Source organism: Budorcas taxicolor, unplaced genomic scaffold (genome assembly GCF_023091745.1).
Source record: "Budorcas taxicolor isolate Tak-1 unplaced genomic scaffold, Takin1.1 scaffold440, whole genome shotgun sequence".
Taxonomy (NCBI): domain Eukaryota; kingdom Metazoa; phylum Chordata; class Mammalia; order Artiodactyla; family Bovidae; genus Budorcas; species Budorcas taxicolor.
Window position 1 is genome coordinate 1 of NW_026292460.1, and position 72,089 is coordinate 72,089.

Consider the following 72,089-nt stretch of genomic DNA (forward strand, 5'->3'; position numbering starts at 1 on the left):
TTGTAAAATATCTATAAATACAAACCAGTTTCATTGTATTCTCACTTGAGGGAGATCCAGGGGGTGGGAGGGGTTGTGGGGAGGGGGAAAGCGGAGCACTAGAACACACAATCTCTCTCCCACGACAATCTTTTTTTATCAAAAGTCTGCTGTTGTATACTTTAAAAACAGGACTCCTGCCTCATGCCCCTTCCACAAAAGAAGACTTTGTTCTGTGCTGAAGTTTTTTTGAACTTTGTTTTCTTTTAAAGTCAAGTGTAAGACTTGGGTATAGTGCACAGCTTGAAATTGGTTGGGAGCTTAGCAGGTGTAACTCATTGGGGACTTAAATGTCACTTGTAAAATTAATCCATATCCTCGGGTACTTGAAGACTTGCCTTTGGCATGTCAATGGCAGGTGTGGCAGACAAAGGAAATGTGTGTCGTTTGTAACCCAGGAGGTCAATAAAGTTTGAATCTATATGGGGAAAATTCTTAATTGATGTCAAGGTTTTATTTTACTCTTAATCAGTGCTAGTAGTGAAGAAACTTCTGTAGGTAAAGAAACTTAAGCTGTCAGGGGAGAAGCGTGTGTGCTCTTTGTGTGGGTCTTTGTTTGCCTGACCAAAGGTTCTCTATAAAACTTAGTACAGTTTTAATCTAGTGACCTAGGAGAAGACTGAGAAGGGTGTTGAGCTGGCCACTCTGGCTGCAGAGGTCAAAAGCTGATGAACCTGGAGGAGAAGGGTGGGCCGGGCAGATCTCACCACTGTGAATGAATTTGTCCAGATTTTATTTTCTAAAGTTGCTTCCCTTGGAAAGATACACTTGAGAGGACATCGTAGTTAAATAATGTGAATTGTAACAGTCTACTGGTTTATTTTTCGTATTTTTTAATTGCAAATTGAGCTTGCAGAAATTGCCACATTCTGCATATAGTTCTAATTTTAACTCCAAATCCAGAATCTGTATTTAATTTCAGCTTTTTTAACCTCAAGCTTTTTAAATTTTATTTATTGATGCATGTGAGATAGGCCATGATGATTTTAGATGGTAGGAATATTAAAAACTACACATGAAAATGACATAAACAGTCACTTGTACCTGCTGACTTTATAGGAAAACTGATTATATAAATGTGTGTATTATGTGTTATATACATAGATTCAGTACTGCCTTTTGTTTGGGGTTTTTTTGTTTTGTTCTGTCTTTCTGTTTTTGTCCACAATATCAAAATTGACTAGTTGAAGCATGAGGATGTTTCCCCCTACACCTAGTTAAGAGTTTTTGTTTTCTTCATATAATCAGTGAACAGTGTAAGACTCAGTCTCTGTTTTTGAAGAAAAAGCAATATTCCTTGGAAAGCAAGGAGAATTGAAGGATTACGTTGGCAGTAAGGAAATAGATTTTCACAGCTGGTTTGTTTTATATTTTTAAGGTTGACATCTATGTGGGCCTTATATACTCTAAAATGAACCTTAGACACCTTGGTGCTTATGGGCCATTACTTGACCTATGAATCTTTAAGGCACAATCAGTTGTACTTTACATTTAAAGATCACTTGAGTGATGGCCACCTTTCCCGCCTACCTTCCTTCCTTCCCCACACACCTTTCCAAGGTTAGCTGATAACTGTTGGGCTGCAGAGCTGAGCCCCAGACTGTAACCTTTCACCCTCCTTGTTGTCACCTTAGGTCATGTTAGGGGCGTTGCCCTCCAGGTGATTCGGAAGTGGAGTCTCTTGGCAGCCCTCACGCAGGTCCCAGCACCCTGTCCTGCTTCTTAACCGAGTGTGTGTGACTCTCCAAGAGAGTCGTACTGCCTGCTGACATGAACCAGTACCCAGAGAGGCACCTGTGAGCCATCCTAGTTTTCACTCACTGTCTAGCTAAGCTCTTAAGCCACAGAAGGGTTTCTCCAACCTCTGGTTATATCAGAGTTCGTGAGAAAGGAAACACACTCACTCAAACCAAATCAAACAAATTGCATTTTACTTTTCATAATGAGCTTCTGAGAGCAAATTAAGATTTGAAAGAAGTCTGAATCAAAGTATTTGACAGGATTAATTCTTAAAGGGAATGGCTTTGATAGACCATTTCAGAAAGGGTTTATAAAGAAGCTGGATGGCAGGTCTGTGACAGAGAAGTGGACCTACTTTGAGACCAAACTACCCAGCCAGACATGTGGACACAGACAGTGCTCTGAACTGATATACTTGCTGGAGAATGCAAAAATCTGTGCTTCTTTTAGGAAACACTTCCCCCCGTAAATGGGATAAGAGAAGAGAGAAAAGTCAAGTTTTTCTCTCATTTTAATTGTGTGTGTGTGAGGGCTGAGGTTCGTGATTTTTCTTTCTCAAGGATCATGGTGGGATCACAGAACTCTTATACAAGTGGGATCCAGGTCTCTGAATAATGTTTTTTGTAAATAATAATAATAAAAGCTCCTCACCAAATTCAAGCTTGTACATTATATTTTCTTTCAATGTTTTTAAATTTAAGTTCTGTTGTTTTGTATGTAAATATGTGGACCCAGGAACTGTTATTAATGAGCAAAAAGTTACTGTTCAGGGCAGTGATTCTGTTTAATAATCAGACAAATTGTAGACGAGCTTTTTAAAGCCATATAGTTTTAACTCTGTACAGTAGGTACCGGCCTGTATTATTGTAACAATAACTCTAGCAATGTATAGTGTATCTATATAGTTTGGAGTGCCTTCGCTTCCATGTGTTTGTTTTTTCGTTTCTGTTTTTCATTTTGCAGATACTAATTGGTCTCAATATCCATGTCTCCCTGTCCCACCCCCTTCCCTTTGAAATAATGGCTCACTCATAACAGTGTCTTTGCCCCTTCCACAGTTACCATGCTCAGGAGTGGAAAGAGGAAACCATAATCATTTTCATAATCTCATTTCATTCAAGCCCTACCTTTGTCTTGGTTCTGAACATCTGTTTCCTCCTCAGTGGCAGTGACCAGTTCCGTTTCATCCAGGGACTTAGTGTAGTGCCAGGGAGCCCTCGAGCCGGAGAATATGGAATAGAGTAGATTTTGCTCGTCTCTTCCCCCAAACCCTAACCATGGGTCTTACAAACAGCAGATTCCGGGAGCCTTCTGCCCTCTCTCTCTCTCCATTTCATCTACTACTTCCCTCCCAAATGAGAGAAAAAAGAGAGAGAGAGAACTGGTTTTTGTAAATCAATGTTTCTTAATACTTGTATCGGTTTTGATACACGGGTGGTCTAAAATGCTGTGGTGCAATTACTAGCGGCCGCTGCATGATTGCCGCCTGTGCGGTGGGGACTGTTGTTTTCACAAGGGAACTTTCCTCCCCCCTGTCACCTCTACCCCTGTTCAATGAAGTGTCATTTTAATTTATCTCTTTAAAAAATCTGTTTCTTACTGTGTGCCCATTATGAAGGCCTTTTTTGAAAGAAAAAAAAATCAAAATTACTTGTTTTGCCTCCAAGTACTCCATATAAGATGTCTCAAGTAGAAGAAAAAAAAAAAAAAAAAAAACTTTACCAAACCAAAGCTTGCTATTTTTGAAATATCATGTGTTCATTCCAGCAAGGCAGAAGACTGCACCTTCTTTCCAGCAACATGTTGTGTCCTTTTTTTAAAGTCCTCTTAATTTTTAGACACATATTTTTTATTTGTGTCTTAACAAAGCCTGCCTAACCAGTCATCTTGTCTACACCAATGCAAAGGTTTCTAAGAGGACTATTGTATTCTCTATCCCTGTGGATATAAAGACACTGGCATTTCATTTCTTTTTCCCTTTCCTTTTTAAGGGATTTAACTTTGGAATCTTCCAAAGGAAGTTTGGCCAATGCCAGATCCCCAGGAGCTTGGGGGTTTTTCTTTGTTTTAAACCAAAATTGTATCGGATTTCTTGTTCATGTTAGTTGATCATCTAATCACAGAGTCGAACACTTTCTCCCTTATATCCCTTATATAGAAAAATAAGTATGCTTTACAGTAAAATCTGTCTTTTCTGGTAGAAACCTGAGCCACTGAAAATAAGACAACTAGAAGCAGAGTAGAGCCCCAGACTAAGGTCTGTGTTTGAGAGGCTTTGAAAGTAATCTCTGGGGTTTGGATTATTTTCACAAGGGTTATGACGTTTTATTCAAGTTTGTTGCTCCATTTGCACCTCTGCAATAAAAGCAAAATGACAACCAGTACATAAGGGGTTAACTTGACAAAGTAGACTTCCTTGTGTTAATTTTTAAGTTTTTTTTTTTTCTTAACTATATCTGTCTACAGGCAGATACAGATGTATGAAAATGTGCTTGCCTGTAAAATTTGCATTCATAAATGTGTTGCCGATGGATCACTTGGGCCTGTACACATACCAATTAGCGTGACCACTTCCATCTTAAAATCAAATCTAAAAAACAAAAGTTATTATTATATATATATATATATATATAAAGGACTGTGGGTTGTATACAAACTATTGCAAACACTTGTGCAAATCTGTCTTGATATAAAGGAAAAGCAAAATCTGTATAACATTATTACTACTTGAATGCCTCTGTGACTGATTTTTTTTTTCATTTTAAATATAAACTTTTTTGTGAAAAGTATGCTCAATGTTTTTTTTCCCTTTCCCCATTCCCTTGTAAATACATTTCGTTCTATGTGACTTGGTTTGGAAATAGTTAACTGGTACTGTAATTTGCATTAAATAAAAAGTAGGTTAGCCTGGAAATGAAATTAAAATTCACAAGTGTGTGGTCTTTATTTCAGTACCCAACCTTATTTCCTTCACCCTATCTATTTTGCCAATGCATTATGTAGTCACATCACCACTTCATTCCTCGAATTAGAGAAACACAAAGCTGTTAACAAAAGTCAAGATATGAACACTAATTCTCATTCTCTTAAATGATCTTATTCCATTGTATAGCCCCAAGAGGTGCAGCTTCCATCTTGGAAACCTTTGGAGTTGATGTCGAGGAAGCTATGCAAACATTGCTTTGAAAAGAAAGAATACAAGCCTGAAAGGGACAAGTTTTTTAAAATGTGTATAAGCTGCTGTCTTTGATTCCTGTGTTCATGGTCTGGTGTAGCTGTTATTTTCTTTTAACTTTCATCCCATTAGTAATGGTCTTTGGGAGTATCTGTGAATTATATGAACACCACAAATAGTGGGGCTGTACCTCCCAGGTAAACCAACACATGTTGTGTTTGAGTCTGCTCATTTCCAATACTGGATGATGTATGTAAACATGTTATGTCTCTTAGTGCAAAAAGAAACATCTTTTTTGGGGGGCTGGCTCACTCCGTCAGGCCTAATCTAAAGGCTAGATATAAAGTCATGTGACTGCTGCTTCAATAAAAACAAATTTATATTGGATAAAGTCTGGTCCTGTATTTATTGTGGTGGTGGCCGGCCTGGCTAATATTTATAAAATAAACACTTTTACCAGTTGCAGGGGTTTGGGGGGAAGGGTGGGGGTCAGCACAAATACGCAAGATGTCACTTGTGTAGTGGGTTAAGGACTTTAAAAGAAGTAGTGATGAACCCATCCTTTGAGATCATCTCTCAGGTGAGCAGTGACCCTGGGTGCCCATTGAGAAGGGTAGTTATGAAAGGGAGCACTCAGGTTGCAATCCCCTTTGTGGAGAGGTCTGAAGTGAACAAAAGCAGTGGGGTGTTCACCCCTCTCTTGGGTGCAGGACTATTTTACCCACTCACTAGCACCTTCAGGTTTAGGAGGGTTGCGGTTATGTTAAGAGGAAGACTGAATCTGTCATAGAAAACGGTATGATGAAGCCCAGGAGTTGTCACAGGCTGTGAAGGAATGGTCCATTAAGTGTATGTTTCTCTTCTCAGAAAAGAGAGGACACAATGGGCATTCTCACGAGTTGTTGATATCCAAGCTTTAACTGGATCCTTAAAGTCCAGACCAGGTAGAGATTGGTGGCAGAGTGGCTCTGACTTAATGGAGCCAGAAGGTAGGCAGTAACTTAACTTGGGCTTCTCTCCTGAGCTTTGGAGACTGACTCCATCCTCACCTGACTGAGGCAAGACCTAGAAAAAGAATGGGGGTCTCAGGGATGCCTAGAAACTGATGCTAAGTTCTACTGCTCAAGAGCTCAGTGAAGGGAGTAACAGGGAAATCCAAACATTCAAGAGCAGGAAAGTTGACTTTGGCTCCTAGCCCTATAAACTGGACATCCACAAAGCTGCTGAAAGGAAGACTGCTGTGTGAGCTCTTTGGTGCACCTAACCTTGAACCTTAACTCCACTTGGACTACACTTAGTTTTTATAATATGTGTCATCCATATGTACATGTCAATTCAATGTTGGTGAAACTGCCCGGGTATTTTTTAAATCAATACTGGGAGATGGGTGTTTCTACAGCCCACTTTAATCACCTTGCTCTTACCTTACCATAGTCTACACTTAACAACCATTTCAGACTCTTGAGTGAATGGCACACTCAAAATTATTTCAATGGGAAAGAAGAGATGTATATGGTACAGGAATATATTTATATTTCTAAATGAGTATAATTAGACAATTACTGGGGGCAAAATCTGCAATGTGTTTGGAAAGAAGAACTCCTTTTCCCTCAGATTCTTTTCTAAAAATTAGTGTGTTCTACATCCCCTTGATGCAGAAGAGGCTGGGGAATCTGGAGGGGTGACAGAGAATATGTTTGTTTGCTTTGATGTATAGTCTTAATGACAAGTTCTCCAAGTGTGATCTTGAAAAATGGTAAAAGTGAATATCTGTTCCTTAAAATTCAGTTAACTTGTAGCTTCATTTGCATAAAAACATTAGTCATTTAAAAGTACTACATTTTGAATGACATGTAAACTTTTTATATGGAATAATTATTTTTATGAACAAGCCAAGTTAAATAATGCATTTTTTATGTTCTCACACCAAAAGTCTTCAGATATGTAAAGGGCAATAGTAAAATATGTATTATAAAAATAGAAGTATATACAAATATATTTCTCTTTCACCATCCCCATATTTCTTTTTCCCCCAGAAAGGAAGGCCAAAAAAGTTTAAATCTCTAACCAAAAGTTAATTATTTAAGTCCTCTTGCCCTGATTTGACATTAAACATAGGATCATATATGATAAGCCTGGTTCTTAGGTATGGGATGCCCATAATTTGTGAAAAATACAGAAACATTTTTACTCAAAATGGTTATAAAAGAAAGGCTGTCATACTCTTTAGCTTTGAAAACATGTGTAAACAGGAACACATTTATTAACTGCCGTCCATATAGTCTCACCATGGAGTCCTCAGTGTTCCAGTCTCAGGAGGAACCAGTCCCAGTTCGGTTGTGAAGCTGACCTGCATCAAGTCACATAGCCCCATCAAGGTCAGGATCCATGTCTGAGTCAGCGTGTACTCCCCACAGCAGGTAGCATATTGTCTGTGTGTAATGATGTGTTTTCATGAATGGAGACAGGATGAGGGAAGAATAAACAGAAGAGGTTAGGACAAGCTTGTGACACTCAGTGCAGGCCTTCTGGCCTCTCTCTAAAGGACTCCCTCAACTCTAATGCACCTGCATTAGCGCACACAGGCCTGGAACTCACAGAGCAACTTGGGACTAGAGGTTGTGGGTTGGGAATGGCTGGCAAGTGGGAGAGGAGAGGTAGCAGATGAAGCAGTGAAAAAACCCAAGAAGCTAATGAACTTGGGTGTGGGCACAGACCCTCAAATGCCCAGCCCCAGGCGTCCTATCCCCTCTCCCACCATGACACTAGATGCCCAGACCCAGGGCTGCTTCTAAGGGGAGAGGAGTGCCTTGCCTCTCTAAGGGCCTAACCTAGGGGCCAGCACAGTCTCCATGTAAGGCACTTGGGCTTGGCTCTCCCCAGACCGAGCTGGGGGCTGAGGAACGCTAGCCCGCCATCATCACAGCTGTCTCTGTGAGACCCCTGGGGAGGCAGGACCTGTCTGTCACTGTCAGCGTCCGTCTGTCTAGCCCCAGGAATGGTGGCTCCAGCTCCGAGGGCCCCAGCTCTGCCTGCCCTGGGGTGGCCAGTCAGCCATTTGTGGTGCTGAAGAGCTCCTGCATGAGTGGGGTGGCGAAGGGGTGAACGTCATGGATGCGCAGTAGCTGCTGGGTGTGCTCGGCGCTGATGCTGCGGAGCTCGGTGAGTATGGCCATGATCTTCAGGAACAAGAACCTGCCGGCCAATCGGGAACAGTTGGCAGTACAGCCTGCCCTGCCCCCACCCACCAAAGCTGGAGCCCCTCTGAAACTGCACATGTTTGAGGGTTTTCATCTCAGGACCTCTCAGATAAGCCAAGAGACAAGGCTCAGCTGAATTCCTTAAGCTTCCACGGCAGTCTGTGGACAAGGGGGCAGAGCAGCCTGGCACCGTTGAGGTGTGGACCACTCTTCCCACCCACATCTCCTCCTCCGGGCTTCAGTCTCCGCACACAGGGACATCATGGGGAAACAGGCATTCCAGACACTGCATGAACAGGTCAGTTTGGGGGGATCCTCACTGCCATGGCTAATGAATGGGCATCAGGACCAAGGGGAGAAGCCGTGGAGGTGGGGGCTGCAGGCAGCAATCCCTCCCTGGATCTAGCCTGGGATCCAGTGTCTGAGACACACCTCATGCCTCAGGTTCCCCACGATGCCCCTGGCTCCATACAGGGGAGGACTGAGCAAAGCAAGACACCCAGCATCCCATGAAGCCAAATTCAAAAGCCAGCCGCAGCAGGCCAAGTAAGGACTCGAGGTTTTACGTTCGCACAAGCGCACCCAGCGCTGGCCTTCCCTGGTCACGGCCCAGGCTCGGTACTGGGTCGCAAGGGCTGCTGGGGCCCAGTGAATAGGGTGGGAGCCCCTGCCTGGCCAAGCCCTGAACAAGCAGCCCTCCTCCCTTGGGTGACCAGGTCCAAGGAGTTTCCTCCCCTGTTACCTGGAGTTTGTCCTGGGAGGTGGTTAGGCAGTTAGTGCTCCAGGGTGTGGGCCGTAGACTTGACCGGCAAGGACCTTCCTCCGATCCCACCTATCTGGCTGTGGGCCCCGGGGTCAGCCACCCTGAGCCTCCAGTCCCTGGCAGGATATGGTAGCACTTGCTGCATGGGGCTGTTTTCAGGATTAAATATGATGTGCATGTAAACTGCTTGGCACCAGGGCTGGCTCTTCTCAACAAATAGTAGTTCTAGTTGACTGGCTGGAGACCTCAATGAAGGCCACAAAACAGGGCCCCAAAGCCCTGGTAATCAGAGGCTGCCTCAGGACAAGTAGGGCCCTGGGGGCAGGGCTCACACCCTCACCCTCCCTGCTTGCTGCTCACCTGTGGGCGGGCTGGGGCCGGTTGAACTCGATGTAGGCCTTCAGGGTCATGGCGAACTGTTCCTGCAGCTGGTCTACCACGAGGCGCTGCACCACACCTGGGCGGTCTGGTGGGGAGGGGAAGGTCACGGGGGCCAAGATAGGCTTGGTCCATCCCAGAGGGGACAAATGGCTAGCCAACCACCTTCCAGAGCCAAGGATTCCCAGGCAAGGAAGTGAGGGGGTTGCTAAGAGGGCTTTGCATCACCCCTCTGACCCTGGGAGCAAAGAGCTGCAGTCCCCTTCCTGGCTGAGCAGTGAGTGGAGGGCAAGGCCATCAGTCGGGAACCTTCCCTGGGGAAAGCAAAGGAAGGAATGCTGCCCCCGCCCTTGGCTGAAGCTGATGGGGTGTGAGCAAGCCTGGGAGAATAAGGGAGAATAAGTGTGAGCAAGGGGAAGCCAGGCAAGGCAGATGTGGCTCTCACCTGGAGAGAAAAGGGAGATGGCCTGCATAAGCACGTACTCCTCCTTATGCAGCTGCAGCTTCTTCAGCATATAGTGGAATTTCAACACAGGCTCCAGGAGAAGCTGCTGGAAGCCACCTGTGGGTGGGTGCAGGCTGGAGGGGTCCACTTCTCAGGAAGCTGACCCAGGACTCAGATTTCCCTCACCAAGGCCCCCTTTCCCATGGCCCGATCTCCTGCACTGCGATCCCAGGACCCACAGATCCTGGTATGGCTCCTCTCCTCCCTCCAGGTTGTTTTCCCACCCTCTGGCAGGACAGACAGGCATCTCTCAGGCACCTGCAGGGTCTTCCAAGCAGTAGGACAGCCGACCGCACTCCCAGGTCCTGGTCTCTGCATTGAACACCGTGTTGAATCTCAGCTGGCACAACTCAAAGGCGGCCCCCTTCAGCAGGGAGATCTGGTCCTCTATGGGCAGGTCCCTGGCAGCAAGGATAAGGAGGGGATGCTGGCTTCCAAGGAAGCTGCCACAGGCCCGCACCCACTCCTGTAATCCTGAATCAGGGTAGGGGTGGCGAAGAGAAGAGGTGGGATGGGTCCTGCCCCTGAGCACGATTGCAGTAGCCTTCGAATTGCCTCCACTCTCTCCCGCTCACAATCCAGCAAGCAGATTCCTCCTCACTGCCACCTTCAGGGCCCCTGCCACCTTCAGGGACTCTCCACTGCTGATGTGGCTGGGTGTCTGGGCCCCTTACAGCCCAGCCCCATCTCCTCCAGCTCCCTGCACAGCCTGGGCTCCTGGTCCCCGGCTTCATACTTTCTGCCTAGGTTTCCCCATTTGGAATGATTACGCCTTTGAAGTGAAGTGTTGTTAGTCACTCAGTCATGTCTCTTTTGCAACCCCATAGACTGTAGCCCACCAGGCTCCTCTGTGGATGGAATTCTCCAGGTAAGAATACTGGAGTGGGTAGTCATTCCCTTCTCCAGGGGATCCTCCCGATCCAGAGATCGAACACAGGTCTCCTTCACTGTATGCAGATTCTTTACTGCTGAGCATCAGGGAAGCCCTTTAGCTTCACTTAAGTAAATCCTGCTAGTCCTTCAGGCCAAGCAGTCCCTATGCCTCCTAGAGGTCTTTCCGGAGTGCAGTCCTGCAGGTGCCTCCAGCGTGAGTGCCATGCAGCAGGGCAGTCTGCTTCCTGCTGTCTGTTTTGAATTAGCCGTGTCTGCTGTTTCCAGGCAGGCTGAGTGCCCTGAACCCCACCCGCACCCCCAGCACTGAGCACAGGCCCGGCCACAGTGGCTGCTTCCAGTCTCTGTGTTAGACTGACACAGTGACTTCCCCACCTGAGTGCTGTGCTGCGCTTAGTCACTCAGTCATGTCTGATGCTCTGCGACCCCATGGATTGTAGCCCACCAGGCCCCTCTGTCCATGGGGATTCTCCAGGCAAGAACACTGGAGTGGGTTGCCATGCCTTCCTCCAGGGGATCTTCCCAATCCAGGGATCAAACCCGCATTGCAGGTAGATTCTTTACCATCTGAGCCACCAGGGAAGCCTTCGCTACCTGAAAGCCCCCCACCACCATGCCCCACTAATGGAGGCATTCTACCTAAAAGCCCAGGAGGGAGTCCTTGAGGAGGACCTGTGCCTGGCTTTGGTCTCCTCAGGCGTTTAGCCTCTTCTTTTAGATCTGCAATGTTGAGCCACAAATGCCACAAAGTTGATCTTTTCCTTCTGTGTCCCCCCCAGTCCCCTGCCCAGGACCTGGCAGGGGGCCAGCTCTGAAGGCTGTATGCTTCCAAAGCTGGCCTCTCTGATTAACTGAGATCCTGTGCACCTGCCTTAACCTCGGCGAACCTCAGTTTTCTATCTGTGGAATGAAGGTGAGAGTAACACCTGTCTCCTGGAGTGGTTGTGCTCAAAGCTGACCGTCACAAGAAATGAGTGCCCTCCCACCCTGGTGGTAAGTCCTGGGTCATCGGATGGTCAAGGGGGATCTGCTGGGTCCATGGGTGAAAGTGAGTCCCTCTCCCTGCTCCCTTGACCTACTTTGCCACAATCTGAACCCCACTCCAGCCTGTGACAACCCTCACTCCAGTAAATAAGTCCTGCATGTCACCCACAGGGGAACCCATGGGCTCCTGGAAAAGAACCTGCCCTCTGCCAGCGGATGGAGTCAGGGCTCCTTGTGTGATTCAGTTCCACCTGCCCAGGCCCAGCCTGGTGGGCCTGACCCCAGGGAAGACATGCCCAGTGCTGCCTCACACTGTGACAGGCTCCCTATTGTGGGGCTGTGGTTGCCACCACACCAGTAGGGCCCAGAGCTTTTCAGTCACCCCAGTTGCCCGGTGGTTGTCGCCTACATGCCTAGGTGGGGAGTCCCGGCCCATTGTCCTGCTCCTCAGCCTTCTCTAGCAGCAGACTGCTGGCGACACAGCATCTCTTCCTGGCCCTCTTCTTCTCTCTGTGGGCCTCCTTCCTTTTCCTTCCAACTCTTCCATTGCTCTTGAACTATCAACTTGTGACTCCCACCCTTTGGCAGGAAAATGGGGAAGGGGCATCACTCTCTGAACATCCACATGTATGTGCTGAATGCCCTACCAGAGGTTTTCTTATTTCACTTAACAGCCCTGCAAGGCAGGCATCATTAGCCCCAGTCTAGCAGATGAGGCTGGAGAAGGCAATGGCACCCCACTCCAGTACTCTTGCCTGGAAAATCCTATGGCGGAGGAGCCTGGTGGGCTGCAGTCCATGGGGTCGCTAAGAGTTGGACACGACTGAGCAACTTCACTTTCACTTTTCACTTTCATGCATTGGAGAAGGAAATGGCAACCCACTCCAGTGTTCTTGCCTGGAGAATCCCCAGGACGGGGGAGCCTGGTGGGCTGCCGTCTATGGGGTCGCACAGAGTCAGACACGACTGAAGTGACTTAGCAGCAGCAGATAAGGCAGCTGAGCCACAGGTTAAATAGCAGGCCGCAGTCAGAAAGCTAATGAGCCACATAGACAGAGAGGGCGCCACTCCCCCACACGACCAGGTGCCCTGGGGGCAGAGGTAAAGGAGTGTCTTTTGGCACCAGTGTCTCCAAATTCAGAGCAGTCCATCCCAGACCCTCTGAACCTGCTGGCCACGCCCTGCTCCTTTCCACACCGTCCACCCAGCCCGTGTCCTACCTGAAACAGGAGATGACCTTGGCAAAGTTGATGATGCCTTTGAACATGTAGGTGGACACGTCAGCGATGTGGGGCAACAGGGAGAAGATCTCTTTCCCGCCATTGTCGGCTGGGGGCTTGTAGTTCCAGACGCTGCCGTCCTCCCCCCGCAGCTGCAAGGAGAGCTTCACTGAACATAGCTCTTCCCTGATCTTTCTCCACTTGGCGGCTTCTTCCTTGGACTGAATCTGCAGAGGCTCTGGATTCTGGCGGCCACTACTGAGCACATCTGGCAGCTGGGGCATGAGCCGGAAGTGGGAGAGAAGAGAGGAGAGACAGAATATATATTCTCCCAAACAGGAATTTTCCCTCTGCCCAGACAGGCGCACACAACCACAGCTGCTCCCTGAGAGGACGCACAGTGGCAGGCGTGTCCAGCCCCCACCCCGCCCACCACCCCACCCCCACACAGAGCGCTGGTTTCTTCTCTTCTCTTTGGTGGGTCTCTGACTTCACGATCCCTCACATTCCTGCCTGGTCAGAGATGGGTTCGCTTCCTGCTTTGGTGGAAGGTGAGGGGGCCTCCATCGAGGGGTGTGTCCCGAGTGTCCCTAAACTTGCACTCAGGAAACTCAGAAAAGGATCTAAGAGCTGGAGATGGAAAGAACAGACTTTCGGGGCCGCTGGCTACCAGGTCTGTGAGCTGGGTGGGTCATGAGATGCCTGTGAGCGCAGGTGACAAGGGGCACTGGGGTCAGACAAGCTGCCATTGCTGAGGTCACTGAAGTTTCCTGGGTCAGTGATACCAGTGCACAAATGCCATGTCCCCTCTGCGTCTGAATGCCAGCAACCCTGGTGCAACTCAGCTGTCCATAACTCCACTGCTGACTCAGACTCCATTTCTACAGGCCGTAGAAGGAGAGAGCAGTGTGTCTCAGACCTGAGCATGAGTTAGAATCACCTGAGGGGTCTTGTCATAGCACAGACTGCTGGGCCCTGCCCTCGAAGGTTCTGATTCAGGGGTGAACTGAGGATCTGCTTTTCTAATAAGTTCCCAGGTGCCGCTGCTTCTCCTGAGAGTCCAGGGGCCACTCTTCGAGAATCCCTGGGAAAGAGATTGGGGTTCTGAGGCGCAAGCACAGGAGCGGAGCCATCTCGAAAGCCTCATACCCGGAAATTCTTGAAATGAATGAAGGTGCTGTCAAAGGTGTTCATCTGGGCAGTCGTCAGCTCCCGGATCATCATTAGCTGCTCTTCAGTCAGACCCTTGGCTCCAGGGGGCTGAGTTTCCGTCCGTTCTCTCTTCTTCCTCCTGATCAAGGCCCGTCTCTGCTCCACAGCTGCATCGGACATGATCACTGCAAAGACAGCCAGGAGCAGACTCAGGCAGCAGCAGGGGATGGGGACAGCCTGGTGACAAAAATCCTGCCCTTTTCCAGACAGTCAAAGACTCTGGGCTCCTCTGGAGAAACCCTTGCGGGGAAGGACGGGTGTGCTGCCTATGACCGTGGGGTTCAAGACGACTTTGTGGAACAGTGGTTATTGCTCCGGCTTCTGGATCTTAAGGCACCAGGCTTCACTGACGGCTTTGTCACTTTGTAGCGGTGGCCTTGATGGGCTTCTTCACCTCTCTTTCCCTCCTGGTAAGCTGGACTGACAGTGCTCACCTCACACCGCTCTTAGCATGAGACACTGCATGGGAAGTGCCTAATATAACTGCTTCTATGTCATAATTGTTTCATAAATGCACCTGATTGTTTCTGGTGTATCAGAGACCGTTAAGACTCCCGAGAGTCCCCCAAGATCTCTGGGTCTCGGAGAGCGGGGCTACTGCTTAGCAAGAGGTATCTTCTCCAGCCACTTCCTATGTAGCCTGGGGCTTTAAGGTCATCCATGGATTTCTGGAGCCCACTTGTGTGTGCAGAGCAGAGCTCTGGGGGAGGGGGTCCTGGTAGGGAGGAGACAACAGGCACAGCTCGTCTGCAGGAAAGGCTCTCTGCCAATGCCCAGGGAACCTGGCCCCTTAAAGGTTGCCCAAGGTCTCGCAGCCGTCTGTGACTGTTGGAGAGAAATACACCTTGGAAACTTCCAGCCTTTTCCCACGCTCTTTAATCTCAGAGTCCCTGGGAACACAATTATACCAAAGATGGACAGGGGAAATGAGAACCCTTCTGTCACTGGCTGCACACAATTCCTTGAGGATGCTAGGTCTGGGCCACTGGTAGAAGGTGCAGGTCAAGCACACCATGAGTCTCCAGCTTCTCGTTCCCATTTCAGCTCCCCTGATTTGGCTAAAGCAGTCATGAAGGGCACAACACGAATCATGCGAGCGCAACTGAGGGCAGAGTGGGGTACGACCCTGGCCAGGGAGAATCAGGCCTCCAAGAACAGAGAATGGCGATAACACTCCACTTCTCCAGTCCCTCAGGACAGGCAGGGGACCTCAGGTTGCTGCCTGCCCCTGTGTGCACGCGCACATGGATGCTCTCGCACACACGTGGCTCACATGCCCATTCCCGCTCCCGCAGCCTTTGCTCACTCTCTTTCCTCATGCCGCTCTCCAGGCACTTGCGAAGGCGGCAGGCCTGGCATTGACGCCGGGTCTTCCGGGTGATCTCACAGGTGCCCTTCCGGAAGGGGCACCGGGGCCGGGCATTGCGTTTCATGGCCCTTCTGCAAGAGGACAGAGAGCAGAAGATAGGACGCGTTGTGTACCCTGGCTTCTTGCCCGCCTCTGACACGGACACTGGTCACACCCTCTGTGGGCTCTGCCTTTGCCTCTGAGTTGGGTGGGGTTCATAGGAAAGGTACAGACCAGGGCTCTTCAGGCTTCTGTGGGCGCCCAGAGGCCTCCGAGCCTGCTGGAGAAGGGGAGCTGGGTACTAGACTGTCCTCAGCCTCCACATGGGAGGTGGATGCTGCTCAGGGCCTGCACCGGAGCTGCTTCGTGGGATGCTTCGGCACCCTGAGGCCCGTACCCTCTCCTCTTCTTTTTCCTAATGCCCAGGAACCCCAGGAGAACTGGACCAAGTCTCTGTGGAGGTGGCTTCTTCCTGGATTTCTCCTTGGAAGAGGGGACTGGAGGAAATCTGGCCCTGGGTGTGTAAGAAACATAAGCCTCCTGCCTTCCCCAGTCCCCATTCTAGATTGGGAGGTCAGAGGATGCGTACGCTACGGGAAACTTTCTACCTCACTGGAAAAAGGCTTCGCCTTGCTGACTGCCGCAGGGGAACAGGGAGGCTCAGAGCCCCATAATGGTGGAGTGTCTGGGCGCTGTATCCTCGTGTCCCCAGACAGCTGCGCCAGATGGGAGACAAGGTGGTAAATTCCTGCTAGAGACCCCAGCACACACACATCCTCCCCCACAGCCCAGGCATCCTGCACTTCACCAGAAGACCCAGCCAGTGGGCCCCTAACTTTATCCCCCTGTCCCGAGTTTTCACAGCTGAATGCTGCTGCTGCTAAGTCACTTCAGTCGTGTCCGACTCTGTGCAACCCCATAGACGGCAGCCCACCAGGCTCCCCCATCCCCGGGATTCTCCAGGAAAGAACACTGGAGTGGGTTGCCATTTCCTTCTCCAATGCATGAAAGTGAAAAGTGCAAGTGAATTTGCTCAGTCCTGTCTGACTGTTAGCGACCCCATGGACTGCAGCCCACCAGGCTCCTCCATCTATGGGATTTTCCAGGCAAGAGTACTGGAGTGGGGTGCCATTGCCTTCTCCGTTCACAGCTGAATAGATGGAAACAAATTCTTCTTTGGATCTAGCCTCTGGCTCTGATCCAGCAGTGTGGAAAATGAAAAATGGACAGTTGTGGCTACTGAGTGGACCCTTGGGGCTGATCCGGGAGACCTAAGGCCAGGAGCTAGACAGCCAGGGGGTGTATTTCTCAGGCCCCATCCCCTCCCCTGCTGGGTAAGAGACCCCTGGTAACTGAGGGAAGGGGCCCACGTTTATCAGCCATACTGTGGATTGGATGCAGGGCTACAGATTGTGCAGAGCTTTGCAAACTTAGTTCTTAGAACCCTACGAAATTCATTTGGTCATCTGCCTGGCACAGATGAGGAAACGGAGTCTGTGAGAAGACACCGCTCGCTGTCCTCAGGTAGAGGACAGGCTGAAGTTTGAATTCAGGTCTGCCTGATACCAGGATCCAAGCTCTGACCCCTACAGTGAGCCACAGGGAGAATCCAGGTCTGGCTCAGGCGCCCTTCCTCCTCCGTGCGGCCTCGTTGGTGGATGCCCAGCTCAGGGATCTGTCTGGGGCTCTTTGCTAGTGACCAATTCTAGAGCTGTCTGGGGCTCTGGTCTAGGTGATGTGAATTGAAGGGTCTTCTGGGAAAGATTTCTTTGCTCTTAGAAGACAAGAGGGGCCTTTCTATTCCTCAGCTGAGCCCTGTGGTTCCCAGCCTGAACCCCTGGCACTTTGCTGCCCTCAGTGGAGCAGGAAGGGTAGCCACTCTCTGATGGCAGAAGAGGAAAAAGGACTGACTGCTGGGCTCACCAACGCCTTGAAGGCCTCGGACCTCTAGATGTGAGAGGTGACATGTTCTCCTTGTTGTTCAGCACCGTGAGTGGAGAGTTGTTGCTCGTAGCTTCGCACAGGCTAACAGCACCCCACATGGATGTTCATTTCTCCCTGGAGCATGAGGGCTTCCTGAGCTGACCTCATGCCTGGGACCTCAAACTTGACCCCATCGGCTCCTAAACCAGGGTTTCTTCACTCTGGTCAGGAGTCGGGGCGGGGGTGGGTGGGTCCTGGGTTGCTGCAGTGCATTACTGGGCTCCTCCTGGCCTGGACACCCCACTGTGGGTTTTCTCCTACACCCAACTGTCTGGCAGCCCAGCTTTGATGGGACTGCAAGCTGGACCTTGGTGCTGGGGTCCATTTCCATTTAAATGTCCAGCCATCAGGAGGAACTCTGCAGAGGTCAAGTCAGCTGGCTGTCCTCAGGATGCACGAGGGGCCCAAGTGTGCCCCTGCAGCGGGAGCTGCCCTCCACACACCTGGCCCTCCCTTCTTTCCTGGCTGGCTTCTCTTCCTCTTCGTCTGAGCCTGCACTGAGCAGTGTCATTGTTCTTTCGTCAGCTGAACAATGTGACCTTTCTGTTCGAGCCTGTCTTGCTATGAGCTGGGACTTTTAGTCCTTAATATTTTGGATCTCTGTTTCTAGGTGAGCTGGTGTGTCATATTCTTTGCTTATTTTATGCCATTCTTTATTTAACACCGCTCCTTAAGAGTGATTTGAACTCTTGAATTCTGTGGATTTTCAAATTCTTTCTCCTCTTTTACTGACTCACTTGCTGTATTTGCTATTTTATTCAAGAGCACATGGAGAAACAAAGGGAGATCTTAATGGAAAGGGGCCTTTCCTGAGTAGAGTGGGAAAATAGAAGATGAAGATTTCCTCTCAGATGTTAATGGTTCTCCTGAGACTAATTAGGAAGCCTTTGGATGGGCCACCAGCCCACACTCTGAACCTGGGCCTCTGAAGCTGAGGCCCTGAGATGGTACCCAGGAAACTAGTGGCAGAGACCCAGTTAGATGTGACCCATTTTGTCAGAGGTAGCAGGTGGGTGAAAGTTGATAGGTAACTCTACCTGAAAAAGCCCTTGCATCCTTCACATGTCATGACATTGAAGTGATAACCAGTGGCCTTATCCCCACATACACGGCAAATCTGGGGACCCTCTTCTTCCTCGTCTGTGCCAAGGATGGGATTTGTAGATGCAGAGTCAGCTTCTCCACGGTGCACGAGGTCAGCATGGTTCCACTGTTCTTCACGGCCCACCTCCAGCTTTGCTTCTGAGCCTCTTGGACTAGAAGTGAGAACACCACAGAGCATGAGAACCCTGGACGGGGGTGTGCTGAGGCAGCCGCAGTGTGCATCTCTCCTGTTTGGTTTTGTGGACACAAGAGCTGACTTTCCATAGAAGAAATGGGGGAAGAGTACTAGAGCTAGAGAGAAAGATGTCAGCGTGATATTTGTGCTCAATAAGAGGCCCTGGAGTAAAACACATGGACGAAGAACATGGGAGAGAGAAAAGGTAGAGGAAGAAATGAGAAGGAAAAAGAAAGGAGTCTCTGGGTTGGACCAAAGAATGAATACTTGGATGACTCAGATTAGGAGGCCATGAGCCGGTCACAGGCCTGAACGCAGGGCAGCCCGTGGGACAGGACCCTTGTTCTGGAATTGAGGAGACCCAAAGAGCTGGCCCCTCAGGTGTGTTGTGGCCCAGACTCCCAGAGAGAACTGGAAAGGCTGAGCAGAAAACCTGTTTTCAATTGAGTAAATAAGCAGATGAGGAGAGAGAGAGAGGAGCCAGGCTCACGGTACAGAGAGAGAATACCCAGGTCCCAGTCAAGCTGAGGGGTAAATGAGTCAAGAACTCACACCCACCCACAGAGCTGTACTCTAGATGTCCTCTCCAGGCAACTTTCAGCTGGAGGGTGTGACTTTAGTTCTACTTGGGAGTAGGCATAGGGGATGGCGGGCAGACACTGGAAACTGCCCTATTCACTGCTCTTCCCCAAAGACTCTCTAGGCCACCACACAACATTTCAACACACAAATTTCTGTTTTTTAACAGCATAACAGATGAGAGCTGACCATTTCACATATAAGAATGAATTAGAAATGAATCTGTTCCATGACCCTGACCCTTCAGAAAACTGCAAATAAAATAGACTGACTGGAAACTTGAACTGACCAGGTATGCGGAAAATTTTTCTGATTTTTTTGAATTATAATTCTGACCTCATACAGGCTTGCAGGAAAAAAAATGTATAGACTTTGTGTGTCCAGAAAAGCCACAAAGAATTTGATTGTAGGTTGTTAGTGCTCCTAGACATCCACAGAAGCAGAATTAATCCTCCCCACCCCCCACCTCACCCCGTAGAGGAACTCACCTTCCACCTAGACACAAAGAATCACACAAGTAATTTTCAAGGAATATGAGCAAAAACTCATAATCATGAATAAAAAGCTAACATGGCACCATGAGCAGGAGATAGTGAAAACAACTTACAGCAAGATTAGATCTGCAAAGACGCCTGAATTATCAAGCAAAGAATGTTTAAATAAATAGTAGAAGAGGCTGACAATCAAAGAAAAAGTCTGTGAAACAACTGACCAATCAGATTTGTAAAATGAATAAAAACTGACCATAAAATCTGAACAAACAGCTATATAAACCAATGATAACAATGCTTGGGAGTTGAAAAGAAAAGCAACACACAGCTAAAATACGCAAAAACATGTAAGTCAGAAGATGGATGATCACAATGAAAGTTTTCTAAGGTTCAATATTGTTGAGGGAGGAGAAAGATAATAAATCAGATTTTAATTAGTAAAGTGTGCCTGTTAAGATTCCTGAAGTTTTTTAGTTGCTCGATCATATCAAACTCTTTGTGACTCTGTAGACTGTAGTCCACCAGGCTCCTCTGTCCGAGGAATTCTCCAAGCAAGAATACTGGAGTAGGTAGCCATTCCTGTCTCCAGGGGATCTTCCCAACTCAGGGACTGGACCTGCAAAAGATTTCTAGGCAACCCCTAAAAGTCTGGCAATAGAATGCGTAGCTTAAAATCTCGTAGAAAGGGAAAAAAATGGAAGAATAAAGAAAAGTCCAACCATAGAGAGAAGAGAAACTGAAATAGCATGATGGAAAGAGCAAATATATTGATAATTAAATGTAAATGCAGTTGATCCTTGAACAGCACAAGTTTGAATTGGATGGTCCACTTATATGGAGATTTTTTTCAGTAAATGTATTGGAAAAATTTTTGGAGATGGGTGGCAATTTGAAAAACTCTTAAGATGAACCACATAGCTTAGAAATATTGAAAAAATTAAAGGTATCTTCTGAATGCATAAAACATGTGTAGATATTAGTCTTCCTTACATAGGCATAAGATGAGAGGTAGTTAATATAAAAATTGGTAATGTGTTAGTTTTCTCACTGTTTCATAACTTTGTTTACATTCCCATACAGTATGCCGCTCTTGTAATTGAAAACATTGTGTATCCTGTCATCATAGGTACTTTTTTTTAATGTCACAGTGTTTTCAATAATATGTTTGCCATAAAAACCAAACGATGATTCATTTAGAGTATAGTCCAGGCTCTGTGAAACAACCCTTTCACTTGCATTAGACAGTCATAAAACAGTCGTATTGCTGTTTCTTACTTATCAATGCATGAATCATCATACCTATAAATAAATATGAATTTCTTTTTCATATTATCTTTTCATTTTTACATCTACTGTTAGTAATATGTATAACATCTATATCATAATGATGTAGGTACTGATCAATAATTCATCTTGTAAGCAGATGATGGAAACTTACAGTATCCATACAGTACAGTGCTATAAATTTATTTTCTCTTATGATTTTATCAATAACGTTTTCTTTTCTTTAGTCTACATTATTGTGAGATACTTTATTGGAAGACTGATATACATAACGTACAAAACATGTGTTAATCAATGGTTGTTATTGGTAAGTCTTTTGGTCAACAGCAGACTCAGTAATGCAGTTGTGGGGGAGTCAAAACTTATAAATGGATTTTTGACTGTGCAGATCAGTGCCCCTAACCCCTGTGTTGTTCAGGCAGTTTAATGTATATTAAACATTCTCTTTAAAGGAGACAAATGGTTTCAACAGATACCTGGGGCTACCTAAGGTTCAGGATTAGTGCTAGAGAATAACAGATGGTGATGGATATTAACTGCACTGACTGTGGTGATCATTTCACAATATGTACAAGTACAAAATTATTACATTCTACTTCTGAAACTAGTGTAAACTTACGTCAGTTACACCTCGATAAACACATACTACTACTACTAAGTCACTTCAGTCGTGTCTGACTCTGTGTGACCCCATAGATGGCAGCCCACCAGGCTCCCCCATCCCTGGGATTCTCCAGGCAAGAACACCAGAGTGGGTTGCCATTTCCTTCTCCAATGCATGAAAGTGAAAAGTGAAAGTGAAGTCGCTCAGTCGTGTCCAACCCTCAGCGACCCCATGGACTGCAGCCTTCCAGGCTCCTTCATCCATGGGATTTTCCAGGCAAAAGTACTGGAGAGGGGTGCCATTGCCTTCTCCGCAATAAACACATAAATATACATAATTTTTAAAGGGATGAGGCAGAAAGATACTAAAATCATTACTAAGAATTATTGAAGCTCAGTGTTCTAGGTCCTTTGCAAAAGATAACTCATTTATTCATCATAACAATTATCACAACAGCAAACATGTGTTGAGTATCTTGCACACACCAGATACTCTGTTATGCTGGTCTTTTTTCAGATTCTCCAGGAGCTGAAAGTCACTCTTTTGGCAGAACTCCAGGGTCTGCTGTGAACACTCTAACTGCTCCACAGATGCAAAAAGTGTTCCCAAATCAAAGAGCTTTACAGGAAGGGAAAATTTTATAAGTAAGGTCAGTTTTCATTCCAATCCCAAAGAAAGGCAATGCCAAAGAATGCTCAAACTACCGCACAATTGCACTCATCTCACATGCTAGTAAAGTAATGCTCAAAATTCTCCAAGCCGGGCTTCAGCAATACATGAACTGTGAACTTCCTGATGTTCAAGCTGGTTTTAGAAAAGGCGAGGAACCAGGGATCAAATTGGCAACATCGCTGGATCATGGAAAAAGCAAGAGAGTTCCAAAAAAACATCTATTTCTGCTTTATTGACTATGCCAAAGCCTTTGACTGTGTGGATCACATTCAACTGTAAAAATTCTGAGAGAGATGGGAATACCAGACCACCTGACCTGTCTCTTGAGAAATCTGTATGCAGGTCAGGAAGCAACAGTTAGAACTGGACATGGAACAACAGACTGGTTCCAAATAGGAAAAGGAGGATGTCAAAGCTGTATATTGTCACCCTGCTTATTTAACTTATATGAGAAATGCTGGACTAGAAGAAACACAAGCTGGAATCAAGATTGCTGGGAGAAACATCAATAACCTCAGATATGTAGATGACACCACCCTTGTGGCAGAAAGTGAAGAGGAACTAAGAGCCTCTTGATGAAAGTGAAAGAGGAGAGTGAAAAAGTTGGCTTAAAGCTCAACATCCAGAAAACAAAGATCATGGCATCCAGTTCCATCACTTCATGGGAAATAGATGGGGAAACAGTGGAAACAGTGTCAGACTTTATTTTTGGGGGCTCCAAAAGCACTGCAGATGGTGATTGCAGCCATGAAATTAAAAGACGCTTACTCCTTGGAAGAAAAGTTATGACCAATCTAGATAGCATATTCAAAAGCAGAGACATTACTTTGCCAACTAAGGTCCGTCTAGTCAAGGCTATGGTTTTTCCTGTGGTCATGTATGGATGTGAGAGTTGAACTGTGAAGAAGGCTGAGTGCTGAAGAATTCATGCTTTTGAACTGTGGTGTTGGAGAAGACTCTTGAGAGTCCCTTGGACCGCAAGGAAATCCAACCAGTCCATCCTAAAGGAGATCAGTCCTGGGTGTTCTTTGGAAGGAATGATGCTAAAGCTGAAACTCCAGTACTTTGGCCACCTCATGCAAAGAGTTGACTCATTGGAAAAGACTCTGATGCTGGGAGGGATTGGGGGCAGGAGGAAAAGGGGACGACAAAGGATGAGATGGCTGGATGGCATCACTGACTCGATGGCCGTGAGTCTGAGTGAACTCCGGGAGTTGGTGATGGACAGGGAGGCCTGGCGTGCTGCGATTCATGGGGTCGCAAAGAGTCGGACACGACTGAGCGACTGAACTGAACAAGAAGGAGGAATTCTCACTAGAGCGGGAGAGGAGCCCTCGTCAGGGTGTTGGAATGTGCTTGAGAGACACAAAGAATAATCACTGAAGAAGTGAGAATGGGAAACTGTAGTTTGGAAAGAGTCAAGAGCGGAGTGAAAGAAACTGAAGCCAGTATGAGGGTCCCAGCTGTGAGCATTGCTCCAGTGGAGGAGTGCAGGCAGGTTAGGAGATGAAAAGGGCAGTGGAAGAGAAACCGCCGGTGATGAGTGCTTTTCATAAGGGAGCTCGAGAAAGGCATGGGGGCTGCTGGTTCATGCTGAGCCCCAAAAAGAACCCCAGAGAGAAAATCAGACCAAGTGCAGAGTTTTAGCCATAACAAGGGAAAAATAGCTAACTCTGAACCCAGGAGAATCCTAACATTTGCCAACTAACATTTACGCTGTTCCCAGGGTAGCAGTTCAGAGGCCCGAGTCCCTCTGTGCCTGGCCCACTCTCTCCTCACCCCCAGGCCCTATCTGTCATTCTGGGCAACGCTTAGGGCAGCGGTTCCCAACCTTTCCAGGCTTCATTTTCATGGAAGACAGTTTTTCCAAGGACCAGGGGTGGGGGGTGAGGTGGAAGGGATGGTTTCAGGGGGATTCAAGCACATCACATTCATTGCGCACTCGGTTTCTATTATTACTGTATCTGCTCCACCTCAGAGCATCAGGTATTAGATCCTGGAGGCTGGGGACCCCTGTCTTGGGGAGTGTCCACACGCTGCATCTGCTTCAGGAGGTGACTCTCCAGGGCACAGATGGGAGGAGGGTCACTCTGAGACACCAGTCAGCCCCACTTGGCACTCCCTGGCCTTCCTTCTGGCCCATGAGCCCACAAGTCACCCACTCTGGCCAGCTGCAGACTCTCTCCAGCTGGCCATGGGAGAGACTTCATCAAGTTTTCATTTAAGTCAGTGGGTGAGTAGAGGTGCCATGAGTCAGCTTATGTGGGGTCTGAGGCTTATACAATTGTGGGAGTTTTCTTTATAAAACAGAATGCAGAGTTGCAGATGTGTAGTTAGGTATCAAGAAAATATGTGTTTGTGAGAAAGAATAACAGAAATCACAATAAATTACAAATATTAAAAAGGATAGTAGCAAACGTCATGAAATCCAGAAAGATAGCGTAACATTTTGATTAACTGTCTGACACTCCTCTATGGTATCTTTGATTGTCTCCTTGTGGGAGAGAGAATAACGACCCAAAGACGTCTGTGTCCTGATCCCTGGAGCACGTGAATATGTTTCCTTACGTGGCACAAGGGTCTCTGCAGCTGTGATTGAGGGTGCAGGCCTTGAGATGGGGTGGCTCTGTCTAATCACCTGAATCCTCAAAAGACTTTCTTGGGTTTATTCAAAGAAAGGGCTTCCCTGGTGGCTCAGAGGTTAAAGCATCTGCCTGCAATGCAGGAGACCTGGGTTTGATCCCTGGGTCGGGAAGATCCTCTGGAGAAGGAAATGGCAACCCACTCTAGTACTCTTGTCTGGAGAATCCCACGGACAGAGGAACTTGGTGGGCTACAGTCCGTGGGGTTGCAAAGAGTTGGACACGACTGAGCGACTTCACTTTCACTTTCATTCAAAGAAAGAGATGTGATGACAGAAAAGAGGTCAGTGCTGCCGGCTTTGAAGATGGGAGAAGAGACCAGGAGTGTGGGTGGCATCTAGAAGAGCCAAGGGGGTCCCTGCCTGAAGAGACCAGCCTGGCGACATCTTGATTTTAGCTCAGTGGCACTGATTTTGGCCTTAGAACATCCAGAACTGTAAGACAGTTCATTTTGCATTATTTAAGCCACCAGTTTCTGGTACTACTACAACAGCAATAGTGAGTGAATTATATTCCTTGTAGAACAATGATTTTGTAATGTCATTTTAAATATAAAGAGTAGAAAGATCATTCCTCTAGCACTTGTGATCAAAATTTGCTTTTTATTATGATAATAGAGAAAAGTTTCATCTTTACAACTAAGTCAAGGATTGTTGTCAACTTAAGAAAACCTCTGTCAAAGATATTTTTCATGGAAGTTTTATATTTGGAGGAATTCTCTGTCAGTTAAACTCTGCCTTCACCCATTTCAGACCTCTGTCCCCTCCTCTAGCCTGTGCTGGATGCCACGGAGTGCGGTGATGTGGCGACAGGCAGGCCCTGTGCTTCCCTGTCAGGACGGTGGGCGAGCTGGCGGAGGGGGCCTTCCTGGAACTGCAGCCACACTGGCTGGCTAGCAGCCCCGCTCTGCGTCCGGAACTGCAGCCACGCGCCCATGCTGCATGTGTCCCCAGATCATTGCCCTTAGCCTGGCCCCGGACATGCCCAGGGCCATTCCATCCCCACTCAACTTCAAGGAAAATGTGACGGTGAGTAGAAATCTCCAAAACAACTGTGATTAATGTCTTACTTTTGAAAATGTTACAAAAGCATATGATGTGAGGAAGAGTACATGTGAATGAGGACCCAGAAACCTAAGCCTCATTATCTAAAATCCACCTCTGCTCTGGTTCTGTTGCACCTATAAAACTACATGTTTATATGTATTATATATATATATAATATAAAACCTGTAAAACTACACATATATATGTATAAAACACACACACACACATACACACCCTATAAAACTAAGCCACAGAGCCTGCTGCAGTCTCCAGGGGAGTTTACACCTCAGACCAATGAAGCCTTGACTGCCCAGTCTCTCTGTGTTCCATTTTGATGCTGTTGTCAGGTCTGAACACATTGACAAAAGTGTCAAAACAAGGCGTTTCAGAGAGGCCCCTTCTATGGATCAGGCATCAGAGAGGGAGGGACTGCCTGGCCTGTGGTCAACACCGCCTGCTTCCCTGCTGCACATTAACCCTTCTTCTTGCTTGAGTGGCACTCCCTTCTGGCAGGCTTCATAGGTGGCGCTAGTGATAGAGAACCTGCCTGCCAATGCAGGAGGCATAAGAGACTCAGGTTCAATCCCTGAGTCAGGAAGATTCCCTGGAGGAGGGCATGCCAACCCATTCCAGTATTCTTGCCTGGAGGATCCCATGGAGAGAGGAGCCTGGTGGGCTACAGTCCATGGGGTCGCAAAGAGCTGGACACGACTAAAGTGACTTAGCATGCACACTTCCTTCTAGCAATTCTGAGGTGGGAGGAGTGGGCTTCCACTGGAGAAGAATGGATTGGCAGCAAGTGGGAGTTACAGTGAGATCTGGGATTTTGAAATGCATGAGATCAAAGAAAGCTTTTGTTAGAAAAAAGTGCTACTTTCCCCTCTCCTCGTGTTAGAAGAAGACAGGATGTGTCAGATAAAATGCCAGTGTTTGTGACACAGTTATACGAGGGGGTAAACGGTGTTATGTTCGAGTGTTCAAAGCCTCCCGTCTCTGTCCTTGTGAAAGAGACTCATAAACTCACCAGTCTGAGCCTGCTGGCGGAGCATGAGGCTAGGTAGGCCTGTCCCACCCACACTGCCCTCACAGGGGCTGCTGGTTGGACCAGGTCCAGGTGCCTGCCAGCGGTCCATCAGCTTCCTGGGCCTGTGGGGCATGGGGTAATTGCTCTCTCCAGTGGCATGGGATCTATTGACCTGTTCAGATCCTTTCCTGGTGAATCTGAATGTCAGAAACACAGACGAGGCCAAGTTAAAGGGCCTGATGTCTGGGCTGTTGCCTAGGGGGCCACCAGATTCCAAGAATACTATCATGATGTTGGAACAGATCAGTAATCAGGCAAGCCTAAATTGTTTTCTTTCCTACCAAGGTAGTCCTCACCCTGAGGTGCAGATTTAAAACATATATTAAGTTAACCTTAAAGATGAATTCCAACAGACATTAGGTGCAGATAAATATTGATTCTACTTACACGAAGTACCTAGAATAGTCAAATTCATAGCATCAGAAAGGACACTGGTAGGTGCCAGGGGCTGGGAGGCGGGGAGTGGGAATGGGGAGTTAATGTTTAATGAGGAGAGAGTTTCAGTTTAGGAAGGTGAAAAGTCAAGAGGTGGGTGACAGTGAGAAAGCACAAGAATGTGGATGTACTTAGTGACCCTGAACTGCACAGCTAAATATGGTTCAAATCGTGTGGTTTATATTATGTGACTTCTACCACACACACACAAAAATTTTTTTAAAAAGCCTCCTTAACAGTGCCAACTACTCTCTGTCCAGGAGCACTCCTGTGCCTATACACAGGGCCACTCACCCGACCACCTGGAGGCATACGGGATCAGAAACGGAGTCGAGTCGTGTGTGCTGGAGGGCTGTTGGCATGGAATGAGTGGACTACTTTATTATCTAAACATTTTACTTTTCAAGAAGTCATCTGGGTGGAAAACTGTGCAGAATAAATGACATATTTTGACTGTGAAGTGCACGTCCACAGACAGGTGAAAAGATGCTCATATTACTAATCACTAGGGAAAGGCAACTCAGAATCACAATGAGAACTCATCTTACAACCTATCTTACAGACAGGAGGGCTGCTATCACAAAAACAGAATAACAAGTGATGGCAAGGATGTGAAGAAGTTAGAACTCTTGTGTATTGCTAGTGGGAATACAAAATGGTGCAGACACTATGGAAAACAGTAAGGAGATTCCTCAGAAAATTAAAAACAGGATTGCCAAAGACTGAGCAATTCTACTTCTGGATTGAAAGCAGGGTCTTGAGATATTTGCACACCCTTGTTCACAACAGCATTATTCACAACAGTCAGCAGGAAGAAGCAACCAAAATATCCATCAACAGATAAATGGATAAATAAAATATGATATATACATAATGAAATATTTTCAGTCTTGAAAAGGAAGGTAATTCTGACATATATTACAACATGAATGAAACTTAAGAACATTATGCTAAGTGAAATAAGCCAGTCAAAAGGACAAATACCGTATGATTTGACTTACATGATGTACCTAGGGTAATCAAACTCACAGAAACAGGAAGTGGAATGGTGGCAGTGTACAGCGTGGTGACTGCAGTTAGTAACACTATTATTTGAAAGTCACTGAGAGCATGTCTTCAGCATTCTTACCACACACACAGGAGTTAACTTTGTTCACTTTGTGAGGGGTCAGATGTGTTAATTATCTTGACCTTGATAATTGCTCTACAGTGTAAACGTATATCAAATCGTCACGTTGTACACTTTAAACTCACACAATTAGAGTGCAATTGTTTTTTCAATAAAGTTAAAATAAGTAGGATGGTGGTTGCCAGGGGCTGTGGGAAGAAGGGAAAGGCAAGTTGTTGTTTCGTGAGTATAGACTTTCAGTTTTATAGGATGAAAACATTCTGGAGAATGATTGCATAGTATACACACACCTAACATTACCAAACCACAGACTTGAATGTTAAGGTGGTAGGTGAATACTCAGTATATTGTACACAGTTTTAAAAAATCACATGTCACCAAGCAGCTGTTGATCAAATATTTAGAGAATGTGGAAAGAGAAGCCAAGTATCTCCTCTGGTCAGTGACTAAGACTTCACTCTCCCAATGCAGGGGCCCTGGTTTGATCCCTGGTCGGGGAACTAGATCCCACATGCTGCAACTAAGAGTTTGCTTCCTGCAACTACAGAGCCCACAGGCTGCAAATAAGACCTGACACAGCCAAATAAACATGTGTCTTTAAAAGTGATTATACTCTATTTCAAAGAAGAGAGAGAAAAGCCAAGATACTGGGCCAGCGTGGGTGCCACAGATCCCAGGCACACAGAGAAGGTGGACAGCCAGGAAGGGCTGTGAGGAGGCCAGAGCCATGAGGCGGAGAAGCAGCAAAAAGGAAAGTACCAACAGTGGCTAAAGGCTCTACAGGGAGGGATCAAAAGGTACCCAGGTGAGTTAAGCTGCATTTGACCCTGGATGGCCTTAGTTTTTAAAGCACATTTTAGCCTCCGTGAGGCATGAAAGTTGTGCCCCTTCTCTCCAGGGCTGCTTCAGAAGCCCCACTGCTTAAGCTAACCCTGCACCTGCTTCTCATCTAGGATGCGGGTTCTCCAGCTTTCCAGGAATACAGATCACCTGAGGAGCTTGTTAAAATGCAAATTCCAATCCCCGGATCAGGGTGGGCTTGAGCCCTTCCTGCCTTTCTGACCACTCCCTGGGGCTGCTGGTTTGCATCCACACTGAGCAGCAAAGACCTACGGAGTCAACCAGCCAGACAGAAAATCAGCAGGACACAAAAAGGATGTGATGGAGAACACGATGGAGTAGTGGGTAGAGGGTAAGATAATAAAAACATCTTTGGTGTTCTGGAAAGTAGAGGAGATGGGCAAATACACACAAAATGACTGGCGTCATAAATTGTTGTTTAAAGTCAACATCCATTTCGGGGTAAGACAGACCCTTCCCAGGAAAAGGGTGTGGGGAGGAGTTACATATACAGTTAATCTTGAAATGAGTCGAGTTGAAAAGCTTTGAAATCTGGTTACTGAGATTATGGGGAAGAAAGAGTGAGCATTTTGGAGCTGAAGCCATAGAGAGTCTAAATGAAAGGGAAAATGGTAGAAAAATCGTGTCCTTAGGTATAGAAAGTCTCAGAAACAGCAGGATTATTTTTTTATATTTTGTGTAAATACTTCTTATTTCTGCATATGTAACATGTATATTTTATAATATGTATATATCTGTGCATGCACGCCCACACGTGTGTGTGTGTGTGTGTGTGTGCCCAGAGGGTAAAGAGGGAAAAAAAGCAGGTTAAAGGAAATTACATAAGAATTGAATTTTTAAGAAGTCAACAGTGAAGCTTAAAAAACTTTGTTTTGTTCAATGAAGGGAGATGTTTGGTAAACTTACCAACTCACATTACACAGGTTTTTTTGTTTACCAAATTATTTCAAAATCATCTCATGTGGAGATACTGAGGTGGGCAGAGCAGGGCTTATCCCCAGTTAAGCAGGGCAGGTTGCATTATGTTTTTAACAAATGAGGAAATTGGGGCTTCGAAGTGTGTCCAAGGTCACAAAGGTAGTAAGTGATAGGCCTTTTCTTTCCTCTGTTTTCTGATTATTTCTATAGTGCAAATAGATACAATATGTAAGTTAAATTTTTGTCACAAAACTCATGCGGATAAAATGAGATCATATATTTACAATTTTTATTCAAATAAATCAAATACTCTGAACAAAAGACTCCCGCTTCTTGGCCCTGGCAGGGGACAGACACCCAGAGGAAACAGCAAAAATCACCTTGTATGAATTTAACTATGAGAGGCTGGCTGCTATCTTTGGCCATAAATGAAATTTGGCCTTTGTGCTTCCTGGGACACAGTTATCAAAGAGGTCAGAAGGTTCATTCCTCGACTTGGATCAGCCCAAGTCAAAAGTACACCTCTACCCTCTTCCAATATTTAACAAGGTACATTGACCTCTGATTTAACTGCCTGTCTCTTAAACATGCATGTGAAGTGCTCTTATCGCCAGTAGTTTTATAGTTTGGCTCTCTGTTTGGAATTCATAGAGACCTGGGAGAATTGTTTCATATATTACATGAAAGGTTTAGCTGTGTCTCCTCATCTTAACTATCAGTTGGGTATTCAGTTTGTTATTTTGATGTTTCACAGACGCTCAGGAGGTATGGCAGGTAGATGAGTGGGTATCAGGTGGCAGACAATTCTTCCCAACCCTCTTCAGATCAAAAGGCCCCAGTGTGCAAGAAAGAGTCCCACACACACTCCTGGGTTATTCCCAGGTTGTGACCAGGGCACAACCTCAGCCCCAAAGAATCCTGCAGAGACGTCTCCAAGAAATATGAGTTCACAGTGTGAAATAACAATGAATTAAAATCAGGAACATGACAAAAACAATTAAGACATCTAAGTGCAAACGGTATTCCTAGAATTGTGCAGTGTACAACATATACAACTGGGTGCATCAGCCCTGTGACTGTCCTCTGGCATGGCTCCAATTTAGCACTGTGCCAGAGGCCATGAAAGCAGCAAGACCAGGAGAAAAAAAACACTGTATAAAAATTAGAAAGAGCAAAATGCTTGTTACATATGTTTAAGAAGTCTACCAAGAAATACCAAAGGAATCAGCAGATCAACTTTTACAACAGTTAAGAGAATTAGGTGAGGTAACAAGATGAAATATCATGGAATATCTAAACAAAACAGATTTTAGTGGGAAAAAATCAATTAGAAACAATAAAGCTATAATGGAAACTGGCTCAAGAATGGGAAATAAATACAAAATAATATAGAATCCAAGGATAGACATGTAAAATAGAGAACTTAGTATATGATAGAGGTTTACATTTCAAATGAATAAAGACAGACTTTTCAATAAATGCAATTGAAATAATTAATAGAAATAAGTTCCAGGTAGACGGAAAGCCTATTTTTTAAATGATAAAAGTGTGGCAAAATATTGATATAATCCTGGCTGTTGAAAAGGCTTTCTCATATAAGAAGTAAAGAGCATAGTCCATAAAGGATAAAGTCAATAAAAAGACCTACATCAAAATAATAATAGCAAAAATAGTAAATACTTCTGTTGACTAAAAACATGATGCAAAGTTAAAAACACAAGTGACAATTTTAGAGTACTGTGTATATATCAAAGGGTTATCATCAAGAATAAATATCAGACTCCTACAAAGGAGTGGGAAAAGATAGACCAGTATAAAATGAGTTAAAGAATGGACAATTAAGAGGGAAATAGAATGGTGATGAATTATTTTTTTTTAAATGCCCAGCCTCACTGGTTGTTATGGATTGTGTCTCCGAGGACCTCAGACTGTATTTGGAGACAGACTCTTTAGACAGTGGATTAAGCTCAAGTCTGGTTGTTAGGCTGAGCCCTAACACAATATGATGAGTCTCCCTGTAAGAAGAGGAACGTGGACACAGAGAGACACCGGGATGGACTCACAGAGGAAGGCGCTATCAGTGAGCCAAGGAAAGAAGGCTCAGGAGAAACCAAACCTGCCGACACCTTAATCTTGCACTTTCTGCCCTTTATGTGAGAAAATAAATTTCTTTAGTGAAAGCCATCTAGTCTGTGGTACTTGCCAGTCTGGCAAACTAATATATTAGTAATCAGGGAAATTTGAATATTTTCTTAAATGGGCTACTGTTCTGATACATCCAATTGGGGAGTTAATCAAATGTTTAATAAGTAGCAAGCATCAGGGTGTGGAGGAATAGTAACTGTTGTTCTCAGCTGGAGGGAATATAAAATGGTACAGGCACTGTGGCAGGCCATCTGACAGTCTTAAAAATTAAAATGCATGTATTCCATGATGGAGCAATCCAGCTTCTCAGTAGCTCCTAAAGGGAAACACTTGAAGGTGGGCATGAGAAGACGTAAACAGGAAAAGTCACTGTAGTGTTGTTGGTAAGAGTAAAAACTTGGAAACAGCTAAAATATTTATCAAAAAGGAAATGGCTAAATGAAAGAATTGTACTCTGCAATAGTGTGTAGCAGTTAAAATTTCCGTAAATACAGAAAGTCTCCATATGGAATATGGGAAGGGAAAATTTGAGTGGAATATCAAGGAGAATAATAAGACAATGCATGTAGTATGTTAGGACATATATGTGTGTGTGAATGCAAAGGAGACCATCCAGCAGTAAGCACACCAAACTGATCAGTTACTTTTGGAGGAACAGGGGAGCTGCACCAGCAGGATGGCTAACAGAGAATTTCGCTTCATCTGTAAGACTTTCTCACTTCAGAAGAAGTGTGGATCACTTCTTGCATTTGTAATTTTTATAAGCTATTACTAACCACGGTTTAGTCAGTTTTGTGGTTGTCTATTAGGTTTATTCCATAATAACTGAGAGACAAGTTAATACTTTGAGACTAGGAATTGGCAGACTTTTTCTGTAAAAGGCCAGGCAGTTAATACTTCAGGCTTTGGTGGCTACATCAGCTCTTTTGTAACTACTCAGTTCCGCTGTTATAAGGCAAAATCAGCTATAGCTAATGTCACATAATGAGTGAGCACGGCTGCGTTCTCATTAAACTTTATGAAAACATGGCTCACATTTCACCTGTGAGCCATAGTCTGCCAATTCCTTGTTTAGACTAAGTTTATTACATAACTAAAACTATTTTAAATAAATATTTAAATGTATTTAAATATTTTAAAATGCATTTGAATATTTATATAAAAATAATCTTTCTTATTAACCAACTAATTGGAGAAGGCAATGGCAACCCACTCCAGTACTCTTGCCTGGAAAATCCCATGGACGGGGGAGCCTGGTAGGCTGCAGTCCATGGGGTCGCTAAGAGTCAGGCCCGACTGAGCAACTTCACTTTCACGCATTGGAGAAGGAAATGGCAATCCATTCCAGTGTTCTTGCCTGGAGAATCCCAGGGACGGGGGAGCCTGGTGGGCTGCCATTAGAGACCAAACACCCATCCCAGTGGAGATAATCCATTGACCATGACCATCTTGGTGGTGACCAGCACCCTTCCCAGCATCAGAGCTGCACAACTATCCATGGATGGCAATGGGGAGGACAGTGCTTGCCAACAGAGTCAAGCTTTGGTGGCCTCAGAGGTGACTCCTGAACCTCCCCAGATGTGGAGTTGCCTTAAAGCAGAGTCTCTGGCCATAGGCTCAGCCAGGCTGGGCTGTGTGGTGGGGTTAAGAGGGCTTGATGGAGGAGAGGCTCCATTCTGTGGGGCAAGGTGCTTTTCCTGGCATGAGAGACAGCAAAGTCACCGGTCCAAAGCCAGCTCTGCCCCAGGGCTACACAGGGTGCGGCTGGCCTCGGAGGGACCCCTCTCTGAGGGTGTGAGGCCCTGTGACGGTCAAGCTACTTTGTCTCAGCCTTGGTTCCAAGGTCTGCCAGCGCTAACTCAGCAGGCTGCGAGGAACCAGGGCTGGGGTGCTCCCGGCTCCTGTAGCTCCAGCGCTCACAGTCCCCGACACTGGTATTTTCTGGGTCAGGAGACTCCAACTGTACAACAGAGCTGATTGTATGTATGACTTATGGTGGTGCATGTGCGGTTGAGGCTTCCACTGTGATTATTTCTCTAGGTGGCAAGTGAGAGATAAGCAAGCATCCTTAATGAGACAATATTAAGTGATTGCCTTTGTGGCTTTTTTTCATTCTGGAAATGTGGAGAACATCAAGACCAATACATACACACCCCGTTGTGACTGCTGACCTCCAACTTGAGATACACTTGTGTTCCCATGCTGCTTTCACATGGAACTGGGGGTGATTCGCCATCAGCAAAAGAGAGAGGAAAAACCATACCTGTTAGGTAGTGACTTCTTTGCTCCGACTTCTCCTTTGAGGTCTACTTTCTTCCCCTTTGAGGTCCACTTTGAACAATCAGGAATAAAGGAGCAATCGGAACATCAATACCCCTGAAGTAGCTGCCTTGTTAAAGACTGGAGCATTAGCTTTCCTCAGGAGTGAACACTTCACTCGGGTAAGAGGCTACGGCTACAGCTCCTGCTGCAGTCAGGACAGTGCTTCCTCTTCCCTGTACTATAGTCATAGGTTATTATTTCCCAGGATCTGAGCCAATCTTGTCTCTCACCCACATTTCAGTCCAGGCCAGAGGTAGGCTGTAATGGCCTCCATCTGGCACTCCTAAGTCCCAAGTCCAGCGCTTGAACTTGCAAATGACCAGATTACCGTATTTACTCTCATTATGTGCCCCCTACTTTTCCTCAGATGTCTTCACTGTAAAACAGGAGAAGGGGAGGAATGTTGCTAGCTTCTGCTTTGTCTAATCAGTTCTGAGCAAATTTCATGTATCTGAAGGGCTCTGCATTTTAGACCCTGAGGTAAAGTTAATTTGAACTTAGGTCTCAAACACTTCTTCCTTTGTCTGAAGCTACTTTGCTTGACAGTGTTACTTGACTTGATACTGCATGTTTGTGTAAGAGAGCGGCAAGCATACAGGGAGAGGGAAAGACTGTGAAATGAGGGGTCTGAGCACAGCTCACAGGAGTGTAACCTGTGGCTCTGGCCTAAGGACAGCCAGCTGACCAGGAGCAGGCAGCATGGACCACTGGGAGAAGTTCTCAGGGTTCTTCCTTCCACCACGCCCTCCCAGCAGCCCCTTACTCCTCAGCCTGCATGGACCACTGGGAGAAGTTCTCAGGGTTCTTCCTTCCTCCAGGCCGTCCCAGCAGCCCCTTACTCCTCAGCCTGAGCCTCAGGTTCCCAGCACCAGCTGCTGATGGCTGTTCTAGCTCTCAAGGGAAAAGAGGAGATGAGAGCCCGAAGTGCTGAGTGTCACAGGATATGTTTTTCACTTGCTTTGTTTTTAAGGATGCTTTATGGAGATGTGCGGAGTGAGCTAGGTACATGCTTCAGACAACAGTAAGCAGGGTGCTGGCCATGAAGAGAAAGGAACGGGGGAAGCGGAGAGAAAGGGGAGAAGATCTGCTGGTTAGACAGGTGGGGGAGAGAACTGTGTGAAGACTGGGGCTTCCTTACACTATTTCCTGATTTAAATTGTTTTTATTTTGAACTCATGTCTTAATCCAGTCCTCCTGATGAGAAAAGCAAGAATAGCTAAGTACAGTTTTTGTTTGGTCTTTAGTTAAGTTGGTTTCTTCTCTTCTACTCATTTTCCCCCTCCCAAGGGATAAGGAGGATTTGAGTCCAGGGTTTCCTCAATTCAGTTCAGTCGCTCAGTCGTGTCCAACTCTTTGCGACCACATGAATTGCAGCACGCCAGGCCTCCCTGTCCATCACCATCTCCCAGAGTTCACTCAGACTCACGTCCATCGAGTCCGTGATGCCATCCAGCCATCTCATCCTCGGTCGTCCCCTTCTCCTCCTGCCCCCAATCCCTCCCAACATCAGAGTCTTTTCCAACGAGTCAGGGGTGAGCATTTCTCCAGTGCTTGCTTGCTTTGCTCTTCCCAGCCAAGTGCAGAAAATAGAGCAGCTCGCACAGCCCGCTGTGAGAGGTCTGCAGCAGGGGTGGTGACCTGCACCACTGAGCAGGGGCCTCTTTTCTTTCAGTCAAGTTTCTGATTGTCCACAGGGGATTCTGTTAAGACTGGGAAATGTGGAATTACATGGTTGGGAGGTGGACTTGGGTAGGAAGGACCTAGTGAAATACTGTATTTGGGTCCCAGGGGATGCAGCTTCTCTGGTGTGCCCTGGGGAGTGCAGGCTGGGCCTGGTGGTGCCTCTGGTGCCCTGAGAAGCTATAATCTAAAGATCCTGAACACAGCCTTAGGGGTTGGAAAGCTGAAGATGGTTAAGAACTCATCCCAGGAAACTTAATTTGCAAGATTCTAAGTAGGTCTTTCTGGAAGCACAGAAGATCTTTAAGGGTAGTAAAAATATTCTTATAAGATACTGTAATGTTAGATACATGTCATTATACATTTGTCCAAACCCAAAGAATGTACAACACCAACAGTGAGCTCTACAGTAAACTCTGGATTTTGGGTAATTATAATATGTCAATGTAAGTTCATTGATTGTAACAAATGTCCCATTTTGGTGAGGGGTGTTGATAATGGGGACCCTGTGAATGTTGAGAGCAGAGAGTATATGGGAAATCTCTGTACCTTCCTCTGAATTTTGCTGTGAAACTAAAGCTTCTCTAAAAATACCCAAAGTCTTAGAAGAAAAAACTAGGCCTTTTTGTAAAGACAAGCATTTCCAGAGTCAGGGGAAAAAAAAAAAAAAGGCAGATCCCAGCTTAGTTAGAGGCTTCCCTGGTGGCTCAACAGCAAAGAATCTGCCTGCAATGCAGGAACATGGGAGAAATGGGTTCAATCCCTGGGTTGGGAAGATCCCCTGGAGGAAGGCATGGCAACCCACTCCAGGATTCATGCCAGGAAAATCCCATGGACAGAGGAGCCTGGTGGGCGACAATCCATAGAGTCACAGAGTTGGACACGACTGAAGCGACTTGGCATGCACACAGCTTAGGTAAGGCAGCTTGCCAGAAGCTTGAGTCACAGGTGAAAAACATAGCTTTCCTCTCTCAATTCTTCCTGGCTCACACGGTCCTGGCCTTATCTCTCTTATAAAAACAGCGGATTATTTACAGGAGCAGAAACTGAGAACCACTCAGTGGTCATAAAACCATGAGGTAGAGAAACTGCTCTCAGGTTTCTGCAGGATCTTCTGGATTCCTTTTCCTCTGGATCTCTTGTGTGAGCAAAAGACAGAAGAAAGGTGTCAGGACCGCCTGGCTTCTGGAGTCTGTAAGGGCAATTTTAACTCAGCTCTAAACTAAGAAACACCCAGAGAGTGCACTCTAGTTATTAAGAAGACCACACTGATGCTCCCAGATAGCAGCCTCAAGCACAGCTGAGAAGTAGGAGAAATGTGAGTCCTCGGCCTCCATTCTTTTGCAGCAGCCAGAACACCGATTCAATCGACATGAGTTTGGGTGAACTCCAGGAGTTGGTGATGGACAGGGAGGCCTGGCATGTTGCGGTTCATGGGGTTACAAAGAGTCGGACACGACTGAGCGACTGAACTGAGCTGATCTGAAGAAGAGTGAGACCCTTAAGCCACTGGCAAGGGAAAAGCAGATCTAATAAGCATAGGGAGTTTCCTTAGTGTGAATCCACTTCATGTTTTACCTCCCTGTGAGGAATTGTGCTTATGCTTGGTCGGTTGTGCCCGACTCTTTGTGACCCCATGGACACATGATCCCCTGTCCGTGGGATTCTCCAGGCAATACTGGAGGGGATTGCCATTTCCTTCTCTAGGGGTTCTCCCCAACCCTGGATTAAACCTGCATCTCTTGAGTCCATGCACTGGCGGGCAGATTCTTTACCACTGCACCACCTCAGTCATCTTCTTGGCCTCTGTAGTTTCCTGTTTGTAGGAAGGCAAAGAAGAGATCATAAAGCATAGTCGTTTCACCTTATTTATGGCTCACATAGCCCATTTCTTTCTGAATCAGATCAGTCTCACCATTCCTCTCCCAGTTTACAATGTCTTTCACTGCGAATCCTTGGCAGTATTTTACACTTTTCATAGCAGTCAGTGGTGCTTTCAAGAGCAGCAGGTTAAGTCATCCTCTTCCAGATATAGGGTGACCAATGTAAGGTGGAGTATTTGTATTTAAAAACAGAACAGAGTCAACTAAAGGAGTCATGTGTGGACAGGGAATGTTGGCCGCCCCTCCCAGGTCTTCAAGGATCAAGCCACTGGCCACTGCAGCAGTGCTCCTGAGGGGAGTTCCGGGAGGAGAAAAATAGGGAGCATCGTGTGCTTCGGACACTGGCCCTCGATACTGAAGATGCATATCTAAGGAGTAATTTCAGTGTCCAGACTCTTGCATCTTCCTGTACAGAAAAGCACTAACATCATTCACTTAAGATGTCTGTTCTTTGTGATTCACAGTGATCTTTTGATGTTTGACCATGTGTTTGTTTTCCAACCTCGAACTCCATTATATCCTGGCTCATCCTTTACCTCTTCAGAGTAGCTTCCCAGTGCTATTTGAGAAGCTGTCTTTCAGGGGGCTATAATCCTCAGTAAAAATTTTTACCAATGGTATAAATTCAGGTTAAGCCTGAGGGAAATAGATATTAATCAGCCAGACAGGTATCCTTCTCAAAATCTCTTGGGATTCCCCTGGGGTGTGCTCAAGGAGGCCCCTGGAAAAGGGGGCAGCCAGGCAGGGCTTATGGAGGTACAGCTCTTGTCCTCATGGGGCAGTCTTGGGGGAACCCTCTCCCTTTTTGTCCTTGGGTGGAGATAGTAGAGGAGGCCCCAAGAAGACTAAGAATAGGAACCTTCTCTTTGAACGTGGTTCCATTTTTCATAAGTGGAAGCAGTGCCAAGAATATTCCCTTCCTAGAAATGACTTAGGGGAGTCATGAAACTTGAGCTTCAGCTGTTTCAGACCCTATAATTGCTCCAAGGCACCATCATCAATCATACTTGTGAAGCTGAATCTGGCCTCTGTACCCTGACACCAATTTAAATCTTGCAGACAGATTTTGGGGTGAAGTAGAAAAGAACAGCTTTATTGCTCTGCCAGGCAAAGGGGGCCACAGTGGGCCCCTCAAATGCCATGTGTCCTTATGTAGAGGGGGTAGTGAAGAGTTTTATTACAATGGTTCAAAGAGGGTGTGATCAGTTTGCGGCTGTTCTGATTGGTTGGTGGTAGGTAATGGGAGTCAGCACCATCAAGCTTCTATGTCTTCTGAGGTCTATGTATTTGTGGGCAGCATGCCATTAACTTCTCCCACCTGGTGAAGTTTCTGTATCTGCAAAACAGCTGAAAGATATTGTTATGTATATCTCTTGAGGGGGAACCAGAATCTTGTCCTGAGATTGCACTACTATTTCTTGACTGTTCTCCCCTGTCTCTATAATCCCTCTCTTCCCTACTTAGCATCTGTTTGAAGCTGCCCTTGGAACTCAGGGAAGGTCATGGAGGCTGAATGAAGCCTGTTTCCTGTAATCAGTAAGTGGAGGACACAGAAAGGCTTTTGTGCACATGAGTCCCACAGGTCCTGCTCACAGTAACAGTTGGAGCCCCAGTATCTATCTTCTCAGAATCTTGGAACTCATTTGTGAACTATACTGCAGAATATGATACCTGTCCCTGATGGTAATCCCCCTGAGGGCGGAGCCCCTGACCTGTACCACATTCATTTGGTGGGTGCTCTGTTTGGTTCAGTAATTCTTTTAAAGATAGTCTTTCCTGACAATGAGCTCTGTTTTGAATGAAAAGGAGAAAAAAAATCAGCTCATAACCATCTTGAAAGACTTTTCTTTGCAGCTCATGATATCATTAAATGAAACTCATGCTTCTAATTTATTATTAAATGAATTAACACTCAAATGAGTTGTTCAGTTGCCCAGTCATGTCCGACTCTTGCAACCCCATGGAATGCAGTGCACCAGGCCTCCCTGTCCTTCATCATCTCCCAGAGTTTTCCCAAGTTCATGTTCATTGCATCTGTGATGCCATCCAGCCATCTCATCCTCTGACTCCCTCTTCTCCTTCTGCCCTCAATTTTTCCCAGCATCAGGGACTTTTCCAGTGAGTCATCTTTTTGCATCAGATGAACAAAACACTGGAGTTTCCGCTTCAGCATAAGTCCTTTCAGTGAATAGTCAGGGTTGATCTCCCTTAAGATTGACTGGTTTGATCTTCCTGTCCAAGGGACTTTCAGGAGTCTTCTCCAACACCACAGTTTGAAGGCATCAGTGCTTTGGTGTTCTGCCTTCTTTAGCTCCAGCTCTCACTACCACATATGATCACTGTGAAAACTATCGCCTTGACTATATGGATCTTTGTTGGCAGGGTAATGGCTCTGCTTTCAACACATTGTCTAGGTTTCTCATTGCCTTCCTGCCAAGAAGAAATCATCTTCTGATTTCATGGCTGCAGTCACCATCCGCAGTGATTTTGGAGACCAAGAAGAGGAAATCTGTCACTACTTCCACCTTTTCCCCTCCTAATTGCCATGCAGTAATGGGACCAGATGCTATGATCTTAATTTTTTTAATAATTAGTCTTAAGCCATCTCTTTCACTCTCTTCCTTCACCCTCATCAAGAGGCTCTTTAGTTCCTCTTCGCTTTCTGCCATTAGAGTGGTATCATCTGCATATCTGAGGCCACTGATGTTTCTCCTGCCTCTCTTGATTCCAGCTTGTAACTCATCCAACCTGGCATTTCTCATGATGTGCTCAGTGTATAGGTTAAACAAACAGGTGACAGCTGACAGCCCTGTAGTATTCCTTTCTCCATCTTGAACCAATCAGTTGTTCCATACAGGGTTCTAACTGTTGCTTCTTGACCTGCATACAGGTTTCTCAGGAGACAGGTCAGATGGTCTGGTATTCCCATCTCTCTAAGAGCTTTCCACAGTTTATCATGATCCAGACAGAAAGAAGCTTTATTGTAGTCAATGAAGCAGAGGTAGATGTTTTTCTGAAATTCCCTTGCTTTCCTCTATAACCCAGCAAATGTTGGCAGTTTGATCTCTAGTTCCTCTTCCTTTTCTAAACCCAGCTTGGAAGTTCTTGGTTCACATAATGCTGAAGCCTAGTATGCAAGATTTTAAGCATGACCTTACTAGCATGGAAGATGAATGCAGTTGTTGGATGGTTAGCACATTATTTGGGGATTGGGATGAAGATTGACTTTTTCCAGTCCTGTGGCCACTGCTGTGTCTTCCAGATTTGCTGACAATGAATGCAAAACCTGTGATGGTGATGAAAGTAAAATCTGATGCTGCAAAGAACAGTATTGCATAGGAACCTGGAATGTCTGATCCATGAATCAAGGAAAATTATACATGGTCAAGCAGGAGATGGTAAGAATAAACATCTACATCTTAGGAATCCATGAAATAAAATGGATGGGAATGGGTTTAATTCAGATGACCATTGCATCTACTACTGTGGGCAAGAGTCTCATAGAAGAAAAAAAAAAAAAAGAGTCTCATAGAAGAAATGGCGTAGTCCTCATAATCAACATCATTAAAACCTACTTTTGATTTATTACTAAATTAATTAATACTCAAATGAGTAGAACCTCTTAAATTTCAATTTTTAAAATTTACACAGTGATGGTAGATGTCATAATAGAGATAAATTATATTTTGACAATAATGAAATAATTGAATATTAAATATATATATATGGAATTGTTGCAGGAAGGGGGATCCATTCCAGGGCCCAAAAGAGGGCTTTTGTCTAACACTTGGAAATGAATTGTTGGAGGAGACACAAGGACTGACAAAGCAAGAGATTATTGGGAAGGGGCACTTGGTGGAGAGCAGAAGGGTAAGGGAACCCAGGGGGACTGCTCTGCCATGTGGCTCAGAGTGTCAGGTTTTATGGTGATGGGATTAGTTTCCAGATTGTCTTCAGCCAGTCATTCTGACTCAGAGTCCTTCCTGGTGGTGAGCGTATTGCTTAGCCAAGATGGATTCCAGTGAGAAGGATTCTGGGAGGCTGGTAGGACATATGTACCTTTCCTGAATTCTTCCAGTTGGTGGTAGCTTGTTAGTTCTGTGTTCCTTACCAGGATCTCCTGGTAATTCGTGCAAGTGGCTACTGTATTGCCTGTCCAGTGTGGGCAGTTTCAGTTAGTGTTTCCTCTAACAGAATTATCTAAAAACTAAAATAAACCACTGTAATGTTTAAGAGGGATAAAGGAATTGAGGGGAAAAGGTGAAAATCTGGAATCTGGTAACACAACAGTGCCTCTTTCTGGCAATATTAATGACAGTGACCTTCTCTCAACAGCTGTAGCTTGTTTCCTTTAGTCCTTAGTTTTCTTTTATTCTTTGCATGTGTGCTAAGTCACTTCAGTCATGTCCAACTCTTTGTGACCCCATGGACCATAGCCCACCAGGCTCTCTGTCCACGGGATTCTCCAGGCAAGAATACTGAAGTGGGTTGCCATTTCCTCCTCCAGGAGCTCTTCCCAACCCGGGGATCAAGCCTGTGTCTCTCATGTCTTCTGCATTAGCAGATGGGTTCTTTACCTCTAGTGCCACCTGGGAAGTCCTTTATACTTTGCATATATTTAAAATAACCTTTACAGTTTTTTTTAATTAATTTATTTTTTATTGAAGGATAATTGCTTTACAGAATTTTGCTGTTTTCTGTCACACCTCAACATGAATCCACCATAGGTATACATATATCCTCTCCCTTTTGAAACTCCCTCCCATCTCCTTCCCCATCCCACCCCTCTAGGTTGATACAGAGCCCTGTTTGAGTTTCTGAGTCATACAGCAAATTCCTGTTGGCTATCTATTTTACATATGGTAATGTAAATTTCCATGTTACTCTTTCCATACATCTCACCCTCTCCTCCCCTCTCCCCATGTTGTAAGTCTATTCTCTGTCTGTTTCTCCATTGTTGCTCTTCAGTACCATTTTTCTAGATTCCATATATATGTGTTAGAATATGGTATTTATCTTTCTCTTTCTGACTCACGTCACTCTGTAAATAGGTTCTAGGTTCATCCACCTCATCAGAACAGACTCAAATGCATTCCTTTTTATGGTTGAGTAATATTCTATTGTGTATATATACCACAACTTCTTTATCCATTCATCTGTTGATGGAAATCTAGGTTGCTTCCATGTTCTAGCTATTGCAAATAGTGCTGCAATGAACCATGGGATACATGTTTCTCTTTCAATTTTGTTTTCCTCAGGGTATATGCCTAGGAGTGGAATTGCTGGGTCATATGGTGGTTTTAGGACTTCCCTGGTGGCTCAGATGGTAAAGTGTCTGTCTACAATGCAGGAGACCTGGGTTCAATCCCTGGATTGGGAAGATCTGCTGGAGAAGGAAATGGCAATCCACTCCAGTACTATTGCCTGGAAAATCCCATGAACAGAGGAGCCTGGTAGGCTACAGTCCATGGGGTCGCAAAGAGTCGGACACGATTGAGCAACTTCAACTTCACTATGGTGGTTTTATTTCTAGTTTTTTAAGGAATCTCCATACTGTCTTCCATAGTTGTTGTATCAATTTACATTCCCATTAACAGTGCAAGAATGTTCCCTTTTCTCCACACCCTCTCCAGCATTTATTGTTTGTAGACTTTTTGATGAGGGCCATTCTGATTGGTGGTCCGTGTGATCACATTGGCTGGTTGTCTGTGATTGCAGTTTCAGTCTGCCCTCTGATCCCCTCTCTCAGTGCCTACTGTCTTACTTGGGTTTCTCTTACCTTGGATGTGGGGTCTCTCTTCACAGCTGTTCCAGCAAAGCACAGCTGCTGCTCCTTACCTCTGATGCGGGGTAGCTCCTCTCGGTTATGGTGGAGAGGTCTGACAGAATGCGGTCCACTGGAGAAGAGAATGGCAAACCACTTCACTATTTTTGCCTTGAGAACCTCATGAACAGTATGAAAAGGCAAAAAGATAGGACACTGAAAGATGAACTCCTCAGGCTGGTAGGTGCCCAATATGCTACTGGAGATCAGTGGAGAAATAACTCCAGAAAGAATGAAGGGATGGAGCCAGAGCAAAGATAGCACCCAGTTGTGAATGGGACTGGTGATGGAAGCAGGGTTTGATGCTATAAAGGGCAATATTGTATAGGAACCTGGAATGTTAGGTCCATGAATCAAGGCAAATTGAAGTGGTCAAACAGGTGATGACAAGAGTGAACATCAACATTCTGAAACTCAGTGAACTAAGATGGACTGGAATGGGTGAATTTAACTCAGATGACCATTATATCTGCTACTGCGGGCAGGAATCCCTTAGAAGAAATGGAGTAGCCATCACCATCCACAAGAGTCCAAAATGCAGTACTTGGACGCAATCTCAAATACGACAGAATGATCTCTGTTCGTTTCCAAGGCAAACCATTCAACATCACAGTAATCCAAGTCTATTCCAGGACCAGTAACTCTGAAGAAGCTGAAGTTGGACAGTTCTATGAAGACCTTCAAGACCTTCTAGAACTAACACCCAAAAAAGATGTCCTTTTCATTAAAGGGGACTGGAATGCAAAAGTAGGAATTCAAGAAACACCTGGAGTGACAGGCAAATTTGGCCTTGGAGTACAGAATGAAGCAGGGCAAATGTTAATAGACTTCTACCAAGAGAACACACTGGTCGTAGCAAACACCCTCTTCCAACAACACAAGAGAAGACTCTACATGGACATCACCAGAAGGTTGATACCGAAATCAGATTGATTATATTCTTTGCAGCCAAAGATGGAGAAGCTCTATAAAGTCAGCAAAAACAAGACTGGAACCTGACTGTGGCTTGGATCATGAACTCCTTATTGCCAAATTCAGACTGAAATTGAAGAAAGTGGAAAAAACCACTAGACCTTTCAGGTATGACCTAAATCAAATCCCATATGACTATTCAGTGGAAGTGAGAAATAGATTTAAGGAACTAGATCTGATAGACAGAGTGCCTGATGAACTGTGGATGGACGTTTGTGACATTGTACAGGAGACAGGGAGCAAGACCATCCCCAAGAAAAAGAAATGCAAAAAAGCAAAATGGCTGTCTGAGGAGGCCTTACAAATAGCTGTGAAAAGAAGAGAGGCGAAAAGCAAAGGAGAAAAGGAAAGCTATATCCATTTGAATGCAGAGTTCCAAAGAATAGCAAGGAGAGATAAGAAAGCCTTCCTCAGTGATCAGTGCAAAGAAATAGAGGAAAACAACAGAATGGGAAAGACTAGTAATCTCTTCAAGAAAAATTCCAAGGGAAAATTTCATGTAAATATGGGCACAATAAAGGACAGAAATGGTAGGGACCTAAAGAAGCAGAAGATATTAAGAAGAGGTGGCAAGAATACACAGAAGAACTGTACAAAACAGATCTTCATGACCCAGATAATCACGATGGTATGATCACTCACCTAGAGCCAGACATCCTGGAATGTGAAGTCAAGTGGGCCTTAGAAAGCATCACTACGAACAAAGCTAGTAGGGGTGGTGGAATACCAGTTGAGCTATTTCAAATCCTGAAAGATGATGCTGTGAAAGTGCTGCACTCAATATGCCAGCAAATTTGGAAAACTCAGCAGTGGCCACAGGACTGGAAAAGGTCAGTTTTCATTCCAATCCCAAAGAAAGGCAATGCCAAAGAATGCTCAAACTACCGCACAATTGCACTCATCTCACACACTAGTAAAGTGATGCTTAAAATTCTCCAAGCCAGGCTTCAGCAAGACATGAACTGCGAACTTCCAGATGTTCAAGCTGGTTTTAGAAAAGGCAGAGGAACCAGAGATCAAATTGCCAACATCTGCTGGATCATGGAAAAAGCAAGAGAGTTCCAGAAAAACATCTATTTCTGCTTTACTGACTATGCCAAAGCCTTTGACTGTGTGGATCACAGTAAACTGTGGGAAATTCTTCAAGAGATGGGAATACCAGACCACCTGACCTGCCTCTTGAGAAACCTGTATGCAGGTCAGGAAGCAACAGTTAGAACTGGACATGGAACAACAGACTGGTTCCAAATAGGAAAAGGAGGATGTCAAGGCTCTATATTGTCACCCTGCTTATTTAACTTCTATGCAGAGTACCTCATGAGAAATGCTGGGCTAGAGGAAGCACAAGCGGGAAACAAGATTGCCAGGAGAAATATCAATAACCTCAGATATGCAGATGACACCACCCTTATGGCAGAAAGTGAAGAGGAACTAAAGAGCCTCTTGATGAAAATGAAAGTGGAGAGTGAAACAGTTGGCTTAAAGCTCAACATTCAGAAAATGAAGATCATGGCGTCTGGTCCCATCACCTCATGTGAAATAGATGGGGAAACAGTGGAAGTAGTGGCTGACTTTATTTTTTGGGGCTCCAAAAATCACTGCAGATGGCAATTGCAGCCATGAAATTAAAAGACACTTACTCCTTGGAAGGAAAGTTATGACCAACAGATAGCATATTAAAAAGCAGAGACATTACTTTGCCAACAAAGGTCCATCTAGTCAAGGCTATGGTTTTTCCAGTAGTCATGTATGGATGTGAGAGTTGGACTGTGAAGAAAGCTGAGTGCTGAAGAATTGATGCTTTTGAACTGTGGTGTTGGAGAAGACTCTTGAGAGTCCCTTGGACTGCAAGGAGATCCAACCAGTCCATCCTAAAAGAGATCAGTCCTGGGTGTTCATTGGAAGGACTGATGGTAAAGCTGAAACTCCAATACTTTGGCCACCTCATGTGAAGAGCTGACTCATTGGAAAAGACCATGATGCTGGGAAAGATTGAGGGCAGGAGGAGAAGGGAACCACAGAAGATGACATGGTTGGATGGCATCACTGACTCGATGGACATGGCTTTGGGTGAACTCTGGGAGTTGGTGTTGGACAGGGAGGCCTGGCATGCTGCAGTTCATGGGGTCTCAAAGAGTTGGACATGACTGAGTGACTGAACTGAACTGAACTGAATTCTGACTGGTGTGGGGTGATATCTCTTTAATGTTTTGATTTGCATTTCTCTAATAATGAATGATGTTGAGCATCTTTTCATGTGTTTGTTAGCCACCTGTACATCTTCTTTGGAGAAATGTTTGTTTAGGTCTTTTTCCTACTTTTTGATTGAGTTGTTTTCTGGTATTGAGTTGTACGAGCTGCTTGTATATTTTGGAAATTAATCCTTTGTCAGTTGTTTCACTTGCTATTATTTTCTCCCATTCTGAGGGTTTTCTTTTCAACTTGCTTATAGTTTCCTTTGCTGTGCAAAAGCCTTTAAGTTTAATCAGGTCCCACTTGTTTACTTTTGTTTTTATTTCTGTTACTCTAGGAGGTGTGTCATAGAGAATCTTGCTTTGATTTATGTCATCAAGTGCTCTGCTTCTGTTTTCCTCTAAGAGTTTTAGTTTCTGGTCTTACATTTAGGTCTTTAATCCATTTTGAGTTTATCTTTGTGTATGGTGTTAGGAAGTGTTCTAATTTCATTCTTTTACATGTACCTGTCCAGTTTTCCCAGAACCTTTTATTGAAGAGGCTGTCTTTGCCCCATTATATATTCTTGCCTCCTTTGTCAAAAATAAGGTCCCCATAGGTACATGGGTTTATTTCTGGGCTTTCTATCTTGTTTCATTGGTCTATATTTCTGGTTTTTTGCCAGTACCATACTGTCTTGATGACTGTAGCTTTGTAGTATAACCTGAAGTCAGGAAGCTTGATTCCTCCAGATCCATGCTTCTCTGTCAAGACTGCTTTGCCTATTCGGGGTCTTTCGTGTTTCCATATGAACTGTGAAAGTTTTTGTTCTAGTTCTGTGAAAAATGCCATTGGTAATTTGATTAGAGATTGCACTGAATTTGTAGATTGCATTTGGTAGTATAGCGATTTTCACAATAGTCATTCTTCCTATCCAGGAACATGGAATAGCCCTCCATCTGTTTATTTCATCTTTGATTTCTTTCATTAGTGTCTTATAATTTTCTGTGTACAGTTCTTTCATCTCCTTAGGTAAGTTTATTCCTAGCTATTTAATTATTTTTGTTGCAATGATGAATGGGATTGATTCCTTAATTTTTCTTTCTGATTTTTCATTTTTAGTATATAGAAATGCAAGTGATTTCTGTGTATTGACTCTGTATCCTGCAACTTTGCTAAATTCACTGATTAGCTCTAGCAATTTTATGATACTATATTTAGGGTTTTCTATGTACAGTATCATGTCATCTGCAGTTAGAGCTTCTTCTTTTCCAACCTGGATTTCCTTTGTTTATTTATTTATTTTCCTTCTCTGATTGCTGTAGCTAGGACTTCCAGAACTACGTTGAATAATAGTGGTGAAAGTGGATACCCTTGTCTTGTTCCTGATCTTAGGGGGAATGCTTTCAGTTTTTCACCATTGAGAATAATGTTTGCTCTAGGCTTATCACATATGGCCTTTACTATGTTGAGACATATTATGCCCATTTTTTGAAGAGAGTTCCAGAAAAACATCTATTTCTGTTTTATTGACTATGCCAAAGCCTTTGACTGTGTGGATCACAATAAACTGTGGAAAATTCTCCAAGAGATGGGAATACCAGACCACCTGACCTGCCTCTTGAGAAACCTGTATGCAGGTCAGGAAGCAACAGTTAGAACTGGACATGGAACAACAGACTGGTTCCAAATAGGAAAAGGAGGATGTCAAGGCTCTATATTGTCACCCTGCTTATTTAACTTCTATGCAGAGTACATCATGAGAAACGCTGGGCTAGAGGAAGCACAAGCGGGAATCAAGATTGCCGGGAGAAATATCAATAACCTCAGACATGCAGATGACACCACCCTTATGGCAGAAAGTGAAGAGGAACTAAAAAGCCTCTTGATGAAAGTGAAAGTGGAGAGTGAAAAAGTTGGCTTAAAGCTCAACATTCAGAAAATGAAGATCATGGCGTCTGGTCCCATCACTTCATGGGAAATAGGTGGGGAGACAGTGGAAACAGTGTCAGACTTTATTTTGGGGGGCTCCAAAATCACTGCAGATGGTGACTGCAGCCATGAAATTAAAAGACACTTACTCCTTGGAAGGAAAGTTATGACCAACCTAGATAGCATATTCAAAAGCAGAGACATTACTTTGCCAACAAAGGTCCATCTAGTCAAGGCTATGGTTTTTCCTGTGGTCATGTATGGATGTGAGAGTTGGACTGTGAAGAAGGCTGAGCACCGAAGAATTGATGCTTTTGAACTGTGGTGTTGGAGAAGACTCTTGAGAGTCCCTTGGACTGCAAGGAGATCCAACCAGTCCATTCTAAAGGAGATCAGCCCTCGGTGTTCTTTGAAAGGAATGATGCTAAAGCTGAAACTCCAGTACTTTGGCTACCGCATGTGAAGAGTTGACTCACTGGAAAAGACTCTGATGCTGGGAGGGATTGGGGGCAGGAGGAGAAGGGGACGACAGAGGATGAGATGGCTGGATGGCATTACTGACTTGATGGACGTTAGTTTGAGTGAATTCCAGGAGTTGGTGATGGACAGGGAGGCCTGGCATGCTGCAATTCATGGGGTCGCAAAGAGTTGGACATGACTGAGCAGCTGAACTTAACTGAACTGAATCATAAATAGGTGTTCAGTTTTGTCAAAGGCTTTTTCTGCATCTATTGAGGTGATCATATGGTTTTTATCTTTCAATTTGTTAATATGGTGTATCACATTGATTGATTTCCGTATAATGAAGAATCCTTGCAGCCCAACTTGATCATGGTGTATGAGCTTTTTGATGTGTTGCTGAATTCTGTTTGCTAAAATTTTGTTGAGGATTTTTGCATCTATGTTCATCAGTGATATTGCCCTGTAGTTTTCCTTTTTTGTGTTTTCTTTGTCTCGTTTTGGTATCAGGGTGATGGTGGCCTCACAGAGTGAATTTGGAAGTGTTCCTTCCTCTGCAATTTTTTGAAAGAGTTTTAGAAGGATAGGCATTAGCTCTTCTCTAAATGTTTGATAGAATTCTCCTGTGAAGCCATCTGGTTCTGGGCTTTCATTTTTTGGGAGATTTTTTATCACAGCTTCAATTTCAGTGCTCATAATTGGGTTGTTCACAATTTCTATTATCTTCCTGTTTCAGTCTTGGAAGATTCAACTTTTCTAAGAATCTGTCCATTTCTTCCTGGTTATCTATTTTATTGCCATGTTGTTGTTCATAATAGTCTCTTATAATCCTCTGTATTTCTGCATTGTCTGTTGTAACTTCTTCTTTTTCATTTTTAATTTTGTTGATTTGATTCTTTTCTCTTTTTTTCTTGATGAATCTGGCTAAGGGTTTGTCAATTTTGTGTGTCTTCTCAAAGAACCAGCTTTTAGTTTTATTAATCTTTACTATTTTTTTTCCATTTCTTTTTCATTTCTTTCTGCTTGGATCTTTATGATTTCTTTCCTTCTACTAATTTTGGAGTTTTTTTATTCTTCTTTTTCTAGTTGCTTTAGGTGTAAAGTTAAAATAACCTTAAAAGTTTTGTCCAATAAGTCCAGTATCTGAGTTTCCTCATGGACAATTTTGTCAATTCATTTTTTTCCCCTTTGAATGGATCATACTTCTCTGAATCTTTGTATGCTTTATAATTTTGTTATTGCTCAAAATTGGACAATCAAATATTATAATGTGTTAACTCTGGAAGATAGATTTTGCCTCTCCCCCAGGGTTTAATTGTTGAAGACTTAGCTTGTATTCAATTAGTGTTTGACAGATTTTCTTGAAATGCAGAAACTAAATAAAGCAAACAAAACCTATACCTTTCCTACTCTTTGTGTTTAGAGCACTGCTTTAAACATGTGTTGTTGTTCAGTCACTCAGTTGTGTCTGACTCTTTGTGACCCCATGGACTGCAGCACTCCAGGCTTTCCTGTCCTTCACTATCTCCTAGAGGTTGTTCAAACTCATGTCCATTGATTCGATGATGCCATCCAACCATCTTATCCTCTGTTGCCCACTTGTCCTCCTCCCCTCAATCTTCCCCAGCACCAGGGTCTTTTCCAAGGAGTCAGTTATTCACATCCAGTGGCCAAAGCATTGGAGTTTCAGCTTCAGCATCAGTCCTTCCAGTGAATATTCAGGACTGATTTCTTTTAGGATGCTGGTTTGATCTCCTTGCAGTTCAAGGGACTCTCAAGAGTCTTCTCCAACACCATAGTTCAAAAGCATCAATTCTTCAGCACTCAGCTGTCTTATAGTCCAACTTTCACATCCATACATGACTACTGGAAAAAGCATAGCTTTGGCTAGATGGACCTTTGCCACCAAAGTGATGCCTATGCTTTTTAATACACTATCTAGTTTTGTCATAGGTTTTTTTCCAGGGAGCAGGCGTCTTCTAATTTCATGGCTGCAGTCACTGTCCACAATGATTTTGGAGGCTACGAAAATAAAGTCTGTCACTGTTCCTATCGTTTCCCCTTCTATTTGCCATAAAGTGATGTGACCGGATGCCACAATCTTAGTGTCTTTGAGTGTTGAGTTTTAAGCCAGCATTTCACTCTAACTCTTTCACCCTCATCAAGAGGTTCTTTAGTTCCTCTTCGCTTTCTGCCATTTAGAGTGGTAATCTGTGTATCTGAGGTGGTTGATATTTCTCCTAGCAGTCTTCATTCCAGCTCGTGGTTCATCCAGCCCAGCATTTCACATAATATATTCTGCTTATAAGTTAAATAAGCAGGTGACAGTATACAGCCTTGACGACCATTTTCCCAATTTTGAATGAGTCTGTTGTTCCGAGTCTGGTTCTAACTGTTGCTTCTTGATCTGTATACACGTTGCTCAGTAGACAGGTAAGGTGGCCTGGTATTTCCACCTCTTTACACCTAGTGATTTAGACTCTGTCAGCCCTCACTTCCTGCTTCCCCTGAGCCTGGAGAGCAGCCAACTGTAAAGGCTTAGGGTCTTCTCAGGTCTTTTCTGAACCGGGCATGGATATTGCTTTCTGAATTTTCCAGTATACACAGACACTTTGAATTGTCTTAATTTCCCAAAGAATCTCTCCCTGGCTTTCCTCCCAGGCCTTTGGCACTCTATTGTACATCTCAGCCTTAATCTTTTGTCCCCAGGAAGCTGTGGATCTTTTGTTTGTTTTACAGAGTTCTCAGCAGTGCTTGTCACATACACCCTCTTCCCTGCGTGGGTTCTAAATGAACCAAAAAACAGACAGAGCGCTGTGCAGCAGTCCTTCTGTCACCCCCTAGACAGGTTAGGACAGACAAACAATAATTTGTGAGTAAGGTCTGTTCTGCTCCCTCTGGAACCAGGGACAGGGAGCCACAGTGGGAGTAGAGGCTGCTGATGTCAAGATTGCTGCTGAGCCAGGGATGGGATGTAGCAAGAACAAGTAAAAATGCCACAAAGCTTTCCTATCATTTTTAAGTTGCCTTTTTCTTAATTCAGCATTTGTTTGGTTGCTATAAACTTTCGACCCTTTTCAAAAGTTCTGGAGAAACTGATTCTCACAGTTGCTGCTTGTTTTTCAGTATTTATGTGGAGGGATAGGAGTTTGGAGCCACCCACTCTGCCATTTTGCTGACATCACCGATGCTGATGGATGACTCATTTCTCAACTTCTTCTGTGTCTCAGTTCTTTTTTCTGTACAGGAGATGAGATAGGTAGCTACTAGTGAGGCTTTCCTTCTGAGAGAAATGACCGATAAAACAAAAGAAGAGCCTAACCCAGAAGTCTGTCAACTGAAAAAAACACACAGCCTAAAAGTTGAGAATTACAGTTTATTTGAGGCTCTTGCTAAGGACTATAGCATGTAAACAGCCTCTCAGATAGCTTTGTGGAAGTTTCCAAAGAGGTAAGGGAGGAGCCAGGATATAAAGCAGACTTTGCTGAGGGAAAAAAATGTAGTTGAACATGAAGAGATTACTGCTGTTGCCAGTGAATTTGAGATTCTTGCTTTGTTGTGCAAGAATTTGGAGATGAAGTAATAGGTAAGAAGTGTATTTATTTAGAGGGCATTATGTTCTGTAGGCAGAGTGTGGGCCATCTCAGAAGGCAAGAGAGCGTGAGCTTTCAGATGTGGCGTGGTTAGTTTTTATGGGCTGGGGTAATTTCATAGGCTAATGAGTGGGAGGAGGATTCCAATCATTTTGGGGAAAATGGTGGGGGTTTCCAGGAATTGGGCCACTGCCAGTTCTTGGTCTTTGGTGGGTAGCCTCAGAACTGTCATGGTGCTGGGGGATGCATCTTTCAGCATGCTAATGTATCACAGGGAGTGTTTAATGAGACTCAAGGTCTTCTGGAAGTCGCATCTTCCACCACCTTGAACCTAGTTGATTCTAACCAGTCTGTGTCATGTGGCTCTGCCATTCTTTCAAAGGTTGTGCCCTGTCCCCTTCCCTCCTGTATTGCCCTTAATCACGCACAAAAAAACCCAGGCATTTCAAGTTCATAATTTTCATGCCTTTCCATGTATGGGAAGATGCAGGAGTCTAGTTTCATTGAAATTATTCCTCTGATATGCATTTTAAGTATCTACGGCCAATAGCCTATTTTTTTCCATCTTGAATGTCCCTCGGGGTTTACCACTGGTGGTAGCTGCCATGACTGATGGCTTGATGGTTGCATTCTTTGTTTGCTAGAACGGCTGACATTTTTTTTTTTTTGTTGGTCTGTAAGCCAAAGACTTTCTGTGTTGGGCTTTGTGTCCACATTGGCCATAATGATGAATGGCCTCTCCCCAAAAGGAGCTGTAGGCATCTGTCAGTTTGTTTGTCTATGATTAGTATTTTTTGGTTTCTGTGCAAGTAGATCATGAAGATATTCTCCTGTGTTTTCTTCTAGGAACTTTGTAAGTTAAGCTCTTAACTTAATTCTGAGGCCCACTGCAAATTAATTGTTTGGTGTGATATAGGTGTTAAGATTAATTTCCCCCCTTTCATTTATTCAATAATTCCAGCATCATTTGTTGAAAAGATGATCCTTTCCCTACTACACAGCTCTGGCACATTAGTCAAAAATCATTTAACTGTATATGTCTGGGGCTAAATTTGGCCTCCCCATTCTGTAACATTTATCTAGTTATCTTTCCTTATGCCAATATCACAGTGTTTTGACGAAAGCTTTACAACAAATTTTTGCAATCAGGTGGCATGGACCATTCAACTGTGCTTAAAATTGACATATGTCCATTACCATATAAAATTTAAGATAAACTTACTAAAGTTACTAGAGTTATTAAAGTGTGGTATTTTTATTGTTATAGATCAATTTAAGGAGAATCAACATCATCATAATGTTAAGTGCTCCAATACATGAACGTGTTACATCTCTCTATTTATTTAGGTCACTGTTTCACAGTGTTTTATAATTCTCAGTGCAGAGATCTTGCATGTCTTTTGTTAAATTTATTATTAAGTATTCAGGATTTCTTTACATTACTGTTATTATAAATTAAAAATTTTCATCTAATTGTTACAAGTATGTAAATACATACACACGCATATACATATTTTTTCCTTCTTCTGTATATTGCCCTATGTCCCATGACTTTGTTAAGTAGTTCCAGTAGTTGCTCCTTAGTATTCCTTAGGGTCTTCCATGTAAAAAAAAATTTTTTTTGCAAATAATGACAGTTTCACTTGTTCCTTTCCAATCATTATGCTTTTTTCTTTCTTTATGACACCATTTAGAACCATTAACACAAAATCAAATAGAAGTGTGAGGAGGGTTGACTTGTTCTCAGGTTTGAGGTGGGGGCATCCACTATTTCACCATTGTCTATGATACTAGTTTTAGGTTTTTTTTTAGATGCTTTCATCAAATGGAGGAAATATTTTTCTATTCCTAGCTTTTTTTTTTTTTTTTTTTTTGAGAATTTCTGACTTTGAATGAGTGGAATTTTTTTTCTTCAGTTACTGGGATCATAATGATAATCCCCCTTTTCTCCATTATTATGGTAAATTATACTGATTTGTTGAACGTTGAACCAACCTTGCATCTTTGGAATAAATCCACTTGGCTCTGATCTATTGTCCAGGTTTTTGTTTTTGTAGGGCTGGACTTGAGTTGGTCACATTTTGTTCATGACTTTTGCATATGCATTAATGACCCATATAGATCTGTAAACTTATTTTCTTATCTTTGTCATTTTTTGGGTATCATGCTTATATTGGTCCTTGAAATATAATAGTTAAATGTTTCCTCTTTATTTTTTGAAGAAATTGGTATTGGAATCTTTAAATATTTGAATTCACCATTTAAACCATCTGGTCCTAGAGGTTTTTTTGATAATGAATTCATTTTACTTGGGTATGGAGTTATTCAGATTTTCTATTCTCATATCTGTTTTGATAAGTTCTATATTTCAAGGCCATCATCCATTCCAGCTAAACTACCAAACTTATTGTCATAAGTCCTCAAAATATTCCCTTATTAGTTGTTTAATGCCTATATGATCTGTAGTGACATTCTTTTCTTCATTGTAGTGATACCCTTCCCTAGTCTCTCTCTCTTTCTTTTTTTCTGGATGGTAACCTTAGGTTTTTTTCTTTTTTTTAAACATAGTTGATTTACAATATTGCATTAGTTTCAGGTAAGCAATATAGTGATTCAATATTTTTACAGATTGTAGCCCATTTAAAGTTATTAGAAAATAATGGCTATATTTTTTCTGTGTTGTACAATATATCCATTACTTACATATTTTTAACAGTAATTTGTGTCTTTTAAGCCCATACCCCATCTTGCCCCTCCCTGCTTCCCTCTTTCCACTGGTAGCCACTAGTTGTATCTTTATATCTGTGAGTCTGTTTCTGTTTTGTTATTCATTTTTCAGAATTCACATATAAGTACTAATGTAGAGTATTTGTCTTTATTACACTAAGCCTAATATTCTCTTAAGTCAATCCATGTTGTTGCAAGCAGTTGAATTCAGTTCTTTTACTTAGATGAGTAATATTCCTCTCTGTGTGTGTGTGTGTGTAGCACACCTTACGTATCCATTCATCTCTTGATGGATACTGAGGCTGCTTCTGTATCTTGGCTATTTTAAATAATGCTACTGCGAATATTTGGGTGTGTATATCTTTTTGAATTAGTGCTTTCATTTTCTCTGAATATATACCCAGCAGTGGCTTTGCTGAATCATACAGCAGTGCTACTTTTAGTTTTCTAAGGAAATTACATACGGTTTTCCATAGTGGCTATACCAATTTAAAATCTCACCAATAGTATATTAGAGTTCCCTCTTCTCTACACCCTCACCAATGTTTGTATACTTTTGATGGTACCCAGTTTTAGACAGGTGTGAGGTAATATCTCATTGTGTGTTTTGATTTACATTTCTCTGATGATAAGTAATGTTGAGGATTTTTATTCATGTGCCTGTTGGCCATCTGTATATCTTCTTTGTAAAAATGTCAATTCAGATTTTCTGCCTATCTTCTAATTGGGTTCTTGGTTTTTTGATGTTGAGTTATATGAAATGTTTATAAATTTGGACACTAACCACTAATCTGTCATATCATTTACAAATGTTTTCTTTGGTTGTAGATTGCCTTTTCATTTTGTCAGTCATTTCCTTTGTTGGCAAAAGCTCTTAAGTTTAATTTGGTCCCATTTGTCTATTTTTGCTTTTATATCTTTTGCCTTAGGAGACTGATCCAAAGAAATATTAGTATAATTTATGCCAAAGAGTTTACCATCATGTTCCCTTCTAGAAGTGTTATTATTTCATGTCTTAAATTTAGGTCTTTGAGCCATTTTGTTTTTGTATATAGTGTGAAGGAATGTTCTAATTACTTGTTTTATATGTAGCTGTCCAGTTTTCCCAGCCCAATTTGTTGAAGAAACTGTCTTTTCTTCATTATATATTCTTGCCTCCTTTGTTCTGGATTAATTGGCCATAGATGTGTGGCTTTATTTCTGAGCTCTCTATTCTGTTCCATTGGTCTGTGTATCTGTTTCTGCGCCAGCAGCATGCAGTTTTGATTACTGTAGCTTTGTACTATAGTCTGGAAGTCTGGATGAGTTATACCTCAGCTTTGTTCTTTCTTTTTTCAGGATTGCTTTGATAATTTGGGATCTTCTGTGGCACCATATAAATTTTTTGTTCTAGTTATGTGAAAAATATCCTGGCTATTTTGATAGTGGTCATATTAAATCTGTAGATTGCTTTGGGTAGTATCTTCATTTAAACAATATTAATTCTTCCAACCCAAAAACACAGGATGTCTTTCCATTTCTTTATCAATTTTCAAATTCTTTCATAAGTATATATTATAGTTTCAAAGTATAGTTGTTTCGCTTCTTTGGTGAAGTTTATTTCTAGGTATTTTATTCTTTTTGGTGTGATTGTAAATGGGATTGTTTCCTTAATTTCTCTTTCTGATAGTATTTGTGTGTACAAAAGCAACAGATTTCTATATAATAATCTTGTGTCTGGCAGCTTTACTGAGTTAATTTATTAGTTTCAATAGCTTTTGGTGGAGATGTTAGGGTTTTTTGTATATAGTCTTATGTCATCTGCAAATAGTGACAATTTTACTTCTTCCCTTCCAGTTTGGATGCCCTTTCCCTGTTTTTCTTGTCTAATTGCTCTTGCTAGAATTTCCAATAATTTGCTAAATATATGTGGCAAGAGTGGACATTTTTGTCTTGTTTCTGATTTTAGAGGAAATGCTTTCAGTTTTTTACCATTGAATATAATGTTAGTTGTGGGTTTGTCATAGATGGCCTTTATTATGTTGGCACTTTGAGAGTTTTTAATCATGAAAGGATGTTGAGTTTTGTCAAATGCTTTTCTCTGTTGAGATAACAGTGTGATTTTTATCCTTTCACTTGTTAATGTGGTGTAACAGTGGTTGATTTGTGAACCTTCCTTGCATCCTTAGAATAAATCCCACTTGATTATGGTGTGTAATCTTTTTTTATATTGTTGGATTCAGTTTGCTAATATATTGTTCAGGGTGTTTGCATCTATATTCATAAAAAAACTGGCCTATAATTTTCTTTTTTATCTTTGTCTGGTGTTGGATATCAGGGTAATGGTAGCATTACAGAATCAATGTGGAAATGTTCTGTCCCTTTTCAACATTTTGGAATATTTTGAAAAGTATAGATATTAACTCTTCTTTATATGTTTGGTAGGATTCCCCTGTGAAGCCATCTGGTTCAGGACTTTTGTTTGCTTTGATATTTTTTATTATCAATTCTATTTACTACAAGTGATTGGTATGTTCAGATTGTCAATTTCTTCCTGATTCAATTTCTTCTTGCTTCAGTCTTGGAAGTTTGTATGATTTTAGAAATGTGTCCATTTCTTCTAGGTTGTAAAATTTGTTGGTATTAAACTGTTCATGGTATTCTTTTACAATTTTTTAAAAAATCTCTCTGATACCATTTGTTATTTCCTGTTTTGATACTTCTGTCATTTCTTGTTTTGTTGATTTGGGCCCACTCTCTTTCCTTCTTGATGAGATTGGCTAAGACTGACTAAAGGTTTATCAATTTTGTTTATCTTTTCAAAGAACAACCTCTTGGTTTCATTGATCTTTTTTTTCTTTAGTTTTGATCTCTGTGTTATATATTTCTTCTCTGATCTTTGTTATTTCCTTCTTTCTGCTGACTTTGGGCTTCATGTGTTGTTTTTCTGATTTCTTTAGATGGAAAGTTAGGTTGTTTATTTGAGATTTTTCTTTTGTTTCAAATATTGCTATAAACTTAACTCTGAGAAGTGCTTTTGCTGCATCCCCAAAGAGATCAAACCAGTCAATCTTAAGGGAGATCAACCCTGAATATTCACTGGGAGGACTGATGCTAAAGCTGAAGCTCCAGTGTTTTGGTCATCTGATCCAAACAGATGACTCACTGGAAAAGTCCCTCATGCTGGGAAAAATTGAGGGCAGGAGAAGAGGGAGTCAGAGGATGAGACAGCTGGATGGCATCACTGATGCAATGCACACGAACTTGGGCAAACTCTGGGAGATGGTGAGGGACACGGAGGCCTAGCATTCTGCAGTCCATGTGGTCACAAAGAGTTGGACACGACTTGAGTGACTGAACAACAACAACAATTTGCCATAAAGTGATGGAACTGGATGCCATGATGTTAATTTTTGACTGTTGAATTTTAGTCCAGCTTTTTCACTCTCCTCTTTCACCTTCATCAAGAGGGTCTTTAGGTGCCATAAGGATGGTGTCATCTGCATATCTGAGGTTATTGATATTTCTCCCGGCAATCTTGATTCCAGCTTGTGCTTCTTCCAGCCCAGTATTTTGCATGATGTACTCTGCATATATGTTAAATAGGCAGGGTGACAGTATACAGCCTTGACGTGCTATTTTCCCAGTTTGGAACCAGTCCATTGCTGCATATCCGGTTCTAACTGTTGCTTCTTGACCTGCATACAGTTTTCTCAGGAGGCATGTCAGGTGGTCTGATATTCCCATCTCTTGAAGAATTTTCCACAGTTTGTTGTGATCCACACAGTCAATAAGGCAATGGAGTTCTCTTGCTTTTTCTATGACCCAAGAGATGTTGGCAATTTGATCTCTGGTTCCTCTACCTTTTCTAAATCCAGCTTGTACATCTGGAAGTTCTTGGTTCGCATACTGTTGAATACTAGCTTGAAGAATTTCGAGCATTACCTTACTAGCATGTGAAATAAGTGCAATTGTGTGGTAGTTTGAACATTCTTTGGCATTGCCTTTCTCAGGACCAGAATGGAAACTGACCTTTTCCAGTCCTGAGGCCACTGCTGAGTTTTCCAAATTTGCTGGCATATTGAGTGCAGCACTTTCACAGCATCATCTTTTAGGATTTGAAATAGCTCAACTGGAATTCCGTCACCTCCACCAGCTTTGTTCATAGTGATGTTTCCTAAGGCCCACTTGATTTCACATTCCAGGATGTCTGGCCCTAGGTGAGTAATCACATCATAGTGGTTATCCAGGTCACTAAGAGGTTTTTGTACAGTTCCATGTATGCTTGCCACCTCTTCTTAATATCTTCTGCTTCTGTTATTTCCATACCATTTCTGTCCTTTATTGTTCCCATCTTCACAAGAAACGTTCCCTTAGTATCCCTAATTTTCTTGAAGAGATCTCTAGTCTTTCCCATTCTATTTTCTAGTTTCCCCATATTTCTTTGCATTGTTCACTTAGGAATGCTTTATATCTTTCCTAGCTATTCTTTGGTACTCTGCATTCAGATGGGTGTATGTTTCCTTTCTCCTTTGTTTTTTGTTTCACTTCTTTTCTCAGCTATTTGTAAGTCCTCCTCAGACAACCATTTTGCCTTTTTGCAGTTCTTTTCTTGGAGATGGTTTTGATAGCCTCCTGTACAGTGTTATGAACCTCTGTCCACATTTCTTCAGGCACTCTGTCTATCAGATCTAATCCCTTGAATTTATTTGTCACTTCCACTGTTTAATTCTAAGGGATTTGATTTAGGTAATACCTAAATGGTTTAGTGGGTTTCCCTAGTTTCTTCAAGTCTGAATTTTGCAATAAGAAGTTCATGATCTGACTGTATAGAGCTTCTCCATCTTCAGCTGCAAAGAACATCATCAGTCTGATTTTGATTTTGACCATCTGGCGATGTCCATGTGTAGAGTCGTCTCTTGTGTTCCTGTGTTTGCTATGACCAGTGCATTCTCTTGGCAAAACTCTGTTAGCCTTTGCCCTGCTTTGTTTTGTACTCCCAGGCCAAATTTGCCCGTTACTCCAAGTATCTCTTGACTTCTTTGCATTCCAGTCCCCTATGATGAAAGGGACATCTTTCTTTAGTGTTCGTTCTAGGAGGTCTTGTAGGTCGTCATAGAACCATTCAACTTCAGCTTCTTCGGCATTAGTGGCTGGGGCATAGGCTTGGATTACTGTGGTACTGAATGGTTTGCCTTGGAAATAAATCGAGATCATTGTCATTTTTGAGATTGTACCCAAGTATTGCATTTTGGACTCTTTTGTTGACTGTGAGGGCTACTCCATTTCTTCTAAGGGATTCTTGCCCACCTTAGTAGATACAATGGTCATCTGAATTAAATTCTCCCAACCCAATCCATTTTAGTAAACTGATTCCAAAAATGTCGATGTTTACTCTTGCCATCTCCTGTTTGACCACGTCCAATTTGCCTTGATTCGTGAACCTAGCTTTCCAGGTTCCTATGCACTATTGTTCTTTATAGCATTGGACTTTACTTTCACTACCAGACACATCCATAACTGGGCATTGTTTCCACTTTGGCTTAGCCTCTTCATTCCTTCTGGAGCTATTTCTCAGCTCTTCTTCCATAGCATATTGGGTACTCACTAGGTCAGTCACCAGGTGGTACCCCATATGGTACATCTTCCATCTAACCCTAACCCTAACCCTAACCCTTCCAGTGTCCTATCTTTTTGCCTTTTCATACTATTAATGGGGTTCTCAAGGCAAGAATGCTGAAGTGGTTTGCCATTCCCTTCTCCAGTGGACCACGTTTTGTCAAAACTCTCCACCGTGACCCGTCCATCTTGGGGGGCCCTACACACATGGCTTGCAGTTTCATTGAGTCAGATAAGGCTGTGACCCATGTGATCAGTTTGGTTAGTTTTCTGTTATTGTGTATTTTATCTAATAAAAAATATTGTTACCCCCAATTTTTTGGTCATTTTAATTTGCATGAAATATTTTTCTATGCCTTCATTTTCAGTCTGTGTGTGTCTTTAGTTGCGCAGTGAGTCTTTTGTAAACAGAGTGTCGATGGGCCGTGTGTTCCTATCTAACCAATCCACCCTGTGTCTTTTGATGGGGGCATTTAGTCCATTGACATTTAAAGTAGTTGTCAGTTTGTACTTAGCACCAGTTTCTTGTTTTCTGTTTGTTTTTGTAGTTCTCTGTTCTTCTTCATTTAGTTTCCTCCCTTGTAGTTTGTGACAATTCTTTTAATGGTGTGCTTGTGTTCCTTTCCTCTCTGTTTTTGTGTATCTGTTGTAGATTTTTGATTTGTGGTTACCATGGGGTTTATATATATCTGTTTTTTGAAACAGGTAGTCCTTTAAGTTCAAACATTCTAAAAATCCAGCTTTTTGTTCCCTTCCCCCATACTTAGTGTTTTTGATGTCATATTTCACATCTTCATGTTTATCCCATTACTGATTATTGTAGTTACACTTAATTTTATAATTTTTTTTGGTGTTTCACTATTCTTGCCAGTTTGAGTGGTTGATGATCAGACTTCCTTTTATATTTGCTTTTACTAGTGGGATTTTTCCTTTCCTGTAGATATTTCCTTCTTATTATAGACTTTTCCTTTCCTCTAGAGAAGCTCCTCTAACATTTCTTTTACAGTTAGCCTGATATTGATGGACTCAAAAGTTCTCTATCTCTCCTTCAGTTCTAAATGATAGTTTTCTGGATAGAGTATCCTATTTTGCAGGTTTTCTTTTTCAGCATTTTAAGTATATCATGCCACTTCTTTCTGGCCTACAACAGTTCACCAGAAAAAATCAGCTAATAGCTTTATGGGGATTCCCTTGTATATGATTCTTTGTTTTTCTTCTGCTGCTTTTAGAATTCTTTCTTTAACTTCTGCCATTTTAGTTATGGTATAGACATACATGTGTGGATCTGTTTGGGATCATCTATTTGGGAACTTCTGTGCTCCATGTACCTACATAATCCATTTCCTTCTTCAGGCATGGGAAATTTTTTAGCCATAATTTCATTATATACATTCTTCACCCCCTTTTCTCTTTCTGGACCCCTTTACTGTGAATATTGGTATACTTGATATTATCCAGAAATCCCTTAAACTGGTCTCATTTTTAAAAATTTGTTTTTGTTTTTGCCATTCTGATTGAGTGTTTTCCATTATTCTGTCTTCCAAATCACTTACAAGGTCTGTAATACCTAGTCTGCTATTCATTCCTTCTGGTGTGTTTTTCATTTCAGTTATTGTATAACTCAGTTCTGACTGGTTCTTTTTCTGTATTTTCTAATTCCTCATCAAAATTCTCACTGTGCTCATCTATTCTTTTCCCTAATTCAGTTAGCATTCTTACTACTAATGCTTTGAATTCTTTATCTAGTAAATTGTTTACTTCTGTTTCATTTGTTGTTTTTCAAGGGTTTTCTCTTGCTCTTTCAGTTGAGATATATTCGTCTTTCTTCATTTTGCTTATGATCGTTTCTCTTTCTCTATGAAATTGCTGAGACAGTTACCTATTGTGGTCCTGAAGGGGTGTCCTTATGTGGGAGCATCCCTATACTGCCTGTGTGTTTTCAGTGGCTTTGGTGGGAGAGCTGGATTTGATGTGAACACAAGTCATGCCTGTCTTCGGGCTGTGCTAGCAGTTATCACCTCGGTTGGAGGTGGGTCTGGAGAAGGAGGGGCTGAGACAGTAACCTTTTTTCATTGGAAAAGACCCTGATGCTAGGAAAGATTTGAAAGTGGGAGGAGAAGGGGAAGACAGAGGATGAGATGGTTGGTTGGCATCACTGACTCGAAGGACATGAATTTGAGTAAGCTCCGGGAGTTGGTGATGGACAGGGAAGCCTGGCATGCTGCAGTCCATGGGATCTCAAAGAGATGGACACAACTGAGCAACTCAACTGAACTGAAGACAGTAACGGGATGTGAGATGGGGCTTTCTCTCTGCGCAGTGACTGTCACGCACCTGTTGGGGGCAGGGTCTGGACCCAAGTTTTGGAAACCGAGCCCCGAGGTTCAGGCCCAAGCAGGTTCAGTTCCCTTTAAGTGTGTGCTCTTCCTGCTCAAGACAGTAGCACCCTCCTCTCGAAGGGGACCAGTGCTGGAGCAGGAGGGGCTGACTGGGTATTTGACAAGGGTCAGTTCAGAGGGTGTTGTGATCAGGCCAGTATCAGAGATGTGTCTGCTTCTGATGCACTGCCTGTGCCATTGCCTGGCTTCCTCCCTCAGCTCAGATGCTGCTTGGAGTTTGAGCCACTATAGTGATCCATGGTTATCGCAGCCATCCCTCCAGTGTGAGCTGCAATGTGAGGCAGATCAGCGCTGCAACATCCACTCAGTCAGGCTGGGATTGTGCTGGTGCTATCATGCAAAACCAGTCAGCCAACCTCGTGGTTTCAATCTGCCATTTGCGCCCCGCTTTGCAAGCAAACAGCCATTCCCTCACTTCTCATGGGCAGAGTCTGGGTTTTCCACAACCCTCCTGTTAGTCCCACTGGCCCTCTGATCAGCCAGCAGAATTCCTCTTCCTTTTGTCAGACCCCAGGGCTGGGCAACTCAATGAGTGGCTCAGACTGCTCACTCCCTAGGGAAGAGTCCCCCCATATAATCTTCCTTTCCTCTGGTTCTGCTCCTATGGGCACAGATCCTGTCCTGACCCCTTGTCTTCCCTTTCTACCTGATTCTGCCAGCATCTTTCTTTCCCCCTTGGTTGTACAAGAGTCTTTCTGCTATCTCCAGTTAGTATTCAGTGAGAACTTTCCCACATGTAGATGTATTTTTGGTGTGTTTGTGGGGGAAGGTGAGTTCTACATCCTCTTACTTCACCCTCTTGATTGAAGTCTCTTCTCATTCTTGATATTGATCATTTACAATCTCTCTTTAAAATCAGTACTGCTGTGAAAGTCACTCAGTCATGTCTGACTCTTTGTGACCCCAGGGATTGCAGCCTGCCAGGCTCTTCTGTCCATGGGGTTTTCCAAGCAAGAATACTGGAGTTGCCATTTTCTTCCCTGGTGGCTCAGAGGTTAAAGCCTCTGCCTGGAATGCAGGAGACCTGGGTTCGATCCCTGGGTTGGGAAGATCCCCTGGAGAAGGAAATGGCAACCCACTCCAGTACTCTCGCCTGGACAATCCCATGGAGGGAGGAGCCTGTTAGGCTACAGTCCATGGGGTTGTAAAGAGTCAGACACAACTGAGCGACTTCACTTTCTTTTTCTGTCTTTCTTTCTCCAGGGGAATCTTCCCAACCCAAGGATTGAACCCAGATCTCCTGCCTTGCCGGCAGATTCTTTACCATCTGAGCCACCAGAGAAGCTAGGGCTTTATTAATTTTATCAATCTTTTTAAAAAACAAAATTTCTATTTTGCTGATTATTGTTTTTAAGTTTTCTGTTTCATTGATTTCTGCTCTTATCTTAAAATATCCCTCCTAAGGCTTAATTTGAATTTACTTTGCTTTTCTTTTTGTGTCTTCCCAAGGTAGGGACTTAGTTAATTGGGTTTTAAACTTCTTTTCTAATATGAGTATATAAAGTTGTACATTTCTAAGCACTGCTTTAGCTGCATCCCATAAAACCCAAAGTTGTATTTTCTCAAGCATTAAGGTTGAAGTATTTTCTCATTTCCAGTGTGAGTTCTCTGAACCAAAGATTAGAACTATATTATTTAACTTCTGAATGTTTGGGGGATTTTAAAACAATTTTTCAGGGCTCCTGATTTCTAATTTAATTATTTTTGCCATCAGAGAACATTCTATAAGCTGTCACTTTTTGGACATTTATTGAGACTTGTTTTATGGCCCATCTTGGTAAATGCCCTATGTACATTTGAAAGAATATAGCCTTCATGGTTGGGTGTAGTGTTCTGATTAGTATTAGATCAAGGTGGTGGACAGTGTTTTCAAATCTTTCATAATTTTACTGATTCCTTGTCTAATTATTCTGTCATCTGTTGAGAAAAAGCTATTAAATTTCCAACTGTGATTTTAGATTTGTCTTTTTCTTGTGTCAGCTTTGCTTCATGAGTTTTGAAGCTCAGTTATTAGAAGCATAAATAATTAAGATTCCTTTTCTTGATGAATTGATCCTTTTATCATTATAAAACAACTTATTAAATCTTTGTTAATACTCTTTGCCTTGAAGATATCTTTACCAACCATAAGAATAGAGCCTCTCTAGTTTCCCTATGTTAAATGTGTTCCTGGTATACTTCTTCCATCTATTTACTTTGATTATTTCTCTTTTTATACTTAAAGTTCCCTTATAAGTATCATATAGTTGGGTTTTGCATTTCTTTTTTAAAAAAAAAATCCATTTTGACAGTGTGTGCTTTTTATTTGGAGTGCTTAATCCACTTGTATTTAATGCATGTTATAGTGGAGTTCGGGTTTCCCTGGTGGCTCATCTGTAAAGAATCCGCCTGAAATGCAGAAGATGCAGATTTGATCCCTGGGACGGGAAGAACCCCTGGAGAGGGAAATGGCAACCCATTCCAGTATTCTTGCCTGGGAAATACTGTGGACAGAGGAGCCTGGTGGGCTAGACAGTCCACGGGGTCATAAAGAGTTGGACACGACTCAGTGACTAAACAATAGTTGAGTTTAGGTGCACTGTTTTGTTTTTTGTTTTCTATTTGTCCCACCAGTGTTGTGGTTTTCTGTTTTCCATTCTTTCCCACATCTGGGTTAATTTTCGGTATTCCTAGACACCTAATGATACATGGAGAACTCATCTTAACCCTTCTGTGATTTCTTTCATTTAATTTCTGGTTGGTCTGCTACTCATCCCAACTGAGACTACATCTTTGGGCTAACACAGCTGTGGATTTTCCCTGTTCATTTCTAACCAAGTTCACTAATTCTCATATGAAGTCACAAGATTTCACCCCCACTGTCTACCCTAAATCTAAGTCTTCCAAGTCTGGCACCAAAAGCTGCTCGGTTAGAAGACTACCATTTTGCTGACTGAGCTATGTGAGGGGTTGGGTGGGGTGGGGTGGGTACTGCTGCTGCTGCTGCTGCTAAGTCACTTCAGTCGTGTCTGACTCTGTGCGACCCCAGAGACAGCAGCCCACCAGGCTCCCCCGTCCCTGGGATTCTCCAGGCAAGAACACTGGAGTGGGTGCTATTTCCTAGACTTAAGCTATTCTTACTTGAATCTTCAGCAGGTTTTCAATTTTTTGTCCATCTTTGGTAGCTTTCTACCACCCTAAAATAGGTGCTTTTGACAGTTTTGTCCAGTTATATACTTTTTTTTTTAGTAAAGTGGATTGCTGACCTCTTCTTTCTGTCATAATTGGAAGCTGACTGTAATTGTTTTAATATAATATATTTAACCTTTATTTAAAATAAAAACAGTGATAATATCTCTGCATCTTCTCTAAATCCTCTGTTGGAGGTTTCTCAGATTGTTGAATGCTGTTTATGCAAGGATAAATGGGATACGTCCCTTTCAGGATATAATACAGAGATCCCTTACTCCTTTTATGACTTTCCTGATTTCTAGATAATATTCAGCAGTTGAATCATAAAAAGTTAAATATTATTTACTTGAAATTGATGTTATAAATTAGAATAATGTTCTTAAAAACTCATACCATAAAATACCAAGACATCATAAATGCTTTCCAAAACCACACAATTGTTTGCTTTGGGCTTCCCTGATAGCTCAGTTGGTAAAGAACCTGCCTGCAATGCAGGAGATCCCGGTTTGATTCCTGGGTCAGGAAGATCCACTGGAGGAGGGATAAGCTACCCACTCCAGTATTCTTGGGCTTCCCTTGTGGCTCAGCTGGTAAAGAATCTGCCTGCAATGCAGGAGACCTGGGTTCGATCCCTGGGTTGGGAAAATCTCCTAGAAAGGGAAAGGCTACCCACGCCAGTATTCTGGCCTAGAGAATTCCATGGACTGTATAGTCTATGGGGTCGCAGAGTCAGACACAACTGAGTGACTTTCAAGACCTAATACTCACAAACCTTAGGTATGTAGAACTTCATGCAGTAAATGCTTATTGAGAGATTAGTAACGTGCCAGAGATTGTGCCAGGCACCAGGATATAAACAGATGAACATATGAGATACAGCTCCTGCCCTTCAAAATATCATTGAAACCTGTACTGAAGACATGTCTTCCATGGTAAATCTCTCTGAATGGTAAATGCTTGCGGAGGGACAGTGTCTTTGGGAAAGTCTTTTCCAATTCTAAACCTTGAATGCACAGCAGATCACTAGAAAGATTTTTTTTTTAAGATACCCCAACTTGTTCCTTTTCTAAAGATCTATCTTAAATGGTCTAGAGAGAGGCTGAAGAGCCAGTTTTTTAAAGGATTCAGATGATTTTAACATGCAGCCACAGTTGAGAACTGGCCCTTGTTCCCAGTTTTCTTAATATTTGATACCTACAATAAAAGATTTTATCTTCTTGGGCTCCAAAATCACTGCAGATGATGACCGCAGCCATAAAATTAAAAGACAAACTGTCTCCTTGAAAGAAAAGCTATGACCAACCTAGGCAGCATATTAAAAAGCATTACTTTGCCAACAAAGGTCCGTCTAGTCAAAGCTATGGTTTTTTTCAGTAGTCATGCATGGATGTCAGAGTTGGACTATAAAGAAAGCTGAGCACTGAAGAATTGATGCCTTTGAACTGTGGTGTTGGAGAAGACTCTTGAGAGTCCCTTAGACTATAAGGAGATCAAACCAGTCCATCTTAAAGGAAATCAGTCCTGAGTATTCTTTGGAAGGGCTGGTGCTGAAGCTGAAGCTCCAATACTTTAGCCACCTGATGCAAAGAACTGACTCCTTAGAAAAACCCTATGCTGGGAAAGATAGAAGGCAGGAGAAGGGGATGACAGGATGAGATGGTTTGATGACCTCACCAACTCGATGGACATGAGTTTGAGCAAGCTCCAGGAGGTGGTGAAGCACAGGGAAGTCGCGTGCTGCAGCGCATGAGGTCACAGAGTTGGATACAGCTGAGCAACTGAACTGAATAAAAGACACCTCCTTCAATGGTTTTAGTTTTCTGGGAAATTCTTCTGTCATCTGGTAGTGGGGGATCCCTTACTGTCAACACTTTAAGATTTTTACAGAACATGGGGCACTCACTCCTCCCCCTTCCCCACTTAGGACAGCATATCTGTATTCTCTCTCTTACTCTTCTTCAAGTGAGATGGAGAAACGCATCTGATTGGTTAGAGACTGAAATCTACTGGGCTACTTTCCATGTATGCTTGCTGTATAAAAGCACTCCAAGTCTTGGAAGATGCAACTCTACTTCCAGGTGGGTACCAGGATCTAGAATCGAGGAGAGGGATGAGAGTTAGTAGTGGGAGCTGTCCTAAACTAACATATACTCAGAATTCAATTTGTCTGAGAGCTCTGCGCTTCAGGAATTTGGACTCCCCAACAATTTCGTGCCAACAGTTTCTCATCCCAAAAAGATCCTTTAGTCACACTACAAACTTCTTCCTTGGACTGCACCTTGCCTATTTTTAAGCATTTTGAAGAGAGTCAATGCCTTTGTCAAAAAGCACATGGATTCATTGTAACTAATTATGCTTCCATGCAAAAACCATTTCCTACCTCAGAAATTAGTTTGTTGTGATTGTACATTACTACTGACTGTACTAGTGTAGCGGCCCTAACCCACTTCATGGCTCCAGCTGTCGCGCTCACAGGGCTGTAAACACAAGTTTGGCTCATCACTCAGGATATTTTATCACAAGCAAAGACTAAGGTGGGGGTGTTTTGACTCAAGTTATTAAAAACAGAGTTGCCAGTATCAGGAAAAAGCTTTCCTTTCTTAGTAAATTTCAATTAGCTAATGATAATTTTGTAATATCTTATATAGTTTTTTCCTTGTCTAAACACAAAGCTTAGTTTAGAAGATAATATGAGGATAAAAAGAGTTTTTAGCAAATATTCTGTTGTAAATTAATTCTGAAAGAGATGGAATACCAGACCACCTGACCTGCCTCTTGAGAAATCTGTATGCAGGCTAGGAAGCAACAGTTAGAATTGGACATGGAACAACAGACTGGTTCCAAATAGGAAAAGGAGTACTTGGTCAAGGCTGTATATTGTCACCCTGCTTATTTAACTTCTATGCAGAGTACATCATGAGAAACGCTGGGCTGGAAGAAACACAAGCTAGAATCAAGATTGCCGGGAGAAATATGAATAACCTCAGATATGCAGATGACACCACCCTTATGGCAGAAAGTGAAGAGGAACTAAAAAGCCTCTTGATGAAAGTGAAAGTGGAGAGTGAAAAGTTGGCTTAAAGCTCAACATTCAGAAAACGAAGATCATGGCATCTGGTCCTATCACTTCATGGCAAATAGATGGGGAAACAGTGGAAACAGTGTCAGACTTTATTTTGGGGGGCTCCAAAATCACTGCAGATGGTGACTGCAGCCATGAAATTAAAAGATGCTTACTCCTTGGAAGAAAAGTTATGACCAACCTAGATAGCATGCTGAAAAGCAGAGACATTACTTTGCCAACAAAGTCCATCTAGTCAAGGCTATGGTTTTTCCAGTGGTCATGTATGGATGTGAGAGTTGGACTGTGAAGAAAGCTGAGTGCCGAAGAATAGATGCTTTTGAACTGTGGTGTTGGAGAAGACTCTTGAGAGTCCCTTGGACTGCAAGGAGATCCAACCAGTCCATTCTGAAGGAGACCAGCCCTGGGATTTCTTTGGAAGGAATGATGCTAAAGCTGAAACTCCAGTACTTTGACTCATTGGAACAAGACTCTGATGCTGGGAGGGATTGGGGGCAGGAGGAGAAGGGGACGACAGAGGATGAGATGGCTGGATGGCATCACCGACTCGATGGACGTGAGTCTGAGTGAGCTCCAGGAGATGGTGATAGACAGGGAGGCCTGGCGTGCTGTGATTCATGGGGTCGCAAAGAGCTGGACACAACTGAGCGACTGAACTGAACTGAAGTTTCATTTTACGTTCTTTATTATAAGCTGCTTTAAATCCTTTATTAAAGTAGGTATTGATTTTACAGTTCACTGCAGTATAGCAGGGATGGGCAAACTATGGCTCAGGGACCAAATCTGGCCTGCCAATTTTTGCATAAAAAGCTTATTTTTGGGACACAGCAATGTTCATTTGTTACCCTTTCTGTCCTAAAATGGCAGAGTTGAGTAGTTGCAACAGAGACCATCTTCCCTGCAAAGTCTAAAAAGTTACTAACTGGCTCTTGACCGAAAGTCTCATGTTCCCTGCTGTACCACAGTCTTCCTCCCACCTTCTCTCCCATCATCCAACTCATGTCTTCTCATTTTGTCTTCCTGATTTTTCATTTCAAAAGTGAATAAGACCTTTACCTAGTTAATGTTAGCATTTTTGGGGGGGCTGCACGAGGTCTTAGTTGCGACATGTGGAATCTTTCATTGTGGCATGTGAACCTCTTAGTTTTGGCATGTGGGATCTAGTTCCCTGAGCAGGAATTGAACTCAGGCCCCCTGCATTGGGAGTGTGGAGTCTTAGCCACAGGACTACCAGGAAAGACCCCAGGTTAGCATTTTTAAATTGCCGCTTAACTGTACTACTTTTCTGTTGATCAGTGATCCTCAAGGCAAACAAAACAAAAATATAAAAATGTTGCCCCAATCATAGTTTTCCTTGGATAAGGTAAAACTCTTTCAGGTTTGTATGATCAGCGTTTTTTTCAGCTCAGAAAAACTTATAATAAGAATTCTAAAAAAAAAAAGAAAAGAAAAGAATTCTAGTTGCTTATAGGATTGGTCATTCAGGGCTAACCTCTGTTCTTATTAATCCTTGCTTCAGTTTTCTAAGGGGCCATTTCTTTTTGCATCCTATTAAAAACACTAAACAGATAGTCTGAAGCTTTTCTTATTTCCATAGTAAGATATTTTCTAAGATAGGCTTTTATTCTGTGTTCACATAAGATACACTTTCTTTTATAAGCTCTTTAC

General features: G+C 43.4%; 1 protein-coding gene across 1 annotated transcript; it reads right to left on the minus strand.

Annotated features, from left to right (window-relative positions):
* Positions 1-8,004: 8,004 nt before the first annotated feature.
* On the minus strand, positions 8,005-25,925 carry LOC128071397 (nuclear receptor subfamily 1 group I member 2-like). The gene is made up of 10 exons (XM_052664273.1): positions 25,763-25,925; positions 19,785-19,791; positions 18,476-18,694; positions 15,414-15,547; positions 14,045-14,232; positions 12,896-13,170; positions 10,059-10,201; positions 9,741-9,857; positions 9,278-9,383; positions 8,005-8,149 (listed from the first exon to the last, which is right to left on the minus strand). The coding sequence occupies exons 1-10, from the start codon at positions 25,923-25,925 to the stop codon at positions 8,005-8,007; spliced, it is 1,497 nt and encodes a 498-aa protein (XP_052520233.1).
* Between the last annotated feature and the right edge of the window lie 46,164 nt (positions 25,926-72,089).

Excerpts from the sequence above, each read along its gene's own strand:
- LOC128071397 (XM_052664273.1), bottom strand. The coding sequence starts at position 25,925 with ATGGGCGCGTGGCTGCAGTTCCGGACGCAGAGCGGGGCTGCTAGCCAG. Across the intron at positions 14,233-15,413 it reads GAGCGGCATGAGGAAAGAGA|TGATCATGTCCGATGCAGCT; the intron begins GTGAGCAAAGGC and ends CTGTCTTTGCAG. Across the intron at positions 8,150-9,277 it reads CGGCCCCAGCCCGCCCACAG|GTTCTTGTTCCTGAAGATCA; the intron begins GTGAGCAGCAAG and ends ATTGGCCGGCAG.